Below are 71,623 nucleotides of genomic sequence, written 5' to 3'. Positions count from 1 at the left end.
GCCTATCTGCTGGAAGTCAGGATCTCAGCTTTTGCATATGTCAAATCATTTGCCTCAATGACAAACTAGTGGAAGGCTGCCACAAGCTGCTTTCTGACTCTGCCGTTTTGCATTGAAAGGCTGCTTTGATGGGTAGCTGAGTAAATTTGCCATAGGCAGGATTTGTATTCAACATCAAGAACCAAAACCTTTTCACCAAGTCTGGCTGGCCAGAGACCCCTAGTTTTTAGTGCTGAGAACACCCTAGATCTTGGAGAGAAGAAGTACCTTCTTGTGTTATCTTATACTCCATCCAACCATCAATTAAGAATCATAATTCACAGTTACCTATCCCGGAATAATCTATTCTTAACTCACTCTGAATTCTTTTTATTACTATAATATTTTGTGTAATACTACCAATGTCTGACATTAGTATAGTGCATTGCACTTTTAACATGCTCTGTAATACATGGATCCATTTGATCTTCTTAACAACTCTATGAGGTTGGTAGGGCTGGGATTTTTGTCCCCATTTGGTATATGAGAAACCTAAGTGACAGGAAAGTTGAGTGAATTGATCAACACTCTGGTGAATTAATAGCAGACCTGGGTGAAGACTTGATGCACCTTTTTCTTAGTCCTGTACATGTTTCACCAGAACAAATAGGTCCTTATTGCTATGGACAACAATCTGAGCATTAGTCATGTATCTGAGAATCATATGTTATATAATTAAAAAGATACATTTCTAGCTAGGTAATAAATATTCAAGATTGACATTAATATCTGATGAATTCCCTCTCCCAAGTGATTCTCAAGATATGAAGGACCTGCTTTGAGAGTGGAGGAGCACATATTCATCTGAGGAAAAGTTGCTTCAAATGGTAGAAAAAAGTACCTGTTATGGACTCCTAAAAGATATTGACCCTTGGAGCCTAGCAGAGAGTTACATCTAACATAGAACTCCTTTACTGAGAGGAAAATGACCCATTCTCAATAATTCTCTTGAACTCAGCAGCAATGTGTCAAAGGCTCATTTATTTTCATTCTCTTAAGAATGAACACTTGCAAATAAGTGTTATAGCCAGCAAGTGTAAAGCATAGGGCTCTCAGGCCCCATTTTAATCCCTAGTCTTTGGCTGATTACGTAAGGGTTACAATCTAAGCATGAAAGCTAGCTAACCAGAATGCAGTATTCTTTTTTTGTTTGTTTGTTTTGTTTTGTTTTGTTGGTTTTTTTTAGTGAGGCAATTGGGGTTAAGTGACTTGCCCAGGGTCACACAGCTAGTAAGTGTTAAGTGTCTGAGGCCGGATTTGAACTCAGGTACTCCTGACTCCGGGGCCCGGTACTCTATCCACTGCGCCATCTAGCTGCCCCTAGAATGCAGTATTCTTAATCCTAATTTCCATAATTATCCTTTGAGTCCTTAGCTAATGGGAAGGTGATACAGGTACATTCCTTCAATCCTCCCTTATATAGACACAGCCCAGGAGAGGACCTAGTTGAGACCAGCTCAGGGGTACTTGAACTAGAGGGAAGGGGGACTGAGACTTTAGTCCTCAAACAGATAAGGAGTGTAATTTGAATGGTGGTGGTTATGTCCCACTGAGAGGAGACCATTACTCCTTTCCTCACACTTACAAATCTACAAATGGAAAAAAAAGACTTCAATCAATCAATAAACATTGACTAAGTGTCTACTGCATGCCAAGTATTGTGCTGAATGCTAGGGATACAAAAGGAGGGAAAAAACACACCCTGCCTTCAAGGAGCCTATAATCAAATGGGGGAGACAACATGCAAACATATAAATACACAGAAAGTGATATACAGGAAAAATAAGAAAATTAAAAGATAGAAGGCCCTTGAGGAGTTGGAGCTTTCTTCTTGTAGAGGGTGGGATTTTAGTTGGGACTTAAAGAAAGCCAGAAAGGTCAGTAGTCAGGATGGAGGAGGGAAAGCATTCCAGGCATGAGGGACAAGTCAGAGAGAAGGCTTAGAACCCAGAGATTGTCTTGTTTATGGAAAAGCCAAGAAGCCAGAGTGACTGGATCTAAGAGTAGGTGTTGGGGAGTAAGAAGTTTGGAAAAATAGGAGGGAGCTTGGTTAAGAAGGGCTTTGAATGCCCCCCAAAAAGAGAGAGAATTTTGTATTTGTTCTTGGAGGTAACAGGAAGTTATTAGGGTTTATTGAGTAGGGGGTATCACATAATCAGAGCTTCATTTTAGGAAAATCATTTTAGTGGCTAAATGAAGGATAGATTGGAGTGGGGAGAGACTTTGAGCAAGCAGAAACACCAGCAGGCTATTGCAATAATATAGGCATGAGGTGATAAATTCTAGCACCAGAGAGGTGGCAGAATCAGAGGAGAGAAGGGTTGCAAAGGTGAAATTGAATGGCCTTGGCAACATATTGGATTTGGGGTGGGGTGGTAAGAGAGAGAAAATAAAGAAACCAGGATGACTCCTTGGTTTTGAGCCAGAAGACTGGGAAGATGGTGTTGTCCTCTATAGGAATAAAGAAGGTAGGACAGAGAAGGCTGGGGGGGGGTAGTTAATGAATTCTGGGTTTGGACATATTGAATTTAAGATGTCTACTGGATATTCAGTTTGAGATATCTGATAGGCAGCTGAAAATTGGAGGTCAGCAGAGAGATTGATGCAGGAAAAATAGATTTGAGAATCATCAGCATAGAGATGGTAATTAAATCTATAGGAGCTGATAAGGTTACCAAGTGAAAGTAGTATAGAGGGAGAAGAAAAGAGGGCTCAGGGCAGAACCCAGAGGGACACCTACAGTTAGAGGGCATGATCTAGATGAGGATCCAGTAAAGGAGACAGAGAAGGAGCAGTCAGATACCTAGGAGAAAAAGTAAGAAAAGAAGAGACAATTAAGGAGGAGAGAGTGATCAACAGCATTAAAGACTGCAGGGATGTCAAGGACAATGAGGATTGAGAAAAGGCCATTGGATTTAGCAACTAAGAGATCATTAGTAACTTTCAAGAGAGAGTTTTTGATGGAATGATAAAGTCAGAAGCCAGATCATAAAGGGTTAAGCAGACTGTGAAAGGAGAGGAAGTGGAGGCATATATTGTAGATGGCCTTTTCAAGGAGTTTAGCTACAAAAAACAGAAGAGACATAGATAATAGTTAACAGGGAAGAAAGGATTATGTGAGGGTTTTTTTTCTTTTCAGGATAGGGAAGACATGAGAATGTTTATAGGCAGTAGGAAATGAGCCAGTAGAGAGGGAGGGAATTGAATATAAATGAAAGTGGAGATGAGAGAGGAAGAAATCTATTAGAGGAGATAGGATTAAATGGGATCACTTGAACTTGTGGAAAGGTTAGCCTTGGTAAGACCAATTCTTTATGTGAAACAGGGTTGAAGGAAGAGAGAGTAGCAGAAGGCATTTAAATGATAGGAACTAAGGAAGAGGGGAGAAGAGGGAGTTCATGAAGAAAGAATAGCCTCAATTTTTCCTGTAAAACATGAAGCAAAGTTCTCAGCTGGGAGAGTGGAGGGGGTGAGAGAGAGAGATAGGGAGCCATGGGAGGTTTGAGGAGGAATGAAGAGGTTTGGAAAAGCTGCTGTGGATAGTGGGATAGTGATGTAATGAGGCAGGTATAGTAAGATTGCCTAGCAGCAGTGAGGGCCCAGTTGAAAATATATAACATAAATTTGTAGTGGACCCAGTCAAAATGGTTTCATGACTTTCTCTACCTTGGTTCAGCAACACATGTGATCAAAGGCAATTAGTGGTGGGAGTTATCCAAGGCTGGGGCTTGGCTGAACATAATTGTTGATATGATAAGGGAACTAGGGATTCAAGAGAGGATGATAGTTAAATTGGTTCACCAAAGAATAACTATTCTGAGAAGAGGAGAGAGTGGCTAGAGCAGGGGAGAGGGACTAAGAAAGAATTGAAGAGTCAAGGGATTGGAGGTTTCAGTGTGGATAAAGAGTAGGGTTATGTAAAAAAAAAAAAGGCAGAGGGAGAAGTGAACTCTCAAATTTGGTTACTCTGTGATTCTGGGAGTTTTAACCAAGAAAACTAGTAGAGTTGCATATGAGAAAGAGCACTGGATTTAGATATAGAAGATCTGGGTGCAAATGCTAGTTTTGCTACTTGTGTGACCTTCAGTAAGTTATTTTGTCTCCTTGAGCCTATTTCCTAACTTGGAATATAAAGAAGTTAGACTAGAGGGTTTCCAAGGCCCTTCTAATTCTAAATCCTAAGATGCTTTTGGGGGGGATACTCTCATTAACAGAATTAAAGAAATTTATGTCCCTAGGAAGGGACAACAATTAGGTAAGACAGGCTCTAAAGGTGATAGAAGTAATGAAAATTAACAGTGATATTTAGGTATATGCATGTAGGACACATGGGCTTGTGAGGGAGTGAAAGAGAGAGTCTACATAAAGAAAACATACATATATTTATGGATGTGAATATGTGAGAAGATATTTGTATGTATGATATATACGTATAAGTTATCGCTGCTGGTATCTATTCTTATGAATAACTGTGAGAAACACAGAAATAGAAAATATACTTATAAACAGTTAAAGCAAATATTTTCTCATATTACTATTGACCTAAGAACCATACCTATAACATATACTCTCTCAAATGCTTATGCCAAAATAGACATCAAAGCATAGATTTAAGTCATCTCTTGGGAGTGTATGTGTGTATGTCTGTGAGAACAAAACACTAAACATCGAGAAGAAAGTGAAAAAGTTATTTACATAAAAATTTTCAGAGGTGTTATAAGATACCAGGTATCTGACTAAAATTGCCTCCTTCATATAAAAGGTGTTCCAAAAGTCCCAGTGAAGTTTTAATAGCTTAAAATATTTTTAATAGTTTTACTAATATAATAAGTAGGTTGTTTTGTGGGTCAATGAGGGTTAAGTGATTTGCCCAGGGTCACACAGCTAGTAAGTGTCAAGTGACTGAGGCCAGATTTGAACTTAGGTCCTCCTGAATCCAGGGCTGGTGCATTATCCACTGCGCCACCTAGCTGTCCCCAATAACTAGTTTTGATAGATTCAAACTCAACTGAGACTTTTCAGACCACCCTGCTTTTTATAGCCTTTTTTTCTACTTAGACAGCCCAATGCTGATGATATTTAGACATGCTCTGAGTCTGAGTCTATGACTATGTCTTCAAAACACCAAGAAATCAGATCCCAAGGTAAAAAATTAACTAACTGCTTGGTGTTAAGTGGTGTCAGGCAAGATTTTTAGTACTGTCAGGGCCAAGTCTTATGCCTGCATCCTCTACTGGTCTACTTTATGTATTCAATAGAGGGGCAGCATGGATAATGGATAGACAATTCTCAACTTGACAGGTAGATGTGAGTTCAAATCCCACCTGGTAGATTGAATAGCTATGTGAATAGGAGGAAGTCAATCTCTGAGCCTGAGTTTCTTCATCTATAAAATGGAGATGATATTTGTAGGAGTATCTTCCTAGCAAGATTGTTGTGAGGCTACATTAAGATAATGTATACCCAGTGCTTTTCTAATTTTAAAGCGCTGTGTGGATATTTGTTATTGGTTAATGCTGGTAGATCAATTGTATATGTGTTTTCCCACAAATGGCCTTTTTTATTCAGTTAATTGTTGTGGTGCTTGCAGAAGCCTATGTCTGTATGTCCCAGCTAATTTGGGCATTTGTGAACCATACCTGCCTTAGCTGCAAGGTTCTCCTTAGGTGTGTTTGTGAAAATGCATGGATCAGTGTTTGCTTTCATGTTTCTGTGTGAGGGAGAATGTTCCTATGTGGCAAGCTGGGAAAGATGGTAAACCAGACATCCACAAAGGAATGGAGAAGAAACTAACTGCCATGTTTCCCTTTGTAAAAAGAAGCTTGATTGGTCTGTTGTTCTTGTCTTGCCCTAGAAGCTGCCACCAGCCTTCCTTGAGGTTCTCTTCTTCTCAATCTGATCCATTAGATGGATAACCAAACACAGTACTTGATAATGAGGAGGTTTTTCTCAAAGCCAGGAAGCAAAGGGGATCTTCTTTACTGGGACTGGGAGTCAAGGTTTTAGGGATCTGAAGAGGTGTATGTGTGTGTCAGGTCAAAGAAATATTGGGGGGAACTCCAACTCTGCTTTGTACTCCACCTTCTAACCCTGTAATGCCTCTGCTTGCATCCGAGAAGCTACTGCCATTAATTGCAGATCTGTTCCTAATCCGTGGCAAAGGGCTGGGGGGATGGGGAGAGAAACGAAGAATGAGCTAGAAGGATGGCTGTGGTGTGTGCAGCTGACATTTGCAATCTGTTGTCATGGTACCATGGGGACTTTTGTTTCGAAGTGGTTTTATCTCCTCCCTCTCTTTCAAGATGACGTCATGCATGTCCCTGGCATTGACAGGCCACCTGTGGGTTGATAGGGGTTTAAAGAGACTTCTCCAGTTGCAACAGGAGCCAACGCTATTGTCTCTCCACAAGCAACGAAGGCTGAGGTGCACGCAGGCTAGACTCTGGACCCAGCACCTCCCTAACCTTCGAAGGCAATGGCTCTTCTCCCGAGGGAGGCCAGTGGGGTTGGGGAGGGGAGGGTATTCAGGTATAAACCCCTACACATATACCTCCCTCTAACCGAAACCCTCACTTTATTCTTCATGCTTTGCTTCCTCCTCCCCCTCTTTGGGGAAGAAGAAGCAAATAGGTACTCTGTGTGTGTGTGTGTGTGTGTGTGTGTGTGTGTGTGTGTGTGTGTGTGTGTGTGTGCGAGGAGGTAGATATTCTTACATACATATCCAGAAGTTGTGAGAAGGAATAGACACCTTCCCTCATCTCCAGGACAGGAGCCAGGTAAGGTTCTAGCTGGAATTACCTACCTAACCCCGCAACACATCCCCTGGGAGGGCAGGAAGCGTCCAGATGCCGCCTAGATCGAGAGTGGGAGGAGGTGGAACTGGGACTGGGAAACTGGGGACTATCAGCCGCTTTTCAAAGTTACTGAGAGCTGGGCTCTGAATCTGCAACAGGTGGACCGCTACGCTGAGCTCCACTGCCAAGTTAACCGGAGGTGGAGTAGGTGGAGGCGGAGGAAGCGGGAGCGAGAGCTGGACAGAGCTCTCACTGATCAAGGTAATCCGAAACTCGAAACAGTGCAGGGCTGCGCAGCGCCAATCAGCTCTTGCAGGGGTTCACCCTGGTAATTGATACCTTAACCTGGAAGAATGTTCCTGAAGATGGTGAGAATCCCACCTACCTTTCCATAGCAAGAACTCTTCCCTTGTCTTACTTAGATCAGAAATCCGCCTTAAATTTGCAAATCCTAGAGACAAATTACTGGGATCTCTCCCCTCGGCTGTTTGAAAAGAGAGTCGAGTCCAGTCTGAACCCCAAATGAAGAGAAAGGCACACTCCAAAGGGGAGAAGGTTAATTCTAAAGTCTCAACACTAAACCTGGCACTTTCAGCTCCTCGCTGAGCCCCGGGCTGTTGTAGACCTCAAAGGAGCCGCCCTATGGGGTTGGCACGGACTTGTTGCATGTTGAAAATTGGACTGTCTGACTGGTTTCAGAACTCGGTTTAATTCCTTAGGTAGCTTCCACTCGAGATCTCTCTGGAAAGATGAAGAAGACACATGGGTGGTGCCCCTAGGTCCGAGGTGCCTCTACAGAACTGTTTCAGGAGCCAGATGAGGGCAGCTGCAGAAGGCTGGTGATGTCTGTACACCAAAGGTCCTGAGAGCTCTGCTTTCGGATACTTGGCTATCATTTACTATTAAAGGATGATTGGGGAGGGTGGTTAAGACTGCTGCTGGGGTGTATACTCTCCAGACAAAGGACTTCTCACTGTTCGCCACATCCACACTCTCACTCAAGAAATAAGTAGCTAAGAAACAGGGATTGTCCCCAGGGTTTGGGTCCTGCCTGTTAGAGTATCTACCTACTGAGTCTTCCTAGATCTCTTTCTGGGTCAAGAGAATGACCTGCTTCACTTTTACGTTGTTCTCTTTCAGGATAAGGTTGAATGCACTGGGCTGGCTGCTCTACCCAATTCCTCTGGGCTCACACCACTTTTGTTAATAATTTACCAGGGGCAATAACTGGTCTTTGTGCAGCTCCAGAGGCTGACACTCTGAGCTTCTCGCTAGGCTGAGCCACCGTGCTTTTCTCTTCTTCCAGCGCCCTTCCCCCCCCCCCAACTGTCTCCTCCCCACGCCCGGCAAGTCTTGTCAGACCTCCCCACAATTCCAGGAAAAACCAACCTCTGCTGACAATAACCCTGCTCCTAGCATATACTGGTAGAGTGTTTCAGCACCAGTATCCCGGACAGCGCCCCGGGAATACGAAACTGAAAGGAGTCCCCGCCCCTTTTGCCTCACTGCCTATCTGATCACTCCTAGCTCCCTGGGCTAGTTTTCTTTACCTGACTGTGGAGTCCTGCAGGTGAGAAGAAAAGCGGAGAAGGGCAGGGTTTCTCCCTTCATTCCCTAGGGTTATCTTCAGTCAGCCTTTTTCTTCCTATTTCTATCTCCAACTTCGAACAGGATTATGAATTTGGGCTGAAAGATACATGAAAGGGGTTGGAGAGGAGAGGCCTGGTAAAGAGGAAGTGAAAAAATGTTTTGTTTTTCTGGTAAATATCCCCATCGCTATCCAATGCATCCCTTTCCCTCTCATGTTGAGCATTTGAAATCTCTCACCCTCTCCCTCGACCTCCATTGTTCTTAATGACCCCTGTGGGGTGGGACAGAGCAGGGAGCAGAGCTGAGAGATGAGCTGTTAGTTTAGGATTGGGGAATAGGCAGTCTTCTGACAGTGAAAAGAATAGGGAAGATTCTTAGATAAATACCTATATAACTAATTTAGAAAAAGGCAGAGACAGTTGTCTCCTGCCAACCGATGGAGACTGGAAAGTCCACTTCTGTTGCTATACAGGTAAGGAATTTTAAAATTCTGCCTCTGAGATGGTAAGAGAATAATTGTTTTATTTTCAACCTAGTTTTGAAATGTATGATTGAGGTTAGTCTTAACTGTATATTTGTGTTTGTGTTGTGGTCGTTCTTTGGAGATGGGAGAGATCATACATCTTTATACAAGTGAAATCTTTCTTAAAAGGAACATCAAGTTAAACTGTAATTAATGGAACCTAAAGGACAAAGAGTAGGAAGAATAGTAGATAGATTACTGTGAGAAGGAAGACATCAAAGGAGAGATATCTGAAAAGGCAATGAGAGTGGTATATATGGAAGGGGGGGGGAGAAATTGTTACCTAGCAACCAGCTTCAGTCACATCTCTGGTTGCCTTGGTCACAGTTGGTGGGGTCATTTGAAAAAGAATGCTTTAGGTCCTTTTTGTAGTGGGAAGTAGATGTAATAGGTACTTCCATCTTCAAAAGGCTATTCCCCTGAAGTATTTCCAAGTAAAACTCCTGCCTTCCAATCCCTACAACAGGTTGGGGACCCCCCCCAAAAGGGAACATCACACCTATTTTTTGGACCTCAAGCTGTGAGGTTATGGATAGGGTTAAGTAATCTGTAGAAAAGAAAACTTAAAGGAGTCGCCTACCTTTGATGGTTTTGATATCATAAACTCTACTTAGGACTAGGAATTAGAGCTAACCCACCTGACCCTGGGGATTGTAATGAAGTATTTTGCTCTTTTAAATTCTAGTCCTTTAGTGACAAGGGCAGTCTCTTCTCTCTCCTTCAAAAAACACTCCCTGCAGGACAAAAGAGAGAAGAAAAAGAAAACCATTTTTCTCTATGAAGCATAAAGGAAGGTGGATACAATCTATAGGAAAAGATATAGTGAGAAAATAGGTTCTTTTAGGATCATAGGATTTTAAAACTGGAAGTTATATTAAAGGTCTAATCCAGTCACCTTCATTTTACTAATGAGAAGACAATTGAAGTGACTTGGCCAAGGTTCCACAGCTTTTAAATTATTTCTTCCTCCCCCCATTTATTTAAGAATATTTGGGCTATACTATATCACCAAAAGTCAATTCCTGTGGCCAATTTGATCTAGGAAAAGAACTTGGGGTAGAACTGAAGAATTATATTACCAAATGGGACAAGGTAAGCTTTTTGTGTGATGTAGGAATGATTTTAACCTCCATATACTATAAACCTTTGTTGTACCCTTGATCATTCAGTAACTGAATAAAGCTCAGAATTTTAGGCTATAAGGATCCTGCATCTACTTTGAGGCAGTTAGACACAATGGAAAGGATACAGGATTTGAAATTCAGAGAACCTGAGTTTGGATTCTGACTACTTGTATTACCTTTAACCTTAAATTATTTAACCTTTCTAGGCCTCGCTTTTCTTCACATAAAAATAAAGAGTTGATCTAGATAGCTTTTAAGGTCCCTTCCAGCTATAAATATCTGATCCCATGAAAACATTTCTCCCTTTCATTTATTTCATCTATTTTCCTTTATCCTAACACAGTTAAAAGCAAACTCTGTGTCTGATCCAAATTTTAAAATTTAAAGCTAAGAAATTTCTCTGTCAGTTGACAATGTTAGCAAATGGACATTTACAGGGAAAGAATCCTTTATCTCCATGATTGTATAAATGCTATCATTTACTTTTAAGGAGAAGTAGGGTTGGCTTTCAGTCTCTCCTTATCTTGTATGTGTTTTGGTTCTCAGCCAGGAAAGATTGTCATAGCCTATCCCTTGCCCTAGTACAGATTTATGAAACTTTCTGAGACATCAATCTCTAATAGCATAAAATCTGCCACCTAGAAATATTAAGGTTTTTTTCTTTCTTTCAATCTGCATCCATTTGTTTTTATGGGCAAAAGATCTATTTTCCTTTCAGGAAGAGACACTGGGATTTCATTGGCTTAATGGGAAGAAGTATCCTATTACAGGTTATTCTGTGCTGCTTTCTCAACCAATCAGAGAATGCCATTTATCTTTCTTTAACTAGTAGAGTAAAAAGAGCACTCTAATGCTTTCAAATATGGCCTGGTTCTTGTATATCTACAGAATGATCTCAGCTCTAAGATCTAGGGTGTGAGGTTTTGATTAGCTAAAGCAGACTGCAGTGGATTTGTATGTACTCTTCTGTTATACTAAGCTGCCTGGTCTTTAAACTAGAGAAAAATGTGTTTTCATTCATTTTATCAACCACTTAACAAACATTCACTGAGCTTTTAACTATGTGCAAGACATTTTAAAACATGATTTGAAAATTTTCCATTTACAGGCAAGGTTTTACAAAAAAAATTTATTACAAAAGTGAGATGATTATTATTAACAATAAAAAAGTGTAGTGTTGCATAGTGTATGGAGAGCCAGCCTGGAAGTCAGAAAAACCTGAATTTGAGTCCAGCCTCTGATATGTAATGACTGAGTGACCATATTGCCCAGTTCCCCAGGCAACTCTTTAAAACTGTTGCAGAAAAAGGTACTTATCTTCACTGGGAGCCTCACTGAAGAAATGATGGTCTGCCCAGGAAATAAAAAATAAAGAAACAAAACTATAGATAAGCTTTGAGAAACTCAATGGTACAGCAGAGTTTTCATCTTCCTAAAAAACTCTCAAGGATTTTCATAATCTAAATTATAAGATACATATGAAGCCTCAATTTACTATTCTGTAGAGTGAGTAAAAGACCTGGGTACTGATCCTGTGGTGGAGGAGGAGGGGAATCCAGGTCTTTTTTTTCAGCTTCAAAGCAGCTTAATTGCTATTTCCTTGTGCCTTCAGGACCTGAAGTGATGGTACTAGATATAATTTATGTCTTTCTGCTGCAGAATACAAGTATCTCAACAGGCACCTAGGAGCCTAATGGTATTCTGCACCTAGAAATCCCTGAATGGGCTCTAGTAGCTTGGGCTTCTTGAAAGTACTTGGCCTTCCAGGGAAGGAAGGAGGGAGAGAAAGAGGGAGACAGTGCAAAGGTACATTTCCTTTGTGAGCTAGGTTGGAGTATAGAAAAGATCTTGTGTCATTTCCTCTTGGACTTCAACTCATTTGTAAAGTCAGGTCCTCCTTGCTGGTTCAGGTTCTTACAACCTGCCTAGTATTTGATCAAGCCCCTTAACTGAATCACTTTGGAGGTGGGGGCATATCCCTCTGGGAATAAAATCAAATCAGTGGCTCTAACTACCCATGGTTCTTTTTTCCAAAGGAAAGAAAAATTAAATGCTGCTAATTGTTACCATAGTTACATGGAGTAATTGAACTGAGAGATCCATGTCACCTATTGCTGTCACAAGGTGAAAGGAAGGAGGGGTGAAGTGGGGGTGTTGTCATGGAGGAAACCATGGTAACCAGCTTCCTAGGGGCATAGCTGTGAGTTGAGAGGCCAGAAACAAGATAGGGGTGGGGTTCATGAACCCAATGGGTAGGTCAGTTTTCCTTCTGTAAACCATCACCTCTGGAATTATAGCAGTTTCTTCACCACCACTTTCAAAGTGTCTCTTAAATAGGAACTATTAGGACCTGGGACCCATAAGCAATTCCAGCTACTACCATAGGATGAGCTTATAAAAGCTAGAATTTCTTGTGCTTATCCAGCTGGGTTAGTTAGATTATATCTCAGATTCAGATAGCCAAAGAAATTATCTAAGACTATACAAACCCACTCACTGAAATTAAATTTCTCTCACATAATGGTCAGAAGAGTTAAAATCAGATTTGGGGTTAAGGGAATTTTTCAAGGTCTCTATTGCCTAAGGTTTTGTCTCCCAAATTTGTGAGTACAGAACCTTAATAGTGAACTTAACCAGGGGCCGATTGGGCACAATGAATAAACTGATTTACATAGTCACAATTCTTAAAAGAACCAGTGATTAAAAAAAACTAATTTAATTGCTTGCTTTTAGAACCATCTTCTATTAAGGGAACAATCTGGGGAAACTAGATTAAGATCATGTTATTTGGTAAGTGAACAAAGAGGATAAGAAGCAGGAAGGAAAGGAGAGATTGGTTTATCCAAGGCAACTAGACTGGGTACTCCTGAATCATGTCATTTTTCTTTCAGAACTCTCCCTTTTTTGGTCTTCTGGTTGTATAAAAAAAATCCCTAATGGATTTAGGGCAAGGGTTTCTAGATGATAACCTATCTTGTTAGCTAGTGCCCTAGTAACCTGGCCCCTGAAGCAACTGACCTAGCATTGTGCCAGGCACATAGTAGGAATGTAATAAATGCTTGCTAGTGATCCAGGAAGATGTGTGATCATACACTGGGGAAAAATGAGTATTTGTTTCTGTTTGGAAATAAAGTGAAAGGAAAGCAAATCCTACTCCTCATCAAATGAGTTAATATTGACTTGTAGATAAATACTTAACACTTAAAGTTCATGAAACAATAATATGTACTAGCAAAATAGACCAAATCAATTAACTCAGCATTACTTGATAAAGGCTAGTTCTTCATTCTATATTATTATTGGTCCTGGAAACATAAGCAAGGGATTTCTGGAAGGCTGAGGCAAATAGGCTTTCCTCTAAAACCTTATTGCTTTCTACCTCTCACTGTTACCATTTGGGAAGTGAGGAAAGGGTTAGAGTTCTCCTCCTTGGTAAGAATGATGCAGGAAACCCAGTTGGTTCTGACTCATGGTAGTTTAATCTGCTTTTTTCTGCTTTGATACAAGAAGCTTTTCTTGTATGAGTCTGGCACCTATCCTTTGAGTTAATTGCTGTCTTCCAGAATCTCCTAAATTCTGAGCCTTCTTCATTGTCAACTCTTAAGGGCTTGCTTTTAAAGTGTTCAGGAAAACATGATGGGAGCTTAATATAGTAGATGGTTTTTGATAATACTGATAATGCTGTTCTTCCTATATGAATAGAATAATATTGACTCATGGTACCATAAATCTTGCATTGTCGGTTTGAATTATTTTTTTAGTCTTGGTGATGGATTTGTCCATTCCCCTTCTAATCAAAGGTAATGTATTAGTGCAGAGATTCTTTAAAAATATATTTTGACTATTGTATTTCAATATAATTTATATTCTTTGTAATCCTAGGTATTTTGTGCATTTTAAAACATTCTGATAAAGGAATTCAGGGTACAAAAAAAGGATAAGTACCAACTATATTAGGAAGACAGTTAGACAGGTATAAAGTGTGATCATGGGATTAAATGAGTGAATGAAAAACATTTATTAAGTGCCAAGCACCATGCTAGGTCTGGGGATGCAAACAGAAAAGCAAGACAGTCCCTACCATCAAGGAGCTCACATGATGACGGAGGCTCACCCACCAGCTCAAAAGGGATAGGGATCATGACAATGGTGATTTTTAGCATAGTTGCAAATGAACTAAGTGGCCATATATATATATATATATATATATATGGTGGTGCCAATGATAATGAATTGGGAAATTTTGAAGGCAAAACTCTTTCCCTAAGAAAATTTCAGATTACCTCCGTAGATGTTTTAGCTTCATCCCTACACCTTTATCTTTCAACATCAACTAAGATCTCATACTAGCCTCCTAGGCATATGGCTGCACCACTGTTGCCCATTAGCAGGGAGAACACTGAAGTGCATTTCAAGGGTGCCAGAGAGAAGGATCACTAAATTATATGAGATATTTTTAAAGAGCTTAGAGCTGTGTCTAGCATATAAGTAGCTGCTTAATAAATGCTGCCCCCTTCTATACCTTCCCTTTTCTCTTCTTCAAAAAAGTCTACCTATCACTGTTCTTCTGTCTTTTTTGCCTTCACAGGGAGTCTTTGATGTAGAGACTGATTCCCAGTGGTGGGACTAAGCCTAACCAGTTAAGTATGGGACAGATGAACCCTTGGAAAGCAAACAAACATATTCAGTCTGCCTACTTGGATTCCATCTTGTATGTATCCTTTATCTTCTTCAGCCCCCCTAACCCCATAGAAGGCTACAACTGGAAGGGAACTTAGATATGATCTAGTCCACCCCACCCTCCTTTTATAGGCGATGAAGCTAAGACTCTGGGAAGTAAAGGCTTGCCCAAGGTTACACAGTGAATCGAGGAGGCAGAATTTGTATTGTGTTTGTGATTCTAAAGCCAATGCTTTTCTGACTCTACTGATCTGCTTCCTCAGGTTTCCTAATAGTATCTTACCAGAGGCAAGAATTAATTGATCAATTCTTTCAAATATGGGGATATGATTATACAATCCCCTCATATTGCACAGGGGTTGCACAGGGGAAAGGAGAGCAAACAAGATGGAGGAAAGAAGAAAAATAGAACCTAGATGAAGAAGCTAATGGAATAGACTATTGAACTAGGAGGAAAAAAGGTTAGTAGGGTTATTTAATCTCAGTCTCCATACATGAAGGACTATTGGATAGAAAAGTGTGACCAGCCACTTTATATGCACAGAGTGGGCTTAAATTACCACACAGCTCTATACTTGTTAGCTATAAAGACAAGGATCCTGACAGCCTATACCCAGGGATACTAGAGCCTCTCAGATATCTGTAAGACAAGGTCTCATCAGATTGAGTGGGAAGGAGTCTTAGAGACCATGAGGCAGTTCTTTCATTTTACAGATGAGTAACCTAAGGCATAGTGAATTCAAGCGACTTGGGGAAGGTAAGTAGCAGAACTGGTATTTTAAACCAGGTCTTCTTGATGCCTCATTTTGTCATTACACCATAGCCAGAAGGGTATCAGACTGATTTACCTCAGAGGTGAAGTTCTTCCCTGGACTCCACAAGGTACTTTCCATATCTGTGCTTTATAATTCTGTTCTTCCATTATGGGAATTCATTTGCATTATCTTTAAAGGTCAGCACTAGTAAAATCTCTCTAATGGACAGGAAAATAGGAACATTTCCTCTTCTCCAAGTTGGCTGGCTCCCATTTAACACTCACCCTATCACAGAGGTCCCCAACTGTTTTCAAAGAGGAGTTATTTTCATCTCTCAGAAGCCTTGAGACTAGGGTGGAGGTTGGGCTTTGGACTGCTGTCTCTGTGGGAATTTAGAGTGGGTATTGCTGCTATCTGTGTTCCCTTCCCCCTCTGAGAAATAGAAGAAGAGATCGTGGTGGGGACAACTGGCTCCCAATCTACCAGCTAAGGCTCTGAACTCAACTGGTAAAACTCAGTCTACTAGATGGAGATTCTGTCTTACACTCCATCCCCTGAACAAAGAGGGAGCAAAATATGATGGACAAAGGCATGTTATCTCCTTGGGCCTCAGTTTATTGATCTGTATATTGAGGTGTCTGAACTAGATCATCACTAAAGTTCCTTTCAGTTCTAACATTCTTTGATTCCTAAATCCCTGTAAAGAAGGATCCTGTAGGGGGCAGCTAGGTGGCACAGTGGATAAAACACTGTCCCTGGATTCAGGAGGACCTGAGTTCAAATCTGGTCTCAAACACTTGACACATACTAGCTGTGTGACCCTGGGCAAGTCACTTAATCCTCATTGCTCCACGCAAAAGAAAGAAGGCTCCTGTGATTGGCCTCCTTAACAATTTTGTATGGCCAATATGGCCACAGCTGCAGTTGATTGTGAAGTAGAGTAACCCCTGAGGATGATAAGAATTTATAAAACACGTATACCCTTTTCCCTTCCAAGATCTTAAACCACTTACTTAATTTATGCCATAGAATGAAGTGTAGAATAGATGATAGAGATGTCAGAGACAGTGTCAGACTACCTAGGCACTGCTGAGCTTCCTGTCCCAGGTGTGCAGTCCTTCCCTCCTTCCTCCTTCCCTCCTTCCCTTTCCTTTCCTTTCCTTTCCTCCCTCCCTCCCTTCCTTCCTGTCTCTGTCTCTGTTTTCTCTTCCTCTCTTTTCCACCTGAGCAAAAGAACAGGGCTGGCAGAGTAGTAGTAGAGTAGGAGTTGGGGGCAAAAGAGGAAGAGATCAAAATTAAAAAGAAGAGGAATTAAAAGCAGCAGCTATTGGGAAAGGTAATTATCCCTCAGCTACAGCAGAAATACAATTAGGGCCATGCTCTCTGAGCCTCCGGGATATTATGGCTTTTGCTAATTAGAGAGCGGATATGCATTGAGCCCAGTCCAGGCAATTTGAGGCCAGCCCAGGCAGCTAGAACCTTAATCACATTCTAGCTGCACCATGCTGCTATGGAAATTAACAAGGGGAATGGAACAAACCTGGGAGGGATGGTCAGCAACTCTTGGGACTGCTGCCTCCTACCTGTCCCAAACCTCTCCCTTTCTGGTTGGCTTTTTACCTCCTTCTTCTTCACGCCGGGGCTGGGGGCACTGAAAAATGCCCTTTGTGGAGTCATTTAAAGGATTATAAGGGGAGGGAGGAATTGTGGTGCATGCTGGAAAGGCTTTGAATATCGCCCCAGCAACACACTTGGTCTGTTGTACATCCCAAGTTAAGAATGGAGAGGTTTATCACTAAAAGATTGGCTGTTAAGTGGTGAAATCTGTGTCTACAGTGAATCATGAAATGTATTTTTAAAGTTCCCTTCCCTATGTTTTACTTTCATCTTGCATACTGATTACTTGATAACAGCTGTGACTATACTGGTTGCAATGACGTCTCCTTTACCCTACTCCTCTAACCTTTGAATAAGTCTGGAAACTGGAAGAATTTCTTCAGTCAGTTACTACAAGTTCAGGGTTGGGATTGTGTGTGTGTGTGTGTGTGTGTGTGTGTGTGTGTGTGTGTGTGTGTGTGTTTCTGCTAGTAGCAGAAACAAGACTAGTACCAAGGTTTACTGATTCCTAGCGATAATGTAGTGGAAAGAACACTTGTCTACCCTGCAAGAGGGGGAATTAGAATAAGAGAGAACTTCATTGCTATTCTGATTCTAGAAGGCAACTAATACCAGCTTAGCTCTCTTTGCTCTTCCTACCCAGACCCCCTTCTCCTCCAGCCTGAAAAAATCACTGCTATTTATGAAAAACATGTTTTGCAAGCCTGGGCAGTAAACCACAGAAAGGAAATGATAGGACAACCCCATTCACTGTTCTTCTAATATAATGGGCCATAAAGCATCATGTCAAGGAGAAAGGAGGAATAGGAATCCGGAGGTTCTCTGCTGGGTTGCAGGGAGGAGGGTACCAAACAGCTGCTTTCTGAAACATAAACCAGAGAGAACAAGGGAGTGGGAGAGACTCTCAGAGTCAAGAAAAGGGAAAATCACCTACATGTGGCAATCCTCTTGGATTATGTCCAGAGTTTTGATTCACACAATCACTCCCTTGCTGTGTAACTTTGGCCAGATTACTTCTCTACGCCCTGTGTTTGTTTCTTCTCTTTGGGAAAGCAAACAAAACCAAAGAACAATTGACCAGACTTACTTCTTTGGAACCAGAGCCATTATTATGTAGAAAAAAGGACAAGTCAGAAGACCAGGGCTGTGCATCTTCAGTTAAATCCTTTAATTCTCTGGGCCTTAGTTTTCTTATCTGTAAAGTAGGAAAAATGACAGTTAGGAAGGACTTTAGAGGTTATGTAGTGCAGCCTTCTACTCCATATAGAAGTTATCTCTATGGCATTCCTGATGGGTGGTCCTCTGCCTCTGCCTCAGGGTTGTTGTAAGAACCAAAGGAAGTAGGTATGAGAACATGCTTTGTAAACTGTACGGCATTCTAGAAATGCAAATATTTATTTTTCATATTCTCTTGGCACTCAAACAGTTTGTATGTATTCTTTTCCTTGAGATTCAGTGTGAATAGAGTCATGGATCTTCATTTCACAGATGGGAAATAGAAACCATTTATGCAACTAAGACTTGCCCTGGGTCAGGTCACCATGTTGTGTCATAGAGGTGGCAGGACCAGAAAAAGGACCCAAGTGTTTTTTGTTCTCAGTCCTATGTTAATTGGGTCCCTGTCCTGTCTCTGTAGACAGTGCTACTTTGCAGAAGCTCAGAGTCTTTGGCACTTCTGCTAGCCTTCCTGACTGAGCCTGCTGTGGATACAGTCCTAAATGAGGCTGAGGGCTGCTTTGAGCAAGCTGAGAGCAGCCTGTTTTCTGTAGACCCAGATGGTTCCCCTGGGTTGATACCTTTTAGGGAGACCCAAGATCAATCAAGGCTAAATGTATAGAAGCTCCTGACCAGGAAGAATAGGATTGAGGAACAAAACTTTCTCCTAGCATAGTTCAGATGCGTGAGGGACTCATGGGGAGAGGTTATCTGCAAAGAACCAGCTAATTCCTACACTGTGTCAGACTAAAGGATCCTTCACCTTCTTCCATTTTTTTTAAAGTGCCCAGAGTTTGGTGCATATGCATGATTTACATGTTTATTTACATATGTTTGTATATCGAGGTCAAGGGGCTTTAACTACAAGTATGTAAAGTGAATGAATTTGTGCAATATTTTCAAACGTTACTTGAGATTTTTTTTAATAATCAAACTGGAGGTTAGGAGGGGCAGATAGACCTATAGATATAGAAACACAGGAGAGTGGGAAAAGGATATAAAAGGGCAGCTCAACTCAAAGCAGTCTTGAAGGTTTCTTCACAATTCTGTGGTCTACTGCCCTCAAGGTAACTGTGGTAACATTCTCCGAAGCCATTCTCACTAAGGGTAACATCTACCTTAGGCTATATTTTTCAGCTGCTACAGAGTCTTTGTATCTTTTTGAGAGGAGCTGTGATTATAAATCACGTGAAAGAAAGGCAGAGAAACCAGGGAGAAGGAAGAGAAGAAAATTGGGAGCTGGTGGAGGGACCCCACTGAACTCCTGAAGGAAAGTGGGTGTGAGGATCTGGAGACATGAAGTCTAGGTTATTCCCTCCCCACCACACACACTGAGGCTCCCTACTATTGTACATGGCACTTGGGGCAGTGGGTATCTTCGGTGTGAACACTGGCCCCGCCCCATCTGGAAGACTAGTGATTTTGTTGTTCTCTAACGTAAAGATTGACAACAAATCCCAGTCTGCCTTATGGTGCCTGGCCAACTCAGCAGGAATGGAATTTGAGGGGACATGTCTATAATCTCCTCCCTCCTAACCCTAGGCTGCCTCCTCAAGCATTGTCTGATCTCAAGGTATTTCTTTGTTTCCTGGAACACAGCAAGAAGTCCACACTGAAACAGCCCTGAAAGAATCCACGAGAGCAGCGTTTTCCACAATCAAGAAAATGAACAATATATCTGGAGAAGGGACTCGATCCTAAAAGTTTCTTCTTCCTGAGTGAACAGGTAGTGTGGCAAACAAGTGGCTGAAGTGGGGCGTGAAAGGTAGAATGCCCTATGGTCATTCATCCAGAAAGTATTTATTAAATGTTTTACAGTGTTATGCTCTTCCCTGCTCTCTTCCCCAGCAGCCATTCTTCAGTGGGCTGCATGGTGGCTTTTGTCTCTGGCATGACAGAATGATGTGGAAATATAGAGAGAATTTACATCCTCGATGCTGAGGATTGAGTCTGTCGGTTGTTTGTATGTCTCGTGCATTTAGAAACCATATTGCTAGGTAGGCCTACAGCTCAACCGTTCAAGTTATGTCACTACCTGAGAACAGTATGTCATATAAATCAACAGCCTTTATTAAATGCCTGCCCTGGGCCAGGCACTGTGCTTGGTGCTCTACAAATATCTCATTCGATCCTCAACACCTGGGACATGTTATTACTGTCCTCATTTTACAGATGAGGAATTTGTAATTGCATCTAATAAATAAATACAACAATAATAAATGAATATGTGATGTATAAATATACATAAATAACAAAACGCTGTTATAAGGAAATACAATAAACTGAATACAAAGACGCAAGGGAAACACGCCCTGTCCTCAAAGACTTTCTGTTCTGTTGGGAGAGACAACAATTATAAGTAAAAATTATTTGGGGAGCGAGATTACTAGCAGCTGGGATGGGGTTGGGGGTGGTAGTCGAAAGGAACAGTAATGGTATGGGGCAGCTAGGTGCTGCAGTGGATAAAACACCACCCTTGGGTTCAGGAGGACCTGAGTTCAAATCTGACCTCTGACACTTGATACTTACTAGCTGTGTGACCCTGGCCAAGTCACTTAACCCTTATTGCCCTGCCCCCCCCCCAAAAGTAATGGTAGAGGTAATGCTGGATACTGAAAGGTAGCCTGAAGAGCCAGTGTATTGTAGGCAGGGATGGGACAGATAACTAATGCAAACATACAAAGAGGGAATTGGACTCCTGGGCCCAAGGGACAACAGTAAAGAGGTCAGTTTGGCTGGACTTAAATAGTGTTAATGAATACAGGATTGGATGGGAAGACTGGGGTTCAAATCCCATTTTTGACTACTTGACATGTCACTTAACCTTTTGAGTCTTAGGCAATTCCTTAGGACGTATCTATCAAGTCACAGATGGATTGCAGTCCATTTTAGGCGGGGAGCCCCAAGACCCTTAGGAGCTCCCCATGAATATCCTTTTAATATTCCTCTATGTTGGAATGTATGCATAGTATTAAAGTATGCATAGTATGTATACATAGTTTAAAAGCATACCACGTGTCTGACTGGAGTATTTGGAAGCCTGTCTTCCTGTACCCAAGCAAAATGCAATAATATAAAGAAGTACAATGGAAAGAGTGCTGGATTTTGAAGTCAAATGACCTGTGTTCAGATCCTGACTCTGGCCCTTACTCCCTGGGTAGCCTTGGCCAAGTCTTTTTCCCTTTTGAGGCCTCATTTTCTTCATCAAAAATATGGAGAGGTGGGCAGCTAGATGGCACAGTGGATAGAGCACCAGCCCTGGAGTCAAGAGTACCTGAGTTCAAATCCAGCCTCAGACACTTAACGTTTACTAGCTGTGTGACCCTGGGCAAGTCACTTAACCCCAATTGCCTCACAAAACAAAACAAAACAAAATATGGGGAGGGAGACCTGAATTAGAGGACCTTGAGGGCCACTTATAGCTTTAAATCTTTAGTCCTATATACTTGTCAATCACCCGTGGAAGACTCACAGCCTGACTCCTTCATTCCCAGGGGGCTGGCATGCCCAGCAAAACAATCCAGGAAGAAATTTTCACCTGATTCAATCTAAAGAAGCACAAAGTTCCCTATGATACTTCCTGGGAAGAAAACAGTGACTGGCAACAAGTTCTTCCCCAGTCCATCCCCCAATCACCCAGGGGACACACTCCTTTCTCCAAACCATCATATCTTAATCAAAGGCAGAGCCCAAGATCTTGCGGTTGCTATGGTTATGGGAACCACAGCAACAAAGTACTACACACAAATCTTGATCTCTACTATACATTGACATGGGGCTTAGGATAAATCAGAAGTTTCTCCTGTGAGAAGCAAAACCAAAGATGACCAAATAACAGGACAGACCTAACAAACAATCAAGGGACTATTAAAGTTTAGATTGACCAACTACACATCAGGACAGACATATCTAAGAAGTAAAGGGAGATAAAATTCTATAGGCCTGAATGGAGACAGAGATAACCCCAAAGTTCAGGACCATCATTTCCAAAAAAAATCCCCCTCAACTCTCAGGAATATGACAAGCATCCAAGCTTTTCCTACCCCACCCAAAAAGAGAACTTTCCAGTTTTCAAGTGGACACCCCATCTATCCTCAATAAAAGTTTTTGCCTTCCCTCTGTTCTAGGAGGAGCATGTTTCTAACCTCTCCTCCCTGAGGAATGAAGTCTTTGACTTCCCACTCAGTCACTTTCTCTAGCACCAAATAAAAGACCACTTTAATTCTCATTGGACTGTGAGTGTGAGAGTGTAATTCTTTTTTGAGGAATATGGAAGAACTACCACCTCTCCCCTGTGACATTATATGTTCATATGTAACCCCTGCTCCACATAGATGGCTGTACACAGAATTCTTACCTCACAGAGGCCATACTATTATCTTGAAATTATTCATTAGGGTTCCAAGTGAGATAACCTATAGGACTAGGAGGAGCATCTGTGTAGGAAAATCTTCCCCTCTCTCTTTGGGGCCCCTCAGCTCTTATTCAGTGACTTAGATCCAGTGAGGCAGAAGACATCAAAAGGTTAACCCACATAGGTGGGACCATGGGAAGACCCCTGATAGAGGGTCCCTTTGGGCAACTGTCTGACCGATGGGTCAATCTGACTGACCCCAAGGGCCCTTGTTATTTTTCCCAAATCAGTAAAGTGACTCCCAGGAAAGTTACTTCAGCAAGTCAGTGGTTGACCGCCAGTCTATATTATCTAGAAGAGCATGCCACTCCCTTGGGTTCAGTCCTTGGGTTCACTCCCTTGGGTTCTGTGGACTGTGTTTGGTCAGAACTTGCTGCTGAATTCCAGGAACCCAAGAACCAGCTCCTTGCAGATTCTGATCGCTCTCTTTTGAGAGAAGAAAGAGCTACCCAACTTGAAGAGAAACCAAAGGAGGGCTGTAGCCCTGGCAAAAAACCAAGATGGGACAACCCATCATCCAATCCAGGAAATGACTGCTATTCCTAAAAAGCCCCATGCCCTAGTTTGAGTTTTGTCTCATCTTCTTTAGCTTCTGCTTAGCCCTGAGACAGGATCCAGACTTTCCTCCAGCCCTGGCTTGCTCTGCTGATCCCATCCTAACCCTTCCTGCAGTCAGCAGGCAGCTGGCCCTATTAGAAATCTTATTCACACTGTCAGGAGGCTGCAAATTGGTGTCACTCTGTGGGTGTCCTCTCTTCAACTGAGATCACACTGGCCAGGATGGGAGGGGCAGGAACTACAGATTCATAGAAGAACTCAGCCTACTCTCTGCCAGGAAAACGTCCTCTGGCTCTCCTTCCCTCCTTTCCTCCCACCACTCCAACCTGAAGGCGAGAACCCGGGCAGTAACAGAAGGGGCTATGCGCTTTATTAACTCTGCAGTTTCCCTCAGGTCTGAGCCTTTTCTCTAACTGCTGCAGGACCCAGACTTGCTTCCTAGCCTTCTGACCCAGGAATAAACAGAAATAAATGTGAAGCTGCAGTGTCATGGTAGGCATCGGGACAGACAGATGTACCTTGGGGGAAGGAAAATCAATAAGGGCTTTAGAAAGCTAAATGGGGAAGGGAGATCCTCCTTCATGGAAGTCAGGGGAGATGCAGGGAGGTAGTTCTCACCTAGAACTGTAGAACCTGGGGAAACACATGTATGGGTCCCAAGGAATCCAGCCCTGAATGTTTAGCATACCCTTATTGCCCAGCAAAATAAAAAATAAATAAATAAAATAAATTTTTTTAAAGTGGTCTCGAACTCAAATAGAAATGAGCCCATAATATAATATAATAATCTCTGTGGGCTTCACATTAATTAATTATTTTAACGGGGTAATGAGGGTTACGTGACTTGCCCAAGGTCACACAGCTAGTAAGTGTCAAGTGTCTGAGGCCGGATTTGAACTCAGGTCCTCCTGAATCCAGGGCTGGTACTTTATCCACTGCACCACATAGCTGCCCCCACATTAATTTATAAAACCAAATATTAACACTAAGTTTTATTCTATGTTTATTTCATCAAATATTCCCCAATTACATTTTTGTTTTTGTTTTTGCAGGGCAATGAGGGTTAAGTGACTTGCCCAAGGTCACACAGCTAGTAAGAATCAAGTGTCTGAAGCTAAATTTGAACTCAGGTCTTCCTGAATCCAGGGCCGATGCTTTATCCACTGTGCCACCTAGATGCCCCCTGCCCAATTACATTTTAATGTAATTTGGGCTCCATTGGGGACTGCTGTGGGCCCCACTGGACCAAGCTGACACCTCTGGCCTATAGGATAAACTCAAATTCCTTAACCTGAAATTTAAGGAATTCCACAATTTGATTCCAACCTTCCTTTTCCACATTGTTTCACATACTGTGTTCCAGGCAATTTGGATGGCTAATTGTTCCCTGACCTCACTAGCACTCTTCTGCCTCTCCTTTGTACATTCACATATGCCTGAAACCACTGCTTCCTTATCTCTACTTCTTGAATTACTCCTCAAGACCCTCATCTCTGAAGTTTTCCCTTATCTTCTCAGCTGAATATAAGCCTTCCCCCTCATTTTCTTAAAGCACTTTTTTCTGTATCTTTCTTTTTCCTCTATCACATTCTACCTTATATTACAACTATTTGTGTACATGTCACATCCCTCCCTAGTAGACTTTAAGCTCCATGAGGGCAGGAACTGTATGCTTTTGCATGTTTGCATCTCCAGAGTCCAGAACAATGCAAAGCATATGATAGACATTAAATAAATGTGTGTTGAATTGAATTAATTTGACTGAGCTTTCATTTTCCTAAGCCACAATAGTTGGGGAACAGGGGGACTTTAAAAATAATAATGTAATCTATATCAGACCAGAACTGGAAAACAAGCAAAGACCAGGCTATGGGATATCTGACCAGGAGCCATCAGAGTGTGGTGGTGACACTGTATTCCTAAGAGCTTTTCTAAGAATGCAAGCTTTTACAATCCACCACTCAATTACAGACTAAGAAATAGGCTGTGTGTATATCATTCAAGACCCAGTGTAGGTAAGTCTGGGGAAACAGAGAGAGAGAGAGAAAGAGAGAGAGAGAGAGAGAGAGAGAGAGAGAGAGAGAGAGAGAGAGAGAGAGAGAGAGAGAGAGAGAGAGAGAGAGAGAGAAAATGATTTTTAGGGCTACTAGAGTACAGCCTAAGTGGGAGGAATCCAGAAATCATGGAACAGAAGGCTTGATTTCAACCTCTGATATGCAACTAAATATTTATTGGGTAATTTAACCTCTTGGAGCCTCAGTTTCTGCAAAGTTACAATAACAATAGCCATATTAATTACTTCTCAGGGTTGTTGGGAGGGTAAAAAGTGTTTTGTAAACATAAAATCACTCTACCAAACCTCAGTTTCCTTATCTGTAAATTAAGGGATTGCACAGACTAGATAGTCTCTGGGGTCCTTCTAGCTTCAGATCTTTTTCCTCTAGTTATCAGACAAGATGGCCCATGGGGTGATGAGAACAATACCAAGGTAAGGGCAGGTGGGACAGGTGGGGTTGCAATAGTAGACGCCCTTGGCGTGAATGAGAAACTTGAAAACCTTAAAGCTCTTTTGGCAGCAAATACCATTGATCTGTTTCCTAAAACTTGGTGGCCCAACTGGCAAAAAAAAAAAAAACATTTGACAGAATGGTGGAGCAGTGCCCTCTGCTGGATATATCAGGTAACTGCACCAAAGAGAGGAGACTTTCAAAGACCACATGTTAGAAGATACAGAACTCATCTGGACTGAGGTCACCTGAAATGTCATCAGCAAGTATCCATGGCAGTTATCCCCTGGCCCCAAGATCTGTGCGGAATAATTCAAACATAAATTCACAACAGTTTTGTGGATTTGGGTAAATAAGAGCAATAGGCTTGGGATAGACTGTGGGAAATGGGTCAACTATATTAGACTGAACTGGTAGAGAGGGAAAGAGTTATCAATAATATAAAACAATGGGAAATTTTAAATTTGTTTTGGCTATATAGTCAGAGATATACATTTAGCTCCCTCCACCCCCCCAAAAAAACAAAACAAAACACAAGTACACATACAGAATATTACTTCTCTCAGCCATAGCTCTTACTTTGAGCACCTGAGGCTCCAACTAAATAGTGGGCAAGTGGACATCCTAGTCACCATAAATTATCCTCCAACTAGATATCCCGCAAAGATAATAAAGACTGTGGTGGACAGCAGATGAAAATCAGATCGAATGTTATTTGTGAAGCACCATTAGCATGAAACAATGTGACATTGTACTTGGTCCAGTTAATTAGTGCAGCTATGGTCCAGTGGAGCCGTGGACACTCATCATTGTTTCAGTGGCTCTGTGACCTGATCATCATGACTACTTCCTCCAGCAGGGCAGATTACAAGTTCTCCTTGCCCTCTCATATTATGTCATTCTTGTCCATGACTTTCTATCTCATCCATGGAGGATGTATCCAATGTGTTAGAAGCCTTCCTTGGATTCCTTTAGTATTTCAAAGGTACCAGGACAGTATTTGACTGTCTAGCTCTTATCATCCCTCAGTCTCATAGCATGATTAGCCAATTTCCTCTCCCAGTAATAATGAGTGTAAGAAATTAAAACAACCATTTGTAGATTGTTACTGCCAAAATGTATACTTGATATCAAATAACTATTGAGGTTCATCCACAGATTTTGGTTATTTAAAGGGTAGATTTTTTTTTTTGTTCCCCAACTTCAGGAGTACAAAGGATCACATCAGAAGTACTTATATGTTCTGTCCCTGAATTTTCCTAGCCTGAGAAAATAGGACTACAATTTTTATTAGAAATTTAGAGCTGAAGGACTGCTAACTTTTAAGAACTATAAGAATGCTTCAAATCACTAATAATAAGATGAATGAACATCAAAATAGCTTTTAGTTTCACATCATGCCCATCAAATTACCAAAAGATGGCAACAGTTAGTGCTGGAAGGATTATGAAAAGATAGGCACACAAATGCAGTGTTGGTTGATCTATGTACTGGTCTAACCATTCTGGCAAGACACTTGGAATTATGAGAAGAAAGTTACTAAAATGTCCATACCTTTGACCCATAGATTCTACAAGTAGTTATATACCCCAAGGAGATCAATGAAAAAAACCTATATACACCAGAATATATATATATATGTGTGTGTGTGTATATATGTATGTATATGTATATATATATGTGTGTGTGTGTATATATATGTATGTATATATATGTGTGTGTGTATATATATGTATATATATATATATATATATAAACAGTACTTTTTAGTAGCAAAGAACAGGAAATAAAGTAGATCAGCATTGATTAGGGAATAGCTAAGCAAATTGTGCTTCAGAAATATAACGGAATATTATTGTTTTCTAAAAAATGATGAATATAGAGAAGCATGAGAAGGCTTAGATAAAATTATACAAAGTGAAGTTGAACCAGGAAAACAAGATACTACACAAAGATTAAAATGAAAATATAAAAAATAATAATCAAAACTGAAAGTTGTGAAATTATAATGATCAAGAAGAGATTTGAGAAGTCATTTCCCCCTTCTTTTCAGAGGTGGGGGGTTATGATTATGGGACACTGTTTTCATTTTGATATGTCTGTTAGTTTTACTGAACTGTTTTTAAAATGTCTTGAAATTTTTTTATTATAGTAAATGGCTCTTGGGAATAGAGCTATATTGATAAATGGAAGTGATGTAAAAACAAAAGATGACAATAAAAATGTATTTAAAAAAAAATCATCTCTCAAGCTACAACTGGTTGATGAGGCCATGGGGCCTAACTTTTTGATTCTGTCATACTCTTATCTTGTTTTTTGTGGAGTCCAATTTGGTCCTCTGTGATTAACAAATGGTATAGATAAATCATCTATGTAGGGTTCCCCTCATTTTCTGGAATGATTTTATAAACTGGTGGACTACACAGTCTCTAAATTATATGATACAAGTCTGATACCTTGAGTTTTCCAGAAATAACAAGATTTTGGGGGAAGGTCTATATCCCATGGCTAGAGTTTTTGATGGCAAACTCAATTATTATACCACTGCTTTTTTCTTTTGTATTCTACTGGATTGAAATTATAGTTCAGTGGTTAATTGGTACCCTTAGACAAGTGACATACTGGTCATCAATATATAGATCTCTTCCATCCTCTGAAACCCCAAAGGGGCAATCAATGGACGGCCATAGCTCTTATTCAAACATAAACATCTATTGAATAAAGCCTGTGCCATCACGTGTGGTAATATATATGGAGAGCTCTTAAAACACCACACTGAGCCTTCCGTTTGGGCTCCAGTGTGCTCAGCATGTGTAGCAGAATGCAATTAAAATGTTGTGGCTGCAGGTCTCCTTGAGGGCTATAGTCTGTCTGTAGATGTTCTTCCTTCTACAATAAGTTCAGTTCCTCAATTATAGTCTTTCTCTCCTTGCCATCTCCTAACTTCATACTAGGGGACTTCTATATAGTTATTGATACCTTCTCAAAAACCCTAATGTCCCAGTTCCTCATTCTACTCCTTTCCTAGGAGCTACTCTTCCATTCCACATCAGTTACACACAATGATCACACCTTTGACTTTACAGAATCACCCACAAGTGTTCTACTTCCAGGTTCATTAACTCCAAAAGTCATTTTATTTTTCCTATGACTTATGATTCCTAATCCTGTTCTTCACCATCATTCTGATCTCAATTCCCCGAACCCCTTAGTTCTTTCCCAGGCCATCATCCTTGTACTAGTTATACTCTCCTCCATTCCTTTATCCACCCACTTAGTGAACCAGGTCAAATCTGTACTATCCTCTACCCTTGGTTTTATTGCCCCCGGTCCTATTGCCAATCATGTTTTGCCAAGTCCCAAGTCTGGATTACTCATAGTATCTGCCCCCTTTACTCCTATTCCCATGTTGTTAAATGGCACTGAAAGAAACCATAAAGTCATGCTGATTGGGTTATAAATGTTATGTTATCTAATCTCAGCTGGGCCCTCACTACAAGAAGGCAAACATTCTATTCCTCCCTAATTGATTCACAATCCCTCTCCCCACAGTGGTTGTCTCTCCTCAATTCCCCCATAGTACCCATCCCTCCCTGCTCTATCCACTATCCTCACATGCTTCACTGAAAACAAACTGAGACCATTTACGAATAAATCTTCCTCAATTTAAATTAGTTAGATATTTTTCTTCACTATCATTCTTTACATTGGTCTCCTTGCAAACCCCTCTACAGGTATCCTTGATTCCATTTTCTCTTGAGTTAGCTAACAAATTTCCTCCACTATCATTCTTAATCTCTCTTTTTTAGTCTCTTCCTATCTATGGACTCCTTTCCTGCTGCCTACAAACATGCCTGCATCCTCCCCATTTTTAAAAAACTAATTCTCCCCCCCCCCGCGGGGCAATGGGGGTTAAGTGACTTGCCCAAGGTCACACAGCTAGTAAATGTCAAATGTCTGAGGCCGGATTTGAATTCAGGTACTCCTGAATCCAGGGCCGGTGCTTTATCCACTATGCCACCTAGCTGACCCTTAAAAAAAGCTAATTCTTGATCTGATGACACTTGCAAGTTACCATTTTGCTGGTTACTATATCTCTCTTCCCCTTCATGGTTAATCTCCTTAAGAAAATAGTCTACAATCAGTGCTACCACTCACTCTTCTAAATTCTATGCAAACTTGCTCCTAACCTCATGATTTAATTGAAACTACTCTTTCCAAAGATACCAACAATCTCTTAATTACCAAATCCAACGGCCTTTTCTCAGTCCTTCCCCTTTTTGACCTCTCTCTAGCCTTTCTTCTTCTAGATACTTTCTTTCCTTTCTGCTCATGACACTGATTTCTCTTGGTTCTTCTTTTATATGTAAGGCTATTTGTTGTTCAGTCATTCCAGTTTTGTGTTTGACTCTTCATGACCCCATTTGGGGGGGTCTTCTTGGCAAAGATGCTAGAGTGGTTTCCCATTTCCTTCTACAGCTCATTTTACAGATAAGGAAACTGAGGCAAACAGGGTTAAGTGACTTGCCCAGGGTCACCCAGCTAGTAAGTGTTTGAGGCCATATTTGAACTCTGGAAGATGAATCTTCCTGACTCCAGGCCTAGCATTCTATCCACTGTGCCACCTAGCAGTCCCAAGGCTATACACATGTGAGAAACTGTTAGTACAATTTAGGAGATTCTGCAATGTCCTAAGATAATGCAATCAGTAAAGCGCCATCCACAAACTGGCATCTGGAAGACTTAGTATTCTCTAGGTGATCCTTCTATTTGTATTATATGCTCCTGTATATCTCCATGATAAAGTAAACAGCTAAAGAGGCATCTTGGTATAGCAGAGAAAGACATGGTTCAAATCCTGGTCCTGTTGCTTACAGTCTGTGTCACCTTAGACAAGTAAGCTGATCCCCCTGGGTCTCAATTTCCTCATCTGTAAAATTACAGGATTGGACTAGTTAACTCAAAGGTCCCTTACAGTTCTAAATACCATCCTATAATTTGATAAACTTTGGAGGGCATAGATGACTCACACAACAATCAAAAGATTGTCAATTATCTTTGTTGCTGCATCTGTCAAGAAATACCATCTGATTTCAACATATGCATGGAAAACTCCTTTTTGGAGATGAGATTTTAAGGCTGACTTTTAAGCTACCCAATCAAAGGCTATTAAAAAAAAGATCTACAAACGATAAATTTAGTAGGAACTTATATTTCTTTTCTATCAATTGTGTAACTATAAATATATAGTCTCCCATATTTTCTGGGACACTTGCCTGTTCCCTTCTCATATCTTCACCAAGAATAACTTCAATACTTGTGTGGACCCTGTTCATTTAGATTTGGTAAAGCTGAGGAAAGAAGTATATGAGTTGGGGCAGCTAGGTGACACAGTGGATAAAGCACTGGCCCTGGATTCAGGAGGACCTGAATTCAAATCCTGCCTTGGACACCTGACACTTACTAGCTGTGTGACCCTGGGCAAGTCACTTAACCCTCGTTGCCCTACCAGAAGAAGAAGAAGGAGAAGGAGAAGAAGGAGAAGGAGAAGGAGAAGGAGAAGGAGAAGGAGAAGGAGAAGGAGAAGGAGAAGTATATGAATTGTTAATCATTGATATCTTCTCCATCTTTCCTCAGTGCAAATACTGGTTTGTGTCTGGGCCCACCAGAGTATCCACCTCTTTGCTGATGCCCATGACCTTCCTGGGAAACTCATAGAATCATAGATTTCAAGCTGAAAGGAAACTAAGAAGTCATTTAGTCCAACCCACTCTTTTTACTAATGAGGCAACCGAGATACAGTGAGGGAAAATTATTTTGCTTGGGTTATTCGGCTTGTCAATAGCAAAGCAAGGTTTTGAATTCCGTTTCACTGACTCCAAATACAGCCTCTTTTCTTCCACTCCATGCTACATCTTAACTTTGGGGGTATGGGTGGGGGAACTAAATGATAACCATGATATTGTTGATCCTTTTGACTAAAGCAACAGAGGTTTGGTTTTCTAAGACAGTACAAAAGAGTATATCTCAAATTGTCTTCATAAAATGATTTAAATATAGTCATTACACATGAGCTACTGTCCAGCCCAATCATTTGCTCATTATACCTTTGATACTCACTGTCACTGCTGCATGGGATCCTATGAGTTCAAGTGGAATAGACCCAAGGAACGTCACTGACATGGGACTTGTGAAGGCCCCTGTCCCCTGCCTTATATCTATTTCCTGACAGCACCTTCTGGCCAAAAAAGCACGATGAGGGAAGAGTAGTGTAAGACACTGTAATAAGTAACCTGCATACAAAAGATATAAATCAGTCTCTTTTCTCAAAGAACTCACAGTCTAATGAGGGAGACTACATACAAAAAACTATTTACAAACAAGCTATATACAAGACAAATAATTGGGAATACTACTTTCATGATTGGCCTCCTGGCAATTAAGCTATTGAATCTGTCTTTTGAAGCCACCTATTGTCTGATTTCAGAACTCACTGATTTTTTTTTCCTGTGCTGTCCAAATAATAATGGAAAGGTACAAACCCATTTCATATTTTACATCCTGGCAAACAGCTGTTAGCTCAGTACTCACTTTCTGCTGGCATTTTTCTCTGGGTTCTTCTGAGTATATTAAAGTCAGGAGGTCACAAAGTTTGCATATTCCTATTTTGAAACCATGAAACCTAAGTCTCAGACAGTTTTCTATATTAAATCTTCCCATTGCTCCTCTGGGTCAGTCAATTCTTGGCATACAAAAATAAAAAACCTTAGCGTCCATTCTTTTTAAGCAAAGGCATTAAATAGTCTATAAGGCAGCGCCACAGACAGCATGAGGTGGGCCCTACAAATAGTGACTAGTGGCATGTGTTCACGGAATGCAAGGACGTGCTGCTCAAGCATGCATCTGTTTGGCTCCACTTGAACAGAGTATAAATTTCTGCAGTAGCTACAATGAAGTTAACTTTGACATCAATAATGTTCCCTGAATAACATTCCTATGTGTACTGTAGATCATGTTGCATTGACTTTTGGTTTGGGATAGGATTTAGGATCTCAGGATGACTGACAGAGTTAAAGCTGAGAGGTCATAGAGGCCCTCTTCTCCAATCCGCTCACTTTACAGATGGGCAGACTGAGACCCAGTGTAGTGAGTGGCATGTCCATGGCTGACAGGTCTTTTGCCTGTCCCGTTTTGGTATGGTAGCCCCTTTTCTCTGGGTTACTCCCCCTGCCAGTTCCCACTTTCCCTGACTCAAGTATTTTTCAACTCTAGTCCATCATCCACTAAGCTAACTGACCTTCCTTAAACATAGGTCTGACCATGTTATCCCTGACTCCAGACTAAGCTCCAATGGCTCCTTATTACCTCCAAGATCAAATATAAAATGCTCTATTTTTCTGTCCCTTTTCTACCTTTCCTTTTCCTTTTCCACCTCACTCCCCTCACAGTCCAGTGACACTGACCTCTGCTTTTCCTCATACGTAACACATTGAACTTCGAGCCTTTTTATCTGGCTGTCCCTCTATACCTGGAAACTCTCCTTTTTCAACTCTCCATCTGGGCTTTCTTCAACACTCCATATTCTTAGTGTCTTCCTCCTGAAACTATCTCCAGTTTTTCTTGCATAGTTCTTGTTTGTACATAGTTTTTTCATATTGTCTCTCCCTTTTGACTGTGAGCTCCTTGATAGCAAAGACTGTTTTTTACCTTCCTTTATAGCCTCAGCAGTTTCAGAAAGAGGAGAGACCCTTATCTTGGAGATGGCAGAAGCCCCCCCCCCAGTTTGCTCCCTCAGGTCCTCAGTGCTTTAACCTGCCCCATCCTAGACTGAAGGTTAGAGAGTTTGGTTTTCTTGGCAAGCTAAATGCCCTTTAGAATTTTCCTTTCAACAACACTGCCTGTTATTAGGCTGGATCAACTCATTGACTCACTCTAATTTATCGTGAATATTCAGTACATTTCTCAAATCTCTATTTCTGAAGCCTAGGCTATAACCAGACAATGCTCTTTCATGCAGTAATCATCATTCAGCTTTGGAGTTCAGGGTCCTATAATTTAAAAAAATTCTTAAGTTTTTCCTGTTGGTTCATGAATAAATTAATAAGCATTTAGTTACTATGTGCTAAACATTTACTAAGAAATGGAAATGAAAATATAGAGTGAAAGTCCCTTCTCTGACATAGTTTTCATTTTGATAAAGACAGACAACATATATGAGGTGTTTTCATTTGAAAAGTTACAAGGATGGTGAGTGGAGCTATAGGAGAGTAGATTGACCCACTCTTCCCAAACAAACTTCATGGTTTGATTATACTTCCTTTCTAGGGCAGATAATTACTGTGTGACCCTGGGCAAGTCACCTAACCCCAATTGCCTTAAAATATCTGGAGCCATCTCCAGTAGTCCTGATATATATCTTGCCACTGGACCCAGTTGGCTCTGGAAGAGAGAGTGAGGTTGGTGACCTTACACAGCCCTCCCTCACTTAAATCCACTTCAGTGCAAATCATGATGTGTCATGGTCCTCTTTGAGATCAAAGGACAAACAATAATAACAGGATGGGAGCTAGAGGGTAAACACCCAATGGCAAGAAGCCTGGGAAGTAGGTGGTAAAGTGAATCATGGCAGGGCCTTCCTGAAATAGTGAGCCAGGTGAGGCATCCACCAATCAGGATGAAGGTGAGGAGGTGGGGGGGATGGGGGAGGAGAGGCCTGGAAGGGAGAAGAACCAGGTCACATTTCTGGAGCTTAAGAACTAATATCTCCAGGGCCTGGTCTCCAGCTCAGAGAACCAGGCTAAAGACTAAGTTGGAAAAGATACTAGAGGCAATTTATGTCTCTGTGGCCACCCACTTTGCTTTCTTATTTTCATATTCAAATGAGCTGCCTGGAACCTCTCTTGCTTTCTAATCTATAAAAGTCTACTCCAATCTGTAAAAGGCCCACCCTTTAAAAGGTTCCGAATGGGACACAGCCATACATCTTATTATCTTTATTACTTGTCCCTTATACTTGCAGAGCAAATTTGGCAAAAATCTACAAGTGACACTTAAGGTATTTTAGCTAATGCTGATATTATCTGATGAGACAGCCAATTATGAATTTTATAATATATTAAAGGTAATATAACATTTTATTAACAGAAACAAAGCATCCTTGTTCTGAATACTTTGTCCCATGGTATGCTTCAATGATCAAATCCCTTCTGAGGTACTGTGTTCACTCCTGAGTGCTACATTGGAGGAGGGAAAAGTGCTTTCCCTCTGTTGACCATTTCTAGTGTAGCTTTTATATATCAGTTGTTTGCACAACGGTGAGTTTTGCTATAATGCTTGTTGTGAGAATGCAAATTTGTCCCAATGCATTTGATTTGTTAGAGGACAACTTCGGTATAACATGAATTTCACATATATTTAAATAGGGTTTCAAAATGGAGAAACGGAAAACTATTTTGCCAAACTGAGCGCAAAAGGTGTATACCTTGAACATCTACCAGCTATCCCTCTTTACTGTCTGTATTATCCTGTGAGACTGGATAACCCCACTTCATAATAACTCACAAGCTGCAACCCCTTTCCAATCCACTTCTACAGAGAAATCCAAGGTAAAGCACTATATTTATTGTTTATCCTTTGGTACTAAAGGAGCTGTAGGTGAAAAGTCAATGACACTGCCACTATTCATTAGAGTATTTATATATTTCTTAAACATTTATGTCACGGGGGAGCGGTGGTAGTTCTGTATTCCTCAATAAAGAATTACACTCTCACACACAGTCCAATTAGAATTAAAGTGGTCTTTTATTTGTCACTAGAAAAGTGACTGAGTGTGAAGTCAAAGATGTCACTCCTCAGGGAAGAGAGCTTAGAAACATCCTCCTCCCAGAACAGAAGGAAGGCAAAAGCTTTTAGAGAGGATAGATGGGGTGTCCACTTGAAAACTGGAAGGTTCCCTTTTGGGGTGGGGAAAGCTTCAATGCTTGTCATAATCCTGAGAGTCGAGGGGGATTTTTTGGAAATGATGGTCCTGACCTTTGGGGTTATCTCTGTCTCCTAGCTCCAGTCAGGTAGTAGCCACACCTAATTGACTTTCTTGCTATAGAATTTTATCTCCCCTTACTCCTTGGGTATGAATAGTGCCTTGATTCCTCAATAAGTCTGTCTTGTTATCAAGTCATCTTTGGTTTTGCTTCTCACATGAGGAATTTATCCTAAGCTTCATGTCATCTAAAATATATAAAACTGTGCTACCATTTTTAAATTTAGGTTCCTATCTTTTTCTTTTTTTTTTTTAATGTGTCACCGACAATGTTTTTTGAGTATTATATATACCTTTACTCCATTTCTCCCATAAGCTCTGTGGTTTTTATTGTGATTTTGCATAGCACAATGAATTTTAGGGACAAAAATGTTGTGTTAATAATAATAGTTAGGGGGCAGCTAGAAGGCACAGTGGTTAGAGCACCAGCCCTGGAGTCGGGAGTACCTGAGTTCAAATCCAGACTCAGACACTTGACACTTACTAGCTGTGTGACCCTGGGCAAGTCATTTAACCCCAATTGCCTCAGCAAAAAAATGATGATGATCATGATGATGATAGTTAGCATGTACATGGCATTTACTATGTGGCAGGCATTGTGCTTAGTGCTTTACAATTGTTACCTCATTTGATTCTCAAGATAGTCTAAAAGGCAGGTGCTACTATTATCCCTGTTTTACAGATGGGGTAACTGGGGCAAGCAGAGGTTAAGTTACTTGCCTAGGGTCACATAGCTAGTAAATGTCTGAGACTAGATTTGAACTCGGGTTTTTTGGATTCCAGGTCCAATGCTCTATCTACTATACTGCCACAGTGGATAGTTATAATTATTTCTGCCTCTGAAGTAAATATCCCTTTGTAAAAGCTAATTGATGTTAAAGGGTTAAATGGAATTAGTGAACACTAGTACTAAACAGTGTGGGGAACAGTTAAGAGAACAAGGTTAGTAGAGGCTCAAGTCAATGGCTTTAGAGAGAAAAAATGCTCTATACTCTCGGGTTACCCTAAGTCTCTAGCGGGGTAATGCGATTAGAAAAGCTCTGGGAGGGGGATCCAGAGCATAGATGCTACATACAGGTGAGTCCCAGAGACTTGTGACTTGTCCAAAGTCACATAAATAGTAAGCTACAGAAAAAAGGACTTAAGACATTCAGCATGTCTGCAGAGGGATAACTAGGAATAATGGATGGGAATTTGAGAAGTAGATTTCATTTCAAAATGTCAACCAGAAATAAAGAGAAATAACAAAGTAGCAACAACAAAAGTCTGAGACAAGAAAAGTGTAACTTGCGAAACCAGCAGCACCAAAGTACTGGGATGCCTGAGAGGGGCAGAAGGGGCAGAGTTCAAATATACTTCAACAGAAAGGGTGTTTCATGGAAGGCACAGGCTTGTGAAGCTATTACATAAGTTATTTTGCAAAATAGCTGAAAGTTCATAGAGAAGAATAGGAAGGTTCAGGAAGTGGTGAAAGCTGGTCAGAACAGAGGGCTTCTCTTGCAGTAACAGGAAGTTTCCAGAGAAAACATAAGATTGGCTCCATCTGGTTTCATGGTGTCAGGGTCAGGTAGCCCCTCTGATGGCTGTATTCAACAAATATAAAAGAAAGAGCTCTAATAATGTGAACTTCCTGAAAATGGAATGTTATTGTTACTGTTCAGTCATGTCTGACTCTTCATGACCCCATTTGGGATTTCCTTGGCAAAGATACTGGAGAGGTTTGCCATTTCCTTCTAAAGCTCATTTTGCAAATGAGGAAACTGAGGCAAACAGGGTTAAATTACTTGTCTAGGGTCATACAACTAGTAGTAAATCTCTAAACCCAAATTTAAACTCAGGTCTTCCTGACTCTAGGCCTGGTCATCTACCTACTGTGCCACTTAGTAGGATGCTTCAAAAAAGTATAGGTCTAGTTGCTTGAGCAAAGGCTATGTGACCCTCTGACAGGGACATTGCAGGGGGAGATACCTGCTAAGAGTAGGGGATGGGGAATGGAGCTGGATGTGAAGAGTGCCTTTCAAATATAAGATGCTATAATGATGCCCTTAATTAGACTTTGGTCCAGAATATACATACTTACATGTACATTTTCTATATTCAAATCCTGACTAGCATTCAAAAAGGTTTTGCTTGGGATTGTCATCATGGGCTATGAAGTGGAACATAGGAAGATCTGAAGTTGAACTTTACCTGTGACTCACCAATTCATTCAACAAATATTTAATGAGCATATATTAGATGCATTGCTGTGCCTGGTGCTCTAGACCAAAGCTTCTTAAACTATGGGTCACCACCCCCATATGGGGTCACATCACTGAATGTGGGGGTCGCAAAAAATTTGGCAACTGTAAAAGATTAAGTCTACCTATTTTATATACCTATATACCAGGGATCATGTAAAAATTTCTCCAGCGAAAAGGGGTCGAAAGTGGGAAAAGTTTAAGAAGCCCTGGTCTAGGAAATGCAAATAAATGTGAAGGATTTTAGGGACCTTTGAACTACAAATCCCAGAAACCTGTGCATTAGTTCAAAAGGTTTTGGCTGGCTCAGTTTGAAGGAAGGATGGCAATCTCATTAGCCTGATAGAATGTAAGCTCTTTGAGAACAAGGGTTGTTTCCTTCCGTCTTTGTAGCTACGGATGTGCTGGTAAATGTTTAACAACGTGCTGGGGAGGCCTGAGTAATGTACTGCAGGATACCATTTTGAGTTTAATCTGTTCAAAGTAATCATTAACATTTTCTCCTATTTCTTAAATCTAAACGGGGGTGTGGGGGGGTCAGAAAACTTTGGCTTCAGTCCAAATCCAGACAACCTCTTGTTATTGTATGATCTGCAGGCAAAGAATGGTTTTTATGTTTTAAAAAATAGGTTATGGGCTGGATTGGGCCCCAAACCATTTTTTGATGTCCCTCTCTAGTCTAGACCAAGGCTTCTTAAACTTTTTCCACTCTCGACCCTTTTTGGCCTGAGAAATTTTTATGCGACCATGGGTATATAGGTAAATAAAATGGGTATACATAATCTTTTACCACTGGTCAAATGTTTCATGACCAGCACATTCAGTTATTTGACACTATATGGGATCCCGACCCACAGTTTAATAAGCTTTGGTCTAGGCAATGAACAAGTAAATAAATCCCTGTTTTGTTGTGGATTTTCAAGGTGTAAACATTCACACTGAAAATTTAACAATCAGTTCTCTTCCCCTTTAGAGTTGCCTCCATACCCTATTTGTATCTCCAGAACCCTGTACTGTGCTTGGCACATAACAGGCACTAAATGCTTGTTGATGAATTGATTGACTCAGATTAGATCCAGCAAAAAAAAAAAAGTGAGAGAAGAAGAAAATGGGGGCTATACAGCTACCCATGCTAGTGCTACTATTCCTAGCGTTCCAGGGAGCACAATGGAGGAAGTGGGTGGCATCAGAGTGGGCCATGGGAAGGTTTGGGTTGAGGGGGAAGGGAACAGTCCATGGTGGGAAGGGGTGTGTGTGTAAAAGGATTTTGTATAATAAAGGAGGGGCATTTCAGGATCATTTAGATGGGCTGGGTATAATTCGATTTGGTGTTTTTAAATCTTTGTCTAATGAGTGTGGGAGGGGTAATAACATCACTAGATGTTCAATCTCAGGGCAATGTCCTCTTTTAGGCAGCTCAGGCTGGGGACTAGGGTAGGGACCTGATGGAAGAAGTTTTCTCTTCTATCCCTTCAAGCATGTCAGGCCAAGCCAGGCTATAAGCAGAGGAAGCAGGAAGAAATGATATCTCTCTGTCCCCTGTAAGTGGGAAGAGGTCTGCCCAAGAGATCTGATCAAGGAAATAATATTGACCAGAGTTTTGAAGTCAAAGTTGTTTGTTTTTACACTGTTGTGATTACTGTATAATTTGCTCTCCTGGTTCTGTTCCTTTCACTTTACATCAGAGTGCTAGTCTTCCTAGGTTTCTGAAACCAGCCCCTTCATCATTTTATTAACCCATTCTTAACACCCTCCACACTGACTCCAGTCTACATTCCTGAAACAAAACGCAGATGTTAAGTTGGAGCAGAGGTTCTCTAGGTGTGGTCCTATGACCCCTGGAGATCCCCTAAACACTTTCTGTTCTTGAGAAAATTTCAGGGGGCCGATGAGTTAAAAATTATTTTTATGATAATACTAAGATGTTATTTATCTATTAAAATATTATTCCCTTCTCCAAATTTTAACAAATGTTTTATTCTTTTCTTTTTCTGCATCCCTGTCATTTCTCAAACTATTTCTCTAACCTCCCCCCCCCCCCAAAGAATTCTTCTTTTGAAATAAAGTAGAATCAAGCCAAAGAAATCAATACATTGGCCATGACTGAAAATATATGCAGACCTATGGTCTGCCACCTTTCGGAAGAGGCGAGAGACATACTTCACTGTCAGTCCCCTGAAGTCAAGATCAGAGTTGTGAAGTTTGTTTCCGTTTTCCTTTATTATTGTGCTAAAGGTGTCTCCTCGTCCTGGTTCTATTCACTTCGCCCAGTCCCCTCAGCCTTTACCTTTAAATCTACCCTACTGGTAAACACCAGGATCCTGGAAAAACCCGCCCCTTCCCCGAAGCCACGCCTCCCCCGGCTTCGGGCCGGCTCGCAAATGTCAATCCTGTGACCAATCAGAGGAGTTTGGGGGAGGGCAGTACAGTCGCAGGAGCCAATCGCTTGAGAGCAGAAGCCGGGCTTGCCTAGGCATGTGGGAGCCTCTGCCTTCCTTGCGACCACGTGGAGGCCGGAAGAGGGACTTGCGGGTGTCCGGTAAGCTGTGAGGCTGGGGGGCTTGGGGCCGGAATCCAGGGTTTCTGGGGAGGGGACTCCGGACTCCGAATGAGGGAAGAGACCCTAGGGAAGCGGCAGGACCTCGGGGCAGGGTGGGGTCGGGGGCGCGGCTGGGTCGGGGACGCCGTTCGGGGAGCAGAGACGGCGCCCGGAGGCGGGCAGCCCCCCGCCCTCCCCACCCCCACAATCGGGCCCCTGCCCAGCCCTCTTTATGACCTCGCCACACGTAGCGGGGCAGACAGAGCCCCCTTCAAGAAGGGGGGGCCGGGAGAGGTTCCAGCCTGTCCCCGGAACTGGAGGAAAGAACATTACGGGACATCTCGGCCAGTCATTTCATTTTACAGAAGAGGAAATGGAGGCTACCCCCTTTCCCCGCTCGTGAGAGCTTAACGGATTTCTCTAAGGTCAGGGCCTACGCAGAATTTGAACTCAGGCCCCCTGATTCGTAGTACAGCAGAAAGCATGGGCTCGAGGAGTCAGGACCAGGCGTCAGATGCCACCCCTGATGCTTGCTACCTGTGTAACCTTAGACAAGTCAGGTAGTCGCTCTGGATCTTTCAGTTTCTTCATTAAATGAAGTGGGGTTGTTCTCTCACATCCCTTTCAGCCTGACCTTATGACTCCAAAGCCAGTGCTTTTTCCCTAGAACCACACTGCCTTCCCTGGACCTCAATTTCCCCTTCTCTAAAGTAGGGAATAGGTCTAGATGATCTACAAGGGTCTTTGGGAGCTTTAAACTTCTCCTGGGCAGGTCAGTGGCTCCTTGAAATTGGGTTTCCAGTTCGAGGGCAGCATTTGGAGCCCCCACAGTGATTGTTGCCCACCTCCCTGGAGGCTTTGCTCTTGGGCACTCAGCCCTCATTATCATTAAAGCTTTTCTGTAGGTCATATAAGATTACAAAAAGGTCAACAATTGAAAGAGACTTTAGCCATGATCTAGGCAACCTCCTAATTTCACAAAGGAAACCGAGTCCTAGAGGAGCAGAATGACTTGACTGAGGTTATATAGGTAATAAGTAAGAAAGTCAAGACTTGAACCCAGATCCTGGGATTGATTACAGATCCTATTTTATCATAAGGCTTCTCCTTCAAGAATCTGGACATGCCAGAATTCTGGAGCAAAGGTAGTGGTGAATTGGGTACAGAAGTCTTGGTGTGATAGAAGAGGAAAGAGGCCGGACCAATGATTCTTTCTTAATAAGGTCCCTCAGAGGTGAGAGCTGGAGTGTTTCTAGTCTAGGCTGTTTGTCAGAGCATTAGTCACTCAAAAGTTTTGTCAGCACTAATCATAACTTACTCTGAATCATGAGAGCCTATCCTTAATGAGGTCATACTTACTGTATTCTTACTATTCAGCCTCACCTCCTCACTGTGGGGTGAAAAGAGGTCCTGGAAACTTTTCATTTATTGCCTAGTAACCTGAAGTCTAGAGAGCTTAAGGATTATAATAGAATGAAATTTTAGACTTTAGGATTTGGAAGGGACCTAAGGTAGAGAGAGAGAAATTGAGAGAAAGCACTCTGCGCAGGAAATCAGAGAATCTGGGTTCCAGCTCTGCCACTGTCACTGCCACCTGTGTAGTGCTGGGCAGATCACTTCATGAGTCTCAGTTTCAATATCTGTTAAACAAAGGGGTTGAAATAGATGACCTTTGAGGTTCCTTCCAGCTAGGAATCCATGATTCTCCGTGCATAGTCCAGCCTCCTGCTTTAGCAGATTAGGGACAAAACCGTTCCAGAGGGTTTGGTGGCCAGAGTCGGTAGTCTTCTGACCCCCTACCCCAGTCTAGTGCTTTTCATATCATCTGGCAGATGGGTGGCAGAAAGTCCAGAATGTTAATCTGGCTCCTTGCAAGCCCTTGTCCACTAAATTCGGATTTTCTCAGACTGTGTTCATGAATAACATGGATTCCCAAAACTCTGAAACTTGCCTGCCAAAGTTACTTTATCTCCATCTGTGTCTTCTTGTCCATCGGGACTTATATAGGTGATCTTACTGAAACAACTCAGTTTCTTCCCTACTTATAAACTTCCCAACTCCCACAGGGCCTAAAGAGGGTCAGGTGACTCATGTTTGGTTAGTTTCCAGGTGACCAGATAATTGTGTTGGTTTTACAGGATTAGGAACACGGGAAATAAATGTGTTTTATCTGAAGGTAAAGGGAGCATGTTAAAAGGGTTGCAGTTCCCCTGGCCACTTCCAGTCTGTGTTTTTAGAAAGCCAGTTTCTGATGACCAGCTGACAATGAGGGGAGTGGGAGATTAATAATTTAATCTCTTGGTGTCCCTCTTTTCCCATTTGCCTCATAGGAAGAAAAGGCGCTGCTATCAAACTCTTTAAAATGATATCTTTGCTACTTGGCAAATAAAGGAACCAAGGCCTCCAAGGGCTAAATGACTTGTCCAAGGTGACATGGCTACCACCTGCTGAGTGGCAAAGCCAGAAATAGAACCCAGGTGTCCCTGACTCCTGTCCTGTGATTTTTTTTTCTATTACACTTCTACTCTAAATAAGATGCGAGTAATGTACCCACAAATTAGTGTAATGCAAATGTATCATCTGCTGTACCCTACCTTTCTGCTGCTCATCCCTGTTCCCCTAGAGGAAACACTTGGTCCAGCTCAGGCTCAGGATCAGTTCCTTGTAAACACCAGGCAGGACAGATAGGATCTGAATAGAGGTAGGAAAAAAACCAAACCTTCTGGCCACTAGGATTTCTGCCTGCTCTCTATATAACCGAAGTACCACCCTAATTCAGCCAAACATGGTCTTTAAGAGAAATCTTTGAGATAAGCCCATTGTTTCAGGGTCAAGGAAAGTAACAAAATCCCAGCTCTTCTATTATATTACTACTGTTCTGTGATTTGCCCCCAAATCACCTTCAGGGCTTCTATTTCCTCCACCATAGAATGAGGAGAAAACTCTCAAGGAGATTGAGTGACTTGCCTGATACATGGTCTAAGGTTAAGAAGTAGGAGTCAAAACCAATTCTTTTGACCGCATGTACACATTAAAATGTGTAAAATAACAAAAAGGCAAAAATATGGGTTTGGTGTGATATAGATTGAGTTAATTAGAGAAGACATCATTAGAAGAAGTGAATTTTGACTATAGTTTATAAACAAGGGATTCATAGAATCTAGAGATAGTAGGCAGTGCAAACCAGGGAGAATTACAATTGGATAGAAATGAGTATGTTGGTCTGGTTCTAGATCAGGGCTTCTTAAACTTTTTCCACTCATGACCCCCTTTCGCCTGAAAAATTTTTACATGACCCCAGGTATATAGTTATATAAAATAGGTATACATAATCTTTTACTGTTCCCTCAACTCCCACATTCAGTTATGAGACCCCACATAGGGTCGTGACACACAGTTTAAGAAGCTAAGTTCTAGATGACAAGGAGAAGAAATAATTACACACTCACCTCTAATCTAAGTACAGGGGTTATTCCCACCAAATGATTCCAGGAGACATGTGCTGCTGTCTCACTGGCAGTTAAATCCCAGTCATGAGACTGGATTTGGGGAAGCAAAGCAGTAGAAATAACCCTAACCCAGGAAGTCTATATCCTGATTATAGAATCATCTTGGCCCAATCCTGGTAGGGTTGCTGGAACCTTTTGTAAGCGGATCAGTTTGGGTTAAGGAGGTCCCAGATACTTCTGAGCACAGGTCATGAGTAAAAACTTTGGCCTGGGGCTCCCACCATCCTTGATTGGTGAGTGTTTTACCTGGCTCACTATCTCAGGTAGGCCCCAGACCATGTTTCCTCTTCTTGGCAGGCATCTTGCTGCTATGTCTACTCTCTCCTCATGACCTCTCTTCCCCGTTTCCAGTTCTGAATCCATAATCAAATCAATAGTGTCTTAGCTTCTGGAAAGAGGGTGTATAACTCAACTCACTAATACTTTTTCAAAATTGAACGTGCCTGTCCCAGGCCATCACTCTCCTATTAGTGTTGTCTCCTATTAGAATTTAAACTTCTTGGGGCAGCTAGGTGGCTCAGTGGATAAGAGCACCGGCCCTGGAGTCAGGAGTACCTGAGTTCAAATCTGGCTTCAGACACTTAACACGTACCAGCTGTGTGACCTTGGGCAAGTCACTTAACCCCAATTGCCTCACTTAAAATTAAAAAAACAAAAAAAGAATTTAAACTCCTTGAAGGGAAAGACTGTCTTCTCTTTTTCATTTGTAGCCCCAGAGCTTAGTATGCTGTGTACAGGCATGTAATAAATGCTTTTTCATTCATTTGTTCATGAAATAGTGGAATTCCTTTGCAGTCAGGGTCCGCACTAGTTGATTTTTCAGTCATTCTAGTTGTCTCTGTCTCTGTGCCTAGCTCCTATCACTGGAAAAAGAGGCCTGATCTAACCAGCTTGCATCCATGAGCAAGTCTTATGTGGGGTTTGTTTAGTAACAGTGGAGGAATTGGCAAGCAAGTAAAACTCGAGCTAAAGGATCAGGCATAGAGCGTACCCATTGTACCCGGGGGGAGAACTGTTCCCTTCTATCTGATTTGAGTCTGGAAATCTAGCCTTTAAATTTGGCTCTGATATTTACTATGTGTGTGACCCTATAGTAAATCTATCTTACTACAAGGCAGTTTGCCTTCTGCGATTCAGTTGATGAATCTAAGAAATGAGTGGGGAGGGGTGGATAAAAACCATTCTATGGTCCTTTCTGGCTCTAATGATCTAATGAGCTCTAATGGTTACTCTGACTTGACTTCCCTTTTCCTTGTTCGCCTCTTCTTAGGATGCTGAGCAGAAGTGGGCCACAGCCTGGGAGAGAGATGACCACCCACGTTCCCCTCACTGAGCCGTCAGGAATGTTGCCAAGAGAGAGCTCCAAGTACTTTCAGTGCTCAAGCACAGCTTTGACCAACTCCAGTGGTAAGGATATGCCTCGGTGGTGGCACAAGAGGAAGAGTCGGCGGCACCAAAGGTTCATGGTACACAAGGCCCTTCTAGAGAAGCGAGGGGTGCTGAGTACACCTCAGGAGTCAGAGGGCACCCTCCAGTTGGCCAGATCAGAGGTTCTGGAGAACACAGGGGCCACCAAGTGTAGTACACATCAGGCTACATTTGAATCCCCTGGTACCCAGCCTAGAAAAAAGCCTCTTCAGAAGATTGAAACCAGCAAGGTCACGACCTCTGGCCATGCTATGCCCAACAAGTGTGTGGCCATTGACTGTGAGATGGTGGGCACTGGCCCTGGTGGGCGGGTGAGTGAGCTGGCCCGGTGCTCAGTAGTGAGTTACCATGGGGACGTTCTATATGACAAATACATCCGGCCTGAGACCCCCATTGTGGACTATCGCACCCGCTGGAGTGGCATCACCCGACAGCATATGCAGAATGCTATCCCCTTCAGAGTGGCACAGAAGGAGGTATGAGAACGGCTAGGGAAAGCTCTGCTGATGTGCTAAGTATCGGGGCACCCCTGTGAGCTTGAGATTCTTCCTCTCAAGAGGGAGGAAAAGTGGAGGCCAAAAAAACAGAATGGGGAGGGTCGAGTCTTCCTCTGGCCCTACTTCCACCTTTTTCACAGACCTTGTTAGTATAATCAATAGCAAAGCCTGAATCCTTCCCCCCCCCCCCCCCCCCCCCCCCCCCCCCCCGCCACACACACGTTACCTGAGCCTAGGGCAAAGAGTAGTAGAATTTCTGACAATTGACTTGGTTCCATCCTGTGAAGGATAGTCTTGTCTCTTCAACTACACTTTAAGTTCCTTTAGGACCAGAAATGATCTCAGATTATCTTATGCTCTAGACACTCAGCAGTGTCATGTGGTACAGAGGGAGCTGGCCTCAAATCCAGGAAGACCTAGTATTTCTACTATTACATCAGACTCCTACTGGCTGTAACTCTGGGCAGGTCATTTCACCTCCCATTTCTAGCTCTTCAAGACTAGAAGTTGCAGAGAAGGGCCAACTTGTGGTAGGAGGGAGTTTCCTCTTCTGGGAGTTCATTGAAATCATGGGTCCATCATAGCACCTTCTTGCACACTGTTGGGTGTGTTGTGCTCAGTCATTGGCTTTTGATAAGTTAATGAATGCAGGATAAAGAGAAATCCTCACTCCACTTGAAGACATTGTCTCAGAAGAAGATTCTTTGGAAGAAGACAGGTTAGGCCAGAAGAGAGGGGAGGTATCAAAACCTGTTCTCAAAAGCTGGGGAATTAATCAGGATCAGGAAGGAGTAAGTAGGAGAAGCCAGTTATCAGAAAAAAGCAAGTCATGGCTTTGTGACTAGCACTCTTCCAGATGCTGTGAAAGATAGAGGAGTCAGAAAGGACAGGGTCCTTTGTAATTTGTAATTTAGTCATTCATAGTATAGTTAGGGGGATACGACTTGTACACATGCCAAACAGGTGACCACACAAGATAATCCTGTTGCTAACTGGCAATTACATAGCGCTTTAGGGTTTGCCAAATATTTTGCACATAAGATTTCATTTAGTCTTGTGAAGTAGGTTGTTGCTATTTTTCCCATTTTACAGATGAGGAAACAGACCAAATGAAGTTATGACTTACCCAGGATTTGAACTCAGGTCTTCTTGACTCTACTCTATCCACTGTCTGACATCTGAGTTTGGGGAAGGGAAGAAATCAATAAAAGAGATGTAGAGGGTCAGCTAGGTGGTGCAGTGGATAAAACACCAGCCCTGGATTCAGGAGTACCTGAGTTCAAATCTGGCCTCAGACACTTGACACTTACTAGCTGTGTGACTCTGGGCAAGTCACTTAACCCTCACTGCCGTGCAAAAATAAAAAAAAAAAAGGAAAAAAAAAAGTAGAATAGTACCAAATTGCAAAATGTAGTATTTCCAAGTAAGAGCCCTAAACAATCAGTGTATCCTCTTCATAAAAGAGGTATCAGACTCTACTCTTGGACTAGAATGATTGGAGCAGGTGTGGGGGGATGAATGCGGGTGGTTCTGGATCCTATTACAAGCCTATTCTCTCCCTGGGGCATTCCTTGAACCCTTGAAAGATGCAAGTGTTCTTTGGTTGAATGGTGAAAATCTCACTGGTGCCTTTCACATTTCTTAGATCCTTAAGCTGCTGAAGGGCAAGTTGGTGGTGGGCCACGCACTCCATAATGACTTCCGGGCCCTCAAATACTTCCATCCCCGGAGACAAACTCGGGACACCCTTTCTGTCCCTAGCCTAATCAACCAAACGGGTTTCCCTATCCGAGCCCAATCCTCTTCTCTCAAGAACCTGGCCCTGCAGCTGCTGAACAAAAGAATCCAGGTTTGTGGGGTTGGGGGGAGGAAGGAATGGCCAGACAGATGAAAAGAGAGTTCATATTGTGAAGTGGGAGCCTGTGGGAGCATCTCAGATGGGGTGGTAGCCTCAGGTGTGGTTACAACCTGAAAAAGTGACGTGTGTGTGTGTGTTCTGATCATAGGTCATGAGTTTAGAGTCTCATTTTATAGATGAAAAAACTAAGATCTAGAGATGTGAAATGATGAGTCATAGATAAACAGTAATGGTGGAATTGGGATTTTGAACCCTAGCCTTTTATCTTCTGTCCACTACTATTTGTGGGTTTACTTTTCCTTGTAATTCCTTTTTCCCCAAGTCAAGCCCAGGATCCTTTAGGCAACGATCTCCCTTTTTCACAGGTCTCAGTACCACTAATTCTGTGACTTCCTTCCCCTTTCCCTACCTCTCCCCTATTTGTGCCCTGGAAGATCCCAGATCCTACCCTTATTGGAGGTTCTTTCTCAGCCCCCAGTCTCCCCCAGCTTCCCATCTTAGTTCCTGTTCTATTTCCATCTGGATTTAGCCTAACTTATCCGTCCCCTAAAAAGACATGGAAACTAGTCCATCCTCTTTAGGAACAACTTGTTAAAATGTGTGCCCCTTCATGGTACTAAACAGAAGCCCCCAGTGCAGCCTATATGTCTGTTCCCTGGAAACTCCCATCGATTCCTTTTTCCTCTGCAGGTGGGCCAGCACGGGCATTCGTCTGTGGAAGACGCCATCACTGCCATGGAGCTCTACCGGCTGGTCGAGGTGCAGTGGGAGCAGAAGGAGGCCAGCAGCCACCCCTCCAACTGTGAGGACAGCCCTCAGGATAGTGGCACAGACATCGAGCACTACATGGAAGACCAGTTCTGGCTAGAAGATCAGACTGAAGGCTGTAAATGATGGAAAGGCTCCCAGGGTGGGAAGAGGATGAGCTGCTGTGGGTAATCCAGTAAAATTGGCCTGTCATGTGTGTGGGAAGAATGGCTCTTCTGGTGCTCTGGCCATGAGGCCCATTCAAGCCAATTGGGCAATGACTTGATTTGAAGAGAGCTCCCATTTGGCGTCCTTTGTCAGGCGGTAACATGAGAATGCTTTGGCTTCTAGGGGGACGTGGACTGGGGGCCTTCCCCCAACCCCCACCCTGTCTGGACATTCCAGGAGCCCCTTACTTTGAAGACATATTAGTAAATTGTCTAACCAGCCTACTGGGGAGGAAGGCTGGGGAGGAGGTCATATATCTTTTGGTGTGTCCTGGTGAAGGTATTTTGTGGAATTCCCAAGACACTCCAAGAGTTTGTGTGTTCTTCTTGGGCCAGTGATGCACAGTGGCCCTGCACCACCTCCCTTCCTCTAAGTTATTCTGGTTTTTAAAATAGACTGTGCACACCCTGATCCCCATCTATGAAATGGGGGTACTTGCCATTGCCATTCAGGGGCAGGCTACAGATACAGGGAAAGAACACTGGATTTAAAGTCCATGGACCTGATTTTATGTCCTCTCTCTTGTCACCTGCCTCTGTGACCTTGGGCAAGTCACTTAACTAATCCAAGCCTCAGTTTTCCTCATCTGTAAAATGAGGGGGTTGCACTAGGCTGCTTCTAAGGTCCTTTCTAGCACTGATCTGTGATCTCAGGGAGTAGAGGAATTACAACTTGGGTTAAAGGTGCTATAACAGAAAAAAGTAGGAAGTTCTCTAATCCAACCAAGCTTACAATATAGGGCAAAAAAGAGGAGTTTGTAACCCAGTCCTTTCTGAATTCCTACCATCTTTCCTGTAGGACCAATATGGATGCTGCAAGGGAAAAGAAACCCACCCAGAAGCCCCGCTATGGTGACTGGGTGTCATATAATAGAGAGGACTAGCTTTGGAGTCAGAACTGGTTGGAATCTCATTTCTGCTGCTTACTCTCTGTGTGACCTTGGTTAAGTCTTTCACTTCTCTTTGCCTTGGTTTTCTTTTCTGTAAAGTGAGAGGGTTGGACCGATGTCTTAAGGACCAGTCCATCTCTGAAGCCTTCTACTATCCTGTGATAGTTCATATGACCTGGTGACTTTATTGATAAGCTTTCTTTCTCATTTCCTGGAATTACAGGAGCTGCTCAGAACACCTCTCTTTGCTGGTGTGTTGGCAGGAGCAGGAGGAGAAAACTGCTCAGCTTTCAGTATTCCTAATTGTTCCTCATTCAGTTTTCCACATTTCTATTGGCTTGCATCAGGAATTCTTCCCCACCACTGGTGCTGAATTCTTAGAAGGGGTGACCCCAAGAAGAGAGGCGTATTTGTACATTTGGGCTTTCCTGAGTAAAAATGCCATCCTGTCCACTTCAGAGAGTATTAGAGAGCATCTCACTGTCTGGATGAGGAAAGTGAAACCTTGAGAGGCATTGACTTGACCAAGGTCATCCAGCAAGTGGATCATAAAACCTATTGAGTGGAGAACAAGAATTTACTCTCTGGTTGGGGTTGTTTGAAGAGTACGCAGTCCTATGCAAAGATCATCCCCTTTTGATTTGATTCATTATTAGTTTTGATGCACATTGTTTGTCGGTAATTTACTTCATTTTTAAGAGCATATCCTTTTCCTGCATTCTTTCCTCATTTTTTTCTTGCCCCTTCCTCCTCTCACACCCCTCCCTTCAATTCTTCCATCTTATTCCTTTTGTGTTGTTTAGCCTTTCAAGTGCCATTATACTCTTCTGCAGAAGAACACTTTTTAGAGCCAGCTGCTGAGCATGCTAGGGTTTCCAAGAAAAGCATTGAGAACCCTTAGCTTAGAACTATTTATTGTTTAGACTTGAATATTCCAGCAGGTGCCATTTGTGACCCAGGCTCAGATGTGGTCCCTGCCTGGTGGGCTTATTTATTTTCAGTTCAGGCACTGGAGCACTTGTGCCTCATAATTACTTAGTAGGACATTGGCCTGGGCTGTTGGGAGACTAGAGATACAGTCCTGACCCTCTTAGTTGCCTGAGACCCTCATCCTCTACCCCTCAATCCTTGCCCCCACCCAGCCAGCAAGTGATTTACTCTTTATTCTGGTTCTTTATTTAACTGGTGTGGGAGAGGGCAAACAAGGTTTCTTAGAGGTAGGATCTTTGTGGCAACTAGGGACATTCTTTGTTTTTGTATTTCCAAGCATAACAGTGCCTGGCACATGGTAGGCACTTAATCAATGCTTGTTGATTGGCTGATGATAGTAGCTATAATCAACTTTCACTTATTTGCTTTTTCCTGCATCTTTAGTGACTTAATCTGGGGTTTCCTTTTCCCTAGTACCCAACTGGCATTTCTAGGGAATGAAAATGGATTTTCATATGAGCCTGATTGAAAGATGACTTAGATACAGATGCAGCTAAGAATGAAATCACATGATGCATTCCAAAACCAAATATCAATTGCTTTTGGGTTATCTGTTCTTATTAATTTTTTTACCACTGCTTCCATCCATTATTGCAGACTATTGAAGGTTGACTATAAAAATTTTATATAACACTGTAATTGATTGCCTTTCCTGAGGAGTTTCTTCACTTAAATTGTGGAATGCTAGTCTTCCATGAGTTTGTAGCAGGCTTGTAATCTGGTCTGAAAAGACCAACTTCCTAGCATTTAATACTGGAGCAGCAGATCCTGTGGCTTTCTGGGGCTGGTTTCCTCTGAGCCTCTCCAGTTTGGCTAGGAATTATTGCAGTGGAGTCATTGTGCCTGGGACTGACCAGTAGAAAGCAGAAAGCAGGCTGGAAGATCTTGGATTGCTGGCTGGACAAAACAGGGAGGGATTCTTACATTCTGATGTCCATTACAGTGGTTGGTGGGAAAAGGGAGGGACTGGGAGAGATTTAGAATGTATTTGAAACCACCTATTCGAAACTTGCTATTGACTGAATAAAGCTTATTTGAGAATCCCTTGCTGTGTGTGTATGCATGTTCTTGATTTAACTTTTTATTTTCTAACTCTTCCCTTGTAGGGCCATATGGAAGGCAAGAGGGTGAGCAGCAGTAGGCCCCTTGTAGAGGATGGGACCTGTTTCATCTGTTAGCTCTAAGAAACACTATCTTTAGAAGGTGGCTCCCCCAGCCTACTGTCCAGTAGGCTTAGTTTGGGGTTTTTGAGTGAATGTTCAGTTGAATCTGAGTAGTGGGAGTGGCGTTGTGTTGCACTATGCACACTTTGCTTCTAGTTTCTCTAAAGATTGTGGGACAGTTGGCTGGGGTTAGGGCTGTGGCCTGTGGCCAGGATACCAGTTCTTTGTGTGAAGCCCTCTAGTATGTGCAGACAGTTCTCACATTACAAAGTGGGATGTTCTACATACCTTTATGTAAAGTGATTTTTATGTATTGAGAATTCACGGATATGGGGAAGGGAGGGAGGGAGTTGATCAAGGACACATTGGGTCTGGGGATAGTGAAAGAACAGAAGGAGGGATACTGGCCAGGCCAGACACGTGGGGGCCAGACACAGGAGAGGGCAGGCGACACATGGGGTTGGGGGACAGATTGGGGGGGGGGGGCGGTGTAGAGTGGGGAGGGCCGGACATGCATACACAGAACTGGGCTGAGGTCTTTCTTGGTGCTAAGCCCCCAGTCCAACTGCATCACCATTTCTTCCCCAAGTCCATTCTGCTTTCATTTGGAGGGATTTTTGTTGTTGGAGGTTGGGAGACCACAGAGTGCCAAGCCCTTGAGGGGCAGGAGCAGAGAGAGAGCACAATACTACAATAAAGTTAGCATTGGTGGTGTCTAGGAATGTGGATTTCAGAATTCCTTACATAAAATTGAATTTGTACAATGCATAAAGTACAATGTATAATTACGTAAAGTGAAAACTATATATGATGCCATTTTCTTTCTCATCTCATACAAACTAAATTTTCTGGGTCATGGTCTAGAAAAAGCTTAATCTTTCCTGAGCCCCTTTGGCAGTCTGGTGAAGCCTGTGGACCTCTTCTCAATAATTTTTAATAATTCATAATTAAAATGCTTCATTTTCAGTTAGGTTAATAAAAATAAAGGTGTCATTTTTCCCCCCTATTCATGTCCATGGACCTCCCTGCCCTCCCCCATCTATAGTTAAGAATTCCTGGGAATGATATGCTTCATGAAGGGGGGAGTGATCTTAGGTAAATTTTTTGTCCTAAGTCTCTCCCTTCTCCATCTCTTCTTCAGATATCTAAAGCAGACTTAACACTAAATCCCCAAATTATTGGGAACTTCATGTAGGTCAGAACTGGGATTTCATTTGATGTGGGGATTCCCTCTAGTCCCCAGCTCATAAATCAGAGCAGAGGTTCTTAACCTGGGGTCTAAACCCTAAAGGGTTCATGGATAGATTTCAGGGAGACTAAACTTGGATGAGGGAAAAAAAAGTTACACTTTTTCAATAGAATTGATTTACTTGGTAATCCTACATTTTTTGTGTATTTAAAACTATTCTGAGGAATCCCTAGGCTTCAGACTGCCAAAGGTATCCATGACACAAAAAGGATAAAACCCCCTGACTTAGCAAAGTGCCTGGTACATAGTAGGTGGTCTTTAAATCGCTCAGAGGTTAAGTGAATTCTCCATGGTCATAGAGACAGCTGAGTGGTGTAGATAGAGCAGAGTCCAGAGGACCTGAATTTGAATTCTTCCTCAGACGCTTTAAGTAAACTTCCACCCTCAGTTTTCTCATCTGTAAAAAGGGAATAACTAGTATGTACCTCTTAGGATCCTTGTGGGCTCAAATAATAAGGTTTGTGCAAATTGCTTTGCAAACTTTTAAAGCAGTATATAAATACTAGCTATTGTTATGGTCACAGAGCTAGTAAGGGACAGATGGTATTGAAAACCCAGGCCTTCCTAACTCCGAAATTGAGCTAAAGGCTCAAAAAGATCTCTGGCATTCATTCACCTGTTGGATAGCTGTGATCCCTCTGAAGATGGGCTGCTGTAGGACAAGCATATCTCCTCTGGCTCTGGAAAGATGCTGTGTATGTAACTTTGTAGGGAGGAGATCTTGTGCCAGGGCTGATGTTCCTGCTTCAGACGGCCCTCAGCCTACACAGTGACTGCCTGGCTGGGTCAGCCTTCAGTCTGCTTGTGTGCAGATGTAATAGGCTTTGGATCAGTGAAGATTCAAGTACAGGCCTCACCCAGGCCAGTCACTACTTGCTCGCCTGCTTCGCAGCTGCTGTGAAGCTGTGATTGTATGGTATGAGAAGCTGGGGCAGTATTCACTCAGTCTCTGCCATTATTGGACTCACTCATCTCATTTGTGCTCGACAGAGTTCATTCCTTTGTTTAGACAGTGTCTTTAGTATAAAATGTAAGCCAGTCAATCAACAATCACTTTAAGAAGCACTTCCAGGGCAGCTAAATGGTACAGTAGATAAAGCATCGACCCTGGATTCAGGAAGATCTGAGTTCAAATCCGACCTCAGACATTTAACACTAGCTGTGTGACCCTGGGCAAGTCACTTAACCCTCATTGCAACGCCCCCCCCCAAAAAAAAGAGAAGCACTTCCTTGTGCCAGGGGCTGGATGCTGGGTTCTACAGGATGAAACAGAAATGGGTTTGCGTTCAAAGATGGTAAGGACAGAGAATAAGCATTTAAATAGGTACTTACTATGTGCCAGCAGGCACTGTTACATGCTTTTTACCAAGATTTCATTTGGTCCTCACAACAACCCTTGCAGGTTACATTTTCCCCATTTTTCAGAACTTTGCACATGGACAATCTCTTGACTCTATCCCACCTTCTCTGAACAGACTAGTGTGTGGGTCTCTTTCCTTAAAGCCCATGGGAATCAGAGTTGGAAGAGACCTTAGAGCTCTACTCCAACCCCATAATTTTGTAGTTGAGAAAACTGAGATTACGTGATTTGTGCATGGTCACCAGTGGTGAAGCAGACCCAGCATTTGCACAGTGGGTCCTCTATCTTATTCTGTTATGCATTATTTTGACCTCTTTTCCTTATTATAATCCCAAATCAATAGCTGCAGGGATCCGGTTACTTCCTTTACTTTCACCAAACAAATTTCCCCACGTCTTCTCCAAACTCTTCTCCCCACAGTATCAGACTGGCAAGAGCACTCTGACTGTTGTGGGATCTTCTCTAGGCTCTAAACCTTACATTTACTCTATCTAGAGGGCTGACTCGGGGAGGAGGAGACTGAGAGAAGAAAGGAAGATGTCGCAATAGAATCAGCCAATTCAGATGACTCATTCAGGATGACAGAGCTGAGGACTTTCCTGTTTGTTTTGGTGGGGGGGGAGGTGGTGAGTGGGCAGATGGACGCCGGAGAAAAGAACAGCCAAGTGCCCTGTGAAGAGACACAACCATCAGAAGAGAGAATCGATACAGAAACTTAAATGATGTACCTCTGTTTGATAACTACAAGGAAACTGAAACTCAGATTTCTGGGTTCCTACATCTACCGTCAGAGATGAGTCATTTATGATACAAGCTGCAGAAGCTACAAAGTGGAGCGGGGGAGCCAGTAGTAAGTTATTTTGAGGGCTGACAGAACTTTTGGTGGCTGGCTGAGTGGGGTCCTGTCTGAGAAGATAGAAAGCGAGAGCACACTGATTGGGTCTCCACGAAGTATGTTGTTTGTGGCAAAACTTAACATGTGTTGATTTTCACCTGTGATAGAGGCTGGCCAGGCTCTGTTCCTGATCTTCTCTGGCTAGTTGGAAAGAGACCAAGATCAATCTCTCAATCTCTCTCTCTCTCTCTCTCTCTCTCTCTCTCTCTCTCTCTCTCTCTCCCATTCCCACCCCCCCCATGCTTAGTGTAAGTGTAAGGAAACTGGTTACTTTGTCAGGGTGCCAACTCCTCCCGTTGCCAGGTGGCATTTGTGACAAAGGGCAGAGACTATTTAACTGCTAAGCTTCATCGAGCTTCGTTCAGAGCTTGTTCCCCTGAATAAGTCCAGGCACCATTGAACTCTAATGATGGTTTAATCGGCCAAAGACTCTCCAGTCATTGCTCTACGATCTCCCTTCTTAGATCTGAGTGCCTGCTGACCATGGAGGACCATGTCCAAAAGGATCAGATCATCGCCATGGACTGTGAGATGGTAGGAGTGGGGCCTCTTCAGGAAAGCGGTCTGGCTCGGTGCAGTCTCGTGGACTATCATGGCATGGTGGTGTATGACAAATACATCAGGCCAGAAGGGGAGATCACAGACTATCGTTCCAGCGTCAGTGGGATACTACCGACTCACATGCTGAAAGCAGAACCTTTTTCGAGTGCCAGGAAAGAGGTAAGTGAGTGAGGGGACTATCCTGGTAGGAGAATGGGCAGGTGAAAGACATCTCAAGTTCCATGGTTTTGATAAGTGGGATTTATGGGCAGTCACACTAGCTGCAAACTCTTGATGAATCACTAGAAAGTCATTCAGCTTCGCTGGCTGGTGAGTTCCCACAGCAGGAGAAACTCCCAGGTACCTTGACTGTATGAGAACCCACAGACCTGGAGGGGACTTAAGTAGATCACAGACCTTAAAGTTTGCAAATGAGTAAATTGGGGCACAGAGAAATAAAGTCACTTGTGCTTCGTTATGCAGCCAGTAACTGCCAGATCTGGGACTAAGTCTAGTTCTCAGTCTAAAGCACTTCCCATGACACCAGGACAGTCCTCCATAGGACTGCTATGATCGAGATCCTCTGACATTCTTCTTATCTGTGTGCATGTCCTCACAGCCTTGGGACAGGCCTGTAAGAGTGAATTGGTGGGGGGGGGGCATTCATTAGGAAACACAGGCTGCCGTTTGTGGCCAGAGGTTGGCATCTCCTCCAGTTAGGATTGACCAAGCCTTCTCCCTCTCCTATTATAGGCAGCAGGAAGCAAAGATTGTATTTGTACAGCAGGCCTGAGGAACTTACCCCCATCCTACTCTCATACAGGGTATGGGGCTTAACAGTATACACATTAGAACAATTACATGGACACCAAGGTTCTCCTCTGAACACTGTCTTTAACCTACTGGGACACTGCCCTTCATATTCTCCTGTTTTAAATGTGTTCCCCTAGCTCACTGAAATGAAAGTTTTGTAACTGGCCGGTCGCTCACTTCCCATGACTATCCTCAGGACCATTGACCTGGATGAAGCCAAGACATTTCAGTTCTCAATTTTCTATGTTTAGTGAGGTTTGGAAGAAGATAAGGAAATCATGGTGAATCAAATTAACACAATGGGTTTCCCTTCACTGGAAGTATTCTCTCTCTCTCTCTCTCTCTCTCTCTCTCTCTCTCTCTCTCTCTCTCTCTCTCTCTCTCTCTCTCTCTCTTTCTGGTAGGGCAATGAGGGTTAAGTGACTTGCCCAAGGTCCCACAGCCAGTAAGTGTCAAGTGTCTGAGGCTGGATTTGAACTCAGGTCCTCCTGCATCCAAGGCCGGTGCTTTATCCACTGTGCCACCTAGCTGCCCCTTCACTGGAAGTATTCTGATGGAGTCCAGGTGACTCCCTGTCAGTTGGTTAATTTATTGGACACCTACTATGTGCCAGGTACTGTGCTAAACACTGGGCATACACAAAATGCAAAAGACAGTCCCTGCTCTCAAGAAGCTCACTTTCTGATGGGGAGACAGCCTGCGTAAACAACTCTGTACAAACAAGATAAATACAAGACAGATGGGAGATAATCAAAAGAGGGAAGGCATTAGAATCACGGAGGATCAGTAAAGACTTCTTGCAGAAGGTGGGATTTTAACTGGGACTTGAGGGAAGACAAGAAAGCCAGGAGACAGAGCTGGAGGGAGAGCACTCCAGGCATGGGGGAACAGCCAGCTGGAGAGAGGATTCCTGCTAGATGATGCCTGGAGGGTCCCTTCTATTCTTAGAATCTGATCATTCTAAACCTCCTTTTGGCAGCAAACCAAAGCAATGGTGGATGTGGGGGGATTCCCTGCTTCTTCCTGCCTGGGTCCATAATTGGGAAGCTAAGAAACAGTGAGATAGCAACCAGCCAAAGGGAAAAGGAAGGGCAGCCAACAGGCAGAACAAATAAAGGAAATGGTCAAAGCAAGACAAAGCATTGAGAAGCAATTGGCTTTTGTGATGAAACGCTGGATGAGATCTATCAATTGACAGGGGTGTTCCAGGCCCTGGGTTAGGTGCTAGGGATACAAATGCAAAGAATGGAACAAGCCCTACCCCCCAAGGGAATCAAATAGCACCTGGTTAGCCCAGAGGGAAGGCCTCAGCCCTTCAGTCTAGCTAGTCAGCCTTGGATTGGTGGAAAGTACTATGTATCTGAGCATTAGACTTCTAGAGGTGGGGAACCCGGAGACATGGTCCTGGCTCTGTCACTAACTGACGGTCTTTAATCCCACTTGCTAGTGTTCTTTGTTGGCCTTCCCTCTACCATTTCCTCCTTCTGCCCCCTAGCTAGGGAGCATGAGGAAGACCTGAGTTCAAATCCAGCCAAAGACACTGCCTAGCTATGAAACTTCACCTCTGTCTGCCTCAGTTTTCTCAACTATAAATAAATGGGTAGCGCCTACCTTTGAGGGTTGCTGTCAAGATCAAATGAGATAATAATTGTAAAGTGCTTAGCTAATGCCTGGCATACAGTGGTTGCTAAATAAATACTTGTTTCCTTCCTTCCTTCTTTCCCTTCTCTCCCAGAATATAAGTTAAAGAGTTTATGTTTTAGGCAAGAATGTCTCCATTTTGGTCTTTGTATCTCTAGGGCCTACCAGAGTATCTGGCACTTAGTAGGTGCTTGGCAAATGCTTGTCAGAGGAAAGAATGAATAAATCACTGAACTTCTTCAAAAAGGAGCAGGTTGAACCAGATGATCTCTAAGGTCCCTTCTAGTCTCATCATTCAGTGACTGTATGACCAGGAGAGGGCTGGGGGAGGCCTGATTTAATTCAGTGGACACATTCTTTTTTGTTTGTTTGTTTTAATTTTGGGGGGGGGTGAGGCAAATGGGGTTAAGTGACTTGCCCAGGGTCACACTGCTAATAAGTGTCAAGTGTCTGAGGCTGGATTTGAACTCAGGTCCTTCTGAATCCAGGGCCAGTGCTCTATCCACTGCGCCACCCAGCTGTCCCCCCAGTGGACACATTCTGAAGCCTTTGGAACCCTCCCCCCAGAAAGAGCGAGCGTATTGTTTTGTTGGTTGTTAATAGCATAGACCACTCAGGCCAGTCAGGGCCCCAAATCCATTCCAGCCCAGACTCATTGAAGAATTTCAACAGACCTAAGGAAAAAAATCTTCCTCCATCCTCCCTGCCGCTTTCTTTAGGTGAGCATCAAATGCTTCTGCCATCAGATGCATTGTTGTTCTGACATTAATCAATGAGAAAGGGACTAGTGAAAGTTTGCACAGATTGACAGCCTTTGATATGGATCTTTTTAAAGACCCGATGTCTTTTTAATAGGAATGATTGTGTTCCCGCTGGTTGATGACATTAACAAGTGCCAAATTACCCAGAGGCCTGTGGCTCTCAGGTACTCGTCTTGTTGGGCATAATTCAATTTTCAATCAAGTGCATAGTGCACTTTCCCCATGTCCATCCTGAGCCTTGCTGGGGAAGGCTGTAATCACTAAGAATGTAACAGCTGTCTCTGTGATGAACTAAATGGAAAGAAAGATGATCCCTCCAGTGGCCATAGCACTCATCAGATTGATGTGTTTTTTAAATTCCCCCTTTTGATGTGTTTTCTTTTTCTGGTGTTTCATTTCCTAGGCTGGGCCTCAGCCCCCAAGGTGAAACAGCACTTTCACTTCCTCCTTTTTACATCAAAGTGGGCAAAACAAAAAACAAAAAGGTCTTTTGAATTTGCATTTGTGTAGACAAATACTTATGTTGAATCTTGAATGAGGAGGTGTCTTAGAGTTTATCTAATCATAGAATTATGGATTTAGAAGTATAAGGCACCTTAGAAACTATCTAGTGCAACCTTTTCAATTTACAGATAAGGAAACTGAGACCCAGAAAAATAAAGTGACTTACCTGAAGTGACACAAGTACTAATAAGGGTCAGAGGTGGGGAGGTGAACCCAGGTCTTCTGACTCCAGCAGAGTAATCATTCTTTCCATTTTAATTCCTCTATTCCGCCTCACTCTCCCCACCCCCACCCCCAACATTTTCTAGATGAATAAACTGAGGTCAAGCAAGTGACTTTTGAGGTTGCACAGGTAATAGGCGGCAAATATGGGATTTGAATCCAGGTCCCCCGAATCCAAATCCATCACTTTTTCCACCATACCACATGGCCTCTGTTGGGTATGTGTTTCAGGGCTTTATTTGCATTCCATTGTAGAGACAGGGAAACTGATGTCCAGATTTCATAATCCAGGAAGCAAAATCATAGCAATCTATTTCTGTCTGTCTATCTGTCTATCTATCTATCTATCTATCTATCTATCTATCTATCTATCTATCTATCTATCTATCTATCTATCTATCTATCTATAACTATGATTTTACTATAGTTCCTGCCATAGAAACTTTACTTATTTATTTATCTATTCATTCATTCATTCATTCACCGACCTACCTATTTAGTCACTTATTTATGTATTTAATTATTCATTCATTCATTTATTTTTCTATCTATCTATCCTGAACCTGTGATTTTATCAGAATTCCTGCCATGGAAACTATGTCTATTCATTTATCTATCTTTTTTGTGACTTTATTGGAACTTCTGCCATGGAATCTCCCTCCATCAATGAAGATCAACAATTCATTTGTAACTTTTAGTATTAGAGTTAGTTGAGGACACTAGGAGGATAAGTGACTTTCCCATGGTCACATAGCTAAGGAGGACTTGTATCTAGATCTTCTTGACTCTAGGGCTAGCCTCTTTATATACTATTCATGCTGCCTCTCAGTAGCATATGATAATAGCTGACATTTATATTTTGTTATTTGTTGTTTTTCAGTTGTTTCCATTATGTTTGAGTCTTTGTGACCTTATTTGGGGTTTTCTTGGCAGAGATACTGGAGTGATTTACCATTTCCTTTTCTAGGTCATTTTGTAGATGTGGAAACTGAGGCAAACAAGATTAAATGACTTGCCCAGGGTCACACAACTAGTAAGGGTCCAAGGCCAGATTTGAACTCAGGAAGATGAGTCTTCCCGATTCCAGGCCTGTTACTTTATGCATTGCACCATGTAGCTGCTCAATATTTATATAGGACTTTGCAGTTATGAAATACAATTAAGTATGCTTTCATATTCATTTTTTTTTTTTGCAGGGCAATTGGGGTTAAGTGGCTTGCCCAGGGTCACACAGCTAGTAAGTGTTAAGTGTCTGAGGCTGGATTTGAACTCAGGTACTCCTGAATCCAGGGTCAGTGCTCTATCCACTGTGTGCCACCTAGCTGCCCCCATATTCATTTTTTCATTTTCACTTCACAGCCCCTCTGCAAAACAGAAAACCTAAGTATTATTACCTCCATTTATTGATTAGAACACTGAGGTACAGAGAGATTCAGTGATTTGCTCATGGTCACACAACTATTAAGTGCTTGAGCTGGAGTCTGAACCCAGACCTTCAGAATAATCCAGTGCTTTTCCTACTACATTCTACTTGCTCATGGTGTGGGGCTGAGAACAAATAGCACCAAGGCAATGAGCTCTTATGAAACAGGAAGTGATCCTAGTGGCCAACGGTGCTTGAATGGGGCACTGGGGAAATGCGCTGTGTCTGGAATCAGGGTGATGGTTACTTCATCGCTGAATTACCCCAGGTGGAGCAACTTTTTATTCCAACTGGGGCAAGAAGTGGACTTTGGGTAGAAAACAAGTGAAGGGCCTGACTTTGGGTTTGCACAAGGAGGTGGGGAGTGTCTAGGGATTCTTGTGACTGTAGCAATACTTTGACCTCAGCCCCTGCATAAGAGCCACTCTTGGCCTGAGCACTGAAACCTGGGTCATTTTCTCTTATGGCACATTGTTTCCTGCTCATTCATATAGAAGTCAGAAAAAGACTATGATCAGCACTGAACAGTGGCAAAGTCCATGCCGGCCACACCCTCCTCAAAAGTCCTAAAGCACAGGCTGATATTTGTCCTTTCCTATTACAGCCCTGTGCTGACTATCTGTCTCATGCACACGCCCTTGCCCCCATGAAACCAGAACCTGCAGTGGAGGGGTGCTAGGAGAAGCCTTGGGCGTAAAAAGTGTCCAACAGTGAATGAAGCATTGTATAGGCTCCCCCCCTCCTTGACGGATAAGGAAAGAGGTGCAGTTATGTGGCTTCTGAACATCAGAAGATTTTACTCTCCATTCACTCAGTAATATTTGTTTGTGATCTCAAATCACAGGTGTTATGGTGCTGGCCCAAGACCTTGAGGAAACACTAATATGGAGTAAGGTGGTGGTGCTATACATAATTTTTCAAATGTACTGTCTGATTCCAGTTAGATGCCCTATCACTAGGCACATGATTTTTTTCTTTTAGCCATATCCTGTCCAATGGGGCTCCTATAGTGATCAGAGACCATGTGCTCTTTCCCCCTTTGCTTAAGCCATAAAAAGAGCTTGAAATGAGACTTTGGGCTTACATAGTTTGGGCCTGATGTCTAAGGTGATGCATGTGTCTTGTGTCTCCTGGTCTAGATTTTGGAACACCTTCGAGGCAAGCTGGTGGTAGGCCATGACCTCCGGTATGACTTTAAGGCACTGAAGGAAGACATTACAGATTATGACATCTATGATACTTCCCAGGACAGGATGCTTTGGGAAGCAGGAGGCCTAGGGGGTTGCCGTCGGGTGGCCCTCAAGGTTCTGTGTGAGAGGATCCTCAAGAAAAGAATTCAGGTGAGATTGGGGTTGTAATTGGGGTGGAATGTCATCACTGTTTTAATGATCCCTGTTTGAAAAAACCAAGACCATTTTATGATGCTCAGGCACTGAATGACAGCATTCTCCATCTATTTCATCCCAGAACTATTACTAGAAGAGGGTAGATCAGGATGTTCATCCCAGCAAACCCTGTGCCTTTGGGGGCACCCTCTGCCTCCATATTACTCATACAATGCAATGAATCAAAGAGATAGCTACATTGCCAGCCAGTGGTAAAGGATCAACCAACCAGCAGTGTGGTGGTGTGGAAAGAATAATAAAAATGGAACTAGAAGGTGGGGTCGTTCCAGTCCTGGGATCATGGAATCTAGAACTGGGAAGGACCTTAGAGATCATATAGTAAAGGGATCCTTAACCTGGGGTCCATGAATTTGGATAAGAAAAAATTACATTACTTTAATTTCTAGTTGAAATTTAGCATTTCTTTCAATTATTTGTTAAGTTAACAAGCATTTATCAAGTACCTACTATGTGCTAGGTACTGTGCTTAGTGCTTTGAATGCAGGAAAAAATGCAAAAACTCATTCCCTGCTCTCAAGAAGCTCACAGTTTAATGGGAAAGACACCATGGAAACAGTTATATACAAATAAGATCGAGAAGGGATGATAGACTGAGATAATCTCAGAGGAAAGGGATTGGGGGATCAGGAAGGGCTTCTTGCAGAAGGCGAGATCTTTGTTGGAACTTGAAGGAAGCCAGGAGGTGGAGATGAGGAGGAAGAGAATTCTAGCATGGGGAACAGCCAGTGTTGTCAAAGGGGTCCATGATACAAAAAAGTTAAAGAACCCATGACCCGGTCCTAGCTTTTGCCTTAATCTTTGTTAAATCACTTCACTCCTCCTGTGTTTCAGGGTTTTTGTTTTGTTTTGTTTTGTTTGGGGGGGGGTTTAGTCTGCAAAATGGGGATAATGCAAAACTGCCTGCCTCAAAAGCAGCCTGTTGGGTTCAAATGACATAGAAAATATTTGAAGACATTTTGAAAACTGCTATGTGCTCAGCCAGCGTGATTCCATTTCACTTGCAAAGGATCATTATTACTCTTATCATCAATTACATATAACCTGCTCTTAAAGCCCCTCCCTCTTTTCTGCTCATACTCTTCATGTTGTATGTTTGCCATAATTGGGTGGGATGGTAACAGACAGACTTAACTAAGTTTCCCCAAAGGCCCCGAGGACCCAAGACCAAGAGAACACATTGCTCAAGCCACCCATTCAACCACAGACATGCTTAGGAGGAGCATGGTTACTCTTCCTGAACCTTGCTTTCTCCTTCTTGGTAAAGTGTGGGTAATAAACCTTCTAAAATCCAGATGGAAAGAAGGATTTAGGTTTGGGGGCTTTGAGGCATTCAGGCCAATGATCAGAATGTTGGTTAAATGTGGTTTTCTGCCAAGCACATGGCAAAGAAACTGAGCCTTGGAAAACCAAATCCAATGGACTGTGAATCTAGCTGGAAAGGACTGTAGACGTCAGTCATCTAGGGCAAACTCTCATTTTTAAAAAAGAGGAACCTGAAGCCAGAGATGTTAAGTGATTTGCTCAAGCATTTAAGTAGTAGATCTAGGATTCAAGTGCAACATTCAGTCCATTACACTAGGCTACTGTGATGTCTGGTGACATTTGAGCCTTAAACTATTATGCCCAGCTATTTGTTTTAAATTATTTATTTAATCAGATAGCATAGAACCCCTCTCTCCTCCCTACACCAGGATTTTGAACTGGAAGGGACCTTAGAGGTCCATTTTAGAGATGAAGAAACCGAAGACCAAGAAGTAAAGTACCTTGGCCAAGGACACTTGAGTAGTAAGTGGTAGAGTTAGGGTTTGAACTGCAGTCTTCTGATTCATAATACCATGAAACTTTGCCCCAATTCTAGATCAAGTGTCTGAGGCCAGATTTGAACTCAGCTCCTCCTGAATCCAGGGCCAATGCTTTATCCCCTGCACCATCTATCTGCCCCCTCTTTTTTTTGTGTGAGGCAATTGGGGTTAAGTGACTTGCCCAGGGTCACACAGCTAGTAATTGTTAAGTGTCTGAGGCTGGATTTGAACTCAGGTCCTTCTGAATCCAGAGCTGGTGCTCTATCCACTGTGCCACCTAGCTGCCTCTCAAATCTAGATTCTTAAACTCAAAATCCAATTCTCTTTTTACTATAAGCACTACTGCCTTTGGGGAAACCTAGCCAGTCCTTCAGGAAGACACATCCATATTTGACCTCCAACATTCACTAGCTATATGACCTTGGGCAAGTCACTTTACCTCTATTTGCCTCAGTTTTCTCAACTGTAACATGTGAATCTTAATAGCACCTACCTCCCAGGTTTTTGTGAGGATCAAATGAGATAATATTTGTAAAGTGCTTAGCACATTGCCTGGAACACCATAGGCATTATATGAACACTAGCTATTATTGTTTTGAGGATTACTATAATCATTGTTATTATTTCAGAGACTTGGATTATATCCCAACTCTTCTGTTATTTTTGTGTGAATTTAGGCAAATTGGACAATCTTTCCAATTTGATAGACACTTGTTTATTATGTGCTAGGCACAGACACTTTCTAAGCATAATTTCATAATTCTACAAAACAGAAATATTTGTCCTCCTCTTTTGTAGCAAGGTTTCATAAAAACCTTCCTGAAAGCTCCCTGTGATAATGATCATTAATGATTATGGTGTTTGTAAGATCAATTCTGGCTCACATCTTTCACTGGCTCTATCGTCTTTGCTGGTGTGGACCCCATGGTACTGTTGGCTCTTTGCTTTCCAGACACACTGCTAGGGAAGCCAGGTCAATAAAACACCTCACTGGTTCTTTTCAGCCTGAGTTGTTTTCTCCTGGTCTGGGGCTCCTTAATTAAAAAATAACTGCCAAGCTGTTTTGATCAGCCAGCACAACAGTGTGGAAGTGTACTTCTGGATACTTTGCCCCTGGTGCTCTTGCCAGGAGCCCTCTGATGGGAAGAGGAAAAGCATTTTTGTATTATTATTGTAACAATGTGTTGTAATGAGTTTTAAGGGGCCATATTTTTCATGGACAGAAAAGACTGTGGACACTTCAAGTCCCTGAATATGATGTGTGGCTGCTGCCAATGGTGGTGCGGCTACTGCTGGCAATGGTGGGTCAGATTCCTTGCTATTTGCCATTTCCCTTTTCCCTTTAAGATACAGTTGCCATGGGCAGCTAGGTGTCGAAGTGCATAGAGCACCGACCCTAGATTCAGGAAGACCCGAGTTCAAATCCGGCCTCAGACACTTGACACTTACTAGCTGTGTGACCCTGGGCAAGTCACTTAACCCTCATTGCCCGGAAAGAAAAAAACAATACAGTTGCCATTTTTGCACTTCCTGCCAAGTTTTCCTGCTGTAGCAGCACAGGAAGTTGAGGCTCAGAATCAATTCCCTCATCCTTTTCTACTTCCCATGATGCTGAAGGGTCTTATCTAAATGTCTTGGGGATTCCTTAGCTCTTCGACAAATTTTAGATAGGTGATGGCCTTGTAATCAGGAAGACTTGAGTTTCAGTCCTGACTTGCATGCTTACTAGCTGTATGACACAGGGCAAATCATTTAACCTCTTTCTGCCTCAGTTTCCAAATCTGAAAAATGGGGATAATAATAAAACCTACATTGAAGGGTTGTTATAATAATAACATATGTAAAACACTTTGAAAACTTTAAAGTGCAATATAAAATGTAGTCAGAGTGCTCTAGGCTTAGTAAAAACAGAACTTGCCTATCCCTATTCCTGTCACCAAGAAGGAATTCTTGGAAGAATTAGCATTTCACAGGGGATAGAGTATATGTTAGCAATAAGAAAACTTTGCAGAGGTAAAGAACTTTCTAAAAGAAAGGACTGAGAAAAAACCGTAATAATGAGCAAATACTCAGACACTAGCTGTGTGAGTCCAAGTGAGTCATTTCACCCTGTTTGTCTCAGTTTCCTCGTCTGCAAAATAAGCTGGAGGAGGAAATGGCAAACCACTCTAGTGTCTTTGACAGGAAAGCCCCAAATGGTCAGACACAAGTGAAACAACTGCGGAGGGAGGTAGTTTGGGGGTCTTCTTCCTATCTTCCTGGTGATCACACAACCTAGACCATTTCTCAAGCATAGCCCCTGGTTCTGCCAAGACTGGTCCTCAAGTGGGAGCCAGGATACAGCAAGTCTATAGCTTGGGGCTTAAGAAGTGGCACAGATTGTTACAACATACTTTATAGTTTATAAATCTTTCTCCTCATAACAGTCCCACAAAGTTGGTACTGAAAGAATTATTGTCCCCACTTTGCACATGGGGAACGGGAATAAGCATTTACATAGTCCCTACTGTGTGCCAAGCATTGTACTGTAATCGTTGTCATTGTCATCACCACTACCACCATCATCAATATTATTATGGGCCCCCAAGATAAGGAGCCTTTAATTATGCAAAGTGTTTGTTACTGCAGAAACAAACAATCCAGTTTGTATTGGTGTGACTTATTAGGGAGAAATTTTCCTGATATCTTGGGAGCTGTGGCATATGACCTAATTACTTGTTCTTTCTTTCTTTGCCTTCTTTAAATATCTCATTTGATCCTCACAACAACCCTGTGAGGTACATACTATTATTATCCCCATTTTACAGTTGAGGAAACTGAGGCAAATAGAGGTGAAGTGACTTGCCCAGGATCTCACAGCTAGTAAGTACCTGAGGCCAGATTTAAACTCAGGTCTTCCTAATTCCATGACTATTCATCATGTCACCAACTAACATAAGCAGATGGATAAAGAATTTGAGAATTTCTGTCTCCAAAATCCAAGTCTCTTTTCACTGTCCCCTCTTTCCTGACAAATCCTGAGAGTTTCTACAACCCAAGCCTTGGCTCCAGGGAGTAGAGATAAGGCTTAAGCACCCAGAGCCTTTAGTACCAGAGAGAGGGAAGAAACTAGTGCTGGCCTGAGCTTGGGCCCAGTTGTGGTAGACTTTTCCCAAATATTCTTAGTCTGAACCTCTTCACTCTGGTGACCTAACATCTGTCTCTCTGCCTTTACAGAACAGCATGCATGGACACTCCTCTGTGGAAGATGCTAGAGCTACTATGGAACTCTATAAAGTATCCAGGAAACTAAGGGAGAACTAACTGGGGGGATGAAGGGGAGGATAGTTCTCAACACAGCTACCCTGAAGTTCAAAGGTCAATCTCAAGAGGACACATGGAAGCCACAAACCTCCAGAGAAACCTTCTTCACTTTAGAAACAAGATCTCCCAAAGCCTTTACTTTCTTGCTTGTATTATGATAATAAAATGGATCTCTATTTTCTCTACTCAGATCTGATTTTTCTACCACTATGAGCTGGGACAGAGGTTGATGTTTGAAGAGTTTGATTTGTTGACACAGCCAGATCGTGCAGTAGATAGAGTGCTGGACTTGTAGACAGGAACACCTGAATTTAATCTATCCTCAGACACACACTAGCTGGGTGACCCTGAACAAGGCTCTTAAAACTCTACTTGCTTCAGAGCTTGCTTTCTCATTTGTAAAGTCGGGATAATCATAGCATCAACCTTGCAGAGTTGTTGTGAGGATAAAATGAGATATTTGTAAAGCAATTCACAAACATCAAGGCATTTTAAAAATGTTAGCTACTTTCCTCCTCCTCCTCAATATTTTATGGTCCCCAAGACAGGTAGCATTTAATTGTGCAAAGTATTTATTACTGTAGTAACAAAGAACACAAAACAGTCTGACGGTGTGACTCATTTAGGGAGAGGTTTTTCCCAATATTTTGGGAGCTGTGGCATGTGACCTAATTACTTATTCCTCTTTTCTTTACCTTCTTCTTTTCATGTTGAGTTAGTGAGTTTGCTTTGCATAAAATACTGGTAAAAGGAAATTGGCAGCTTGTTTACTTCCTGACCATCTTTCTCTGATAAGCAGCCCACTTTTGAGAAAAGGGTGTGGCATGAATTTTTTTTTTTAAAGAAATAGTATGGTTCAATCTGCATCTAGATTCCACAGTTCTTTTTTTTTCCTGGATTTGGAGAGTATTTTCCATCATGAATCCTTTGGAACTGTAAAGAATTAATTGTTATTTTTAGATTTTTATGCCTCAGCGCGCACTGGCCTGGGGCTCCGCAAACTGCACGGTGCTCCACCCACTGGTTGTAGCCATTGCCAGGGCTCTGGCACCTCACGTCATCACCACTCGCCGACGCCTACATGGGCCTGGCAAAATTATAATGATTGGAAGCCTAGTGAGGGCAGTCATGTGACTGTCAGAGCGTCCATCCCATTGGCTGGGGCTATGTGGGGTGTTTCTAGGTTTGGGGAAGGAGAATTGGGCATTCGAGGTAGAAGCTAGAAAGTGACAGGCATTCTGCTGTGTATTTTCAGCTGATTCCTGGGCGGTGGTATTTTTTCAGGTATTATAATTTCCCTTTCCCCATTTTATTTCCTTTCCCTTGATCCTACTGATCCTGTTTGTGTTTTGTTTTGTTTTTTAAGTTTGTTCTTGTTAAAATAAATCTTGTTCTGTTTTGAGGGAGGCTGCCGGTCTCCTTCATTGCCCCAATATTGCAGCGAGCTGCTTAGCTAGCACTCCCCAATTAAAAGTTGGTCCCCACAGAACTATCTTGGACCATTGTATTGCTGAGAAGAGTCAAGTCTTATCACAGTTGATCAACACACAATGTTGATACTGTGTACAATGTTCTCCTGGTTCTGCTTATCTGACTCAGCATCAGTTCATGTAAGTCCTTCCAGGTTTCTCTGAAATCCACCTGCTCATCATTTCTTATAGCACAATAGTATTCCGTTATATTCATATACCACAACATCTTCAGCCATTCCCCAATTGATGGGCAGCCCCTCAATTTCCAATTCCTTGCCACCACAAAAAGAGCAGCTATAAATATTTTTGTACATGTGAGTTCTTTTCTCTTTTTTATGATCTCTTTGGGAAAAAGACCTAATAGTGGTATTGCTGGGTCAAAGGGTATGCACAGTTTTATAGCCCTTTGGGCATAGTTCCAAACTGGCATGTATTCTTGAAGAAAGGAAAGGGAGAAAAGTGTAGGCTCCATTGCCTGTATGGAAGCCTCTCATGAACTTGGGTTCATATTTGTGGGGGCTCTTTTCTGGTAAGTGAATCTTACAGAGATTGAGTCCCCATCCCCAGGTGAAATAGGATGGCTCCCAGAAACCCGAGCATTCAACAGCACTGAATCAAAGAAAACATTTCATTGGAACAGAAGAGGAAGCATAAAATGTTAGAAATATTCTCAGCACCCATTCCCCAAATGATTATATTGTCTTGCAGTTTCACATATTGGTGGCTGAGGTTTTAGACTTTAATGTCTACCTTGTTTCATAACTGGAAAACTTGAGTCCTCACAGCTCTGTCTCTTTCTCTCTGTCTCTTTCTCCTCTCTCTGTCTCTCTTTTGTTTCTGTCTCTCTGTGTCTCTTTATCTATCTTTCATGCTGTCTTCCTCTGTTTCTACTTCTGTCTCTGTCACCCTCATCTCTCTTCATCTTTCCCCTTGTACACTTTTCCCTCTCCTCTCCACATCCTCCTTTTTCTCCATCCTTCTCCCCATCCCCTTCATCTCCTCCCTCTAACCCCCCCCCCCTCTCCTTCTTGGCAGATGACATGAAGGTCTTCAGAAGCCTCTACTGGGCAAGTATGTGTCTTGACTTGTTCTGTGGGATTATCAGTATTGTCAGGACTCCTGGTTTTAGAATTACCACTGCAGCCTCAGCCTAATCCCTTTATCATACCGAATCTCCACACACCATTTTATTTCTTAGTCAACCTTTGTCATCTCAGAAGATTCTTGTAATGATTAGAGTCCTCCCAAATATAATTACCTGGTACCTAGATGCACAATCTCACGGGATATGGAATATTAAAATTCCCTCTCACACACTGTGAGTGATATTTTCTGGGTCTGAGCATAATGGGAGATGTAGTTCTGAGGACTCCTTCCTTTAGCCTTGTTCAATCAATGCTACATTACTTTTTGTGGTTCTGACTTCCCCTCCACTAAGTCCCTTTGGAAAGCTGCTAATTCAGATCCAGGCTGACTCTAGTGAGATGACAGAGGGATATCCTGGTCCCAAGTGGTCCATGGGCCTGACCCACTATAGCAATTTTTATGTTTTTTTTTTGGGGGGGGTCACTAAGGAAATATTTCAGAAATCTAAATATGAGGGCTTTTTTCTGGTTTAGTAAATGACAAATGAGAGTTTGGCACAAGCAGCAAGGATGAAACCAATAACAGAAGCTGGTCCCCCTTTGGTGTTGGCCAAACCTCTACCTTATCCTAAATATGTAGACTCTATTTATCTGGATGTGGAAATATCACTATTTCCACTGATGTTTTAGTAGAAGAGGACTGGATTTGGGATCAGAGAACCTCAGTTAAAATCCTGGGATATTACTTACTTTCTGTGTAACCATGTGGAGGTCATTTACTCTCTTAGGACCTCAGTTTCCTCATCTGTAAAATGGGGAGATTGGACTAGATGATCTTTGAGGTCTATTCTAACTCAATCCTGTGATCCATGAATAATGCAGACAAAATCAGCTCTGATCTGAGAATTGAAGCCCTTTTGTTTCAAATCAATCTTTATTTCTAATACTTTTCATTGATACCTTTTTCCTTTATATCACAGTCATTTCTGGAAAAAGGCTCCCCTCCCCCTCTCTAGATCAAATTCTTCCTTGAACATAGAAAAAAATTAAACAAAAACTTATGACACAGTGACCATATTCGACAACATATAAAGCATTCTATTTTAATAATCCCTTACTCTTCTGCTGTGAGAGGAAGACATCTTTTGTTATCTGGGTTCCACCACCATCCTTGCCAACCTTTCATTTTTATGACCCTAGTTCT

The 71,623-nt window shown here is 42.3% G+C and overlaps 2 protein-coding genes across 4 annotated transcripts; both read left to right on the top strand.

The window, feature by feature from the left end:
- Positions 1-40,586: 40,586 nt before the first annotated feature.
- Positions 40,587-51,821, top strand: AEN (apoptosis enhancing nuclease). Its single transcript, XM_043990247.1, has 4 exons — positions 40,587-40,634; positions 45,414-46,047; positions 47,714-47,917; positions 48,617-51,821. Exons 2-4 carry the CDS (start codon positions 45,415-45,417, stop codon positions 48,818-48,820), a joined length of 1,041 nt encoding a protein of 346 aa, XP_043846182.1. The 5' UTR covers positions 40,587-40,634; position 45,414; the 3' UTR covers positions 48,821-51,821.
- Positions 51,822-55,175: 3,354 nt separating this feature from the next.
- On the top strand, positions 55,176-68,047 carry ISG20 (interferon stimulated exonuclease gene 20). 3 transcript variants are annotated; one of them, XM_043986027.1, is made up of 4 exons: positions 55,176-55,402; positions 55,912-56,167; positions 62,491-62,691; positions 67,776-68,047. In XM_043986027.1, the coding sequence occupies exons 2-4, from the start codon at positions 55,931-55,933 to the stop codon at positions 67,860-67,862; spliced, it is 525 nt and encodes a 174-aa protein (XP_043841962.1). In that variant the 5' UTR covers positions 55,176-55,402; positions 55,912-55,930; the 3' UTR covers positions 67,863-68,047. The 3 variants fall into 3 exon arrangements, with proteins under 3 accessions (XP_043841962.1, XP_043841964.1, XP_043841961.1); XM_043986029.1 differs by having other exon boundaries at positions 55,176-55,503; XM_043986026.1 differs by lacking the exon at positions 55,176-55,402 and having other exon boundaries at positions 55,766-56,167.
- Positions 68,048-71,623: the final 3,576 nt, after the last annotated feature.

This window comes from Dromiciops gliroides, chromosome 2 (assembly GCF_019393635.1).
Source record: "Dromiciops gliroides isolate mDroGli1 chromosome 2, mDroGli1.pri, whole genome shotgun sequence".
NCBI classification, from domain to species: Eukaryota; Metazoa; Chordata; class Mammalia; order Microbiotheria; family Microbiotheriidae; genus Dromiciops; species Dromiciops gliroides.
Note: the sequence above shows the minus strand (reverse complement) of the source record. Positions and strands in the feature narration are given on the sequence as shown.

Bases quoted from the DNA above. Each gene is read 5' to 3' on its own strand.
- AEN (XM_043990247.1), top strand. From the start codon at position 45,415: ATGCTGAGCAGAAGTGGGCCACAGCCTGGGAGAGAGATGACCACCCAC. The intron at 46,048-47,713 runs GTATGAGAACGG...CACATTTCTTAG, and splicing joins TCAGAGTGGCACAGAAGGAG to ATCCTTAAGCTGCTGAAGGG. The intron at 47,918-48,616 runs GTTTGTGGGGTT...TTTCCTCTGCAG, and splicing joins TGCTGAACAAAAGAATCCAG to GTGGGCCAGCACGGGCATTC.
- ISG20 (XM_043986027.1), top strand. From the start codon at position 55,931: ATGGAGGACCATGTCCAAAAGGATCAGATCATCGCCATGGACTGTGAG. The intron at 56,168-62,490 runs GTAAGTGAGTGA...CTCCTGGTCTAG, and splicing joins TTTCGAGTGCCAGGAAAGAG to ATTTTGGAACACCTTCGAGG. The intron at 62,692-67,775 runs GTGAGATTGGGG...CTGCCTTTACAG, and splicing joins TCCTCAAGAAAAGAATTCAG to AACAGCATGCATGGACACTC.